The 71,756-nt window shown below is 44.3% G+C and overlaps 3 protein-coding genes and 1 long non-coding RNA gene across 10 annotated transcripts; 3 read left to right on the top strand and 1 right to left on the bottom strand.

Annotated features, from left to right (window-relative positions):
- Positions 1-18,577: 18,577 nt before the first annotated feature.
- On the top strand, positions 18,578-31,621 carry LOC109758413 (uncharacterized). Its single transcript, XM_020317266.4, has 17 exons — positions 18,578-19,055; positions 19,428-19,495; positions 20,013-20,079; positions 20,308-20,462; positions 20,557-20,627; positions 20,759-20,827; positions 21,165-21,265; positions 21,822-22,034; positions 22,866-23,177; positions 23,469-23,590; positions 23,849-23,975; positions 24,071-24,127; positions 24,196-24,282; positions 24,370-24,471; positions 24,553-24,635; positions 24,742-26,329; positions 30,778-31,621. The coding sequence occupies exons 1-17, from the start codon at positions 18,813-18,815 to the stop codon at positions 31,351-31,353; spliced, it is 4,041 nt and encodes a 1,346-aa protein (XP_020172855.2). The 5' UTR covers positions 18,578-18,812; the 3' UTR covers positions 31,354-31,621.
- A 783-nt stretch (positions 31,622-32,404) lies between these two features.
- On the top strand, positions 32,405-37,675 carry LOC109758409 (protein high chlorophyll fluorescent 107). Its single transcript, XM_020317262.4, has 8 exons — positions 32,405-33,078; positions 33,288-33,431; positions 33,959-34,264; positions 34,366-34,425; positions 34,813-35,058; positions 36,020-36,130; positions 36,642-36,818; positions 36,962-37,675. The coding sequence occupies exons 1-8, from the start codon at positions 32,731-32,733 to the stop codon at positions 37,406-37,408; spliced, it is 1,839 nt and encodes a 612-aa protein (XP_020172851.1). The 5' UTR covers positions 32,405-32,730; the 3' UTR covers positions 37,409-37,675.
- A 1,950-nt stretch (positions 37,676-39,625) lies between these two features.
- Positions 39,626-43,181, top strand: LOC141021312 (uncharacterized). 7 transcript variants are annotated; one of them, XR_012182084.1, is made up of 4 exons: positions 39,626-40,390; positions 40,909-41,057; positions 42,413-42,548; positions 42,658-43,181. XR_012182084.1 is itself a non-coding variant. In XM_073496672.1 (3 exons), exons 1-2 carry the CDS (start codon positions 39,937-39,939, stop codon positions 41,052-41,054), a joined length of 600 nt encoding a protein of 199 aa, XP_073352773.1. In that variant the 5' UTR covers positions 39,626-39,936; the 3' UTR covers positions 41,055-41,057; positions 42,661-43,181. The 7 variants fall into 7 exon arrangements, 3 of the variants coding, with proteins under 3 accessions (XP_073352773.1, XP_073352772.1, XP_073352771.1); XR_012182087.1 differs by having other exon boundaries at positions 42,459-42,548; XR_012182086.1 differs by lacking the exon at positions 42,658-43,181 and adding an exon at positions 41,166-41,236 and having other exon boundaries at positions 42,413-42,654.
- On the bottom strand, positions 41,940-43,940 carry LOC109758412 (uncharacterized). The gene is made up of 2 exons (XR_005754468.2): positions 43,431-43,940; positions 41,940-42,318 (listed from the first exon to the last, which is right to left on the bottom strand). It is a non-coding gene; the product is annotated as an uncharacterized lncRNA (long non-coding RNA).
- Between the last annotated feature and the right edge of the window lie 27,816 nt (positions 43,941-71,756).

Below are 71,756 nucleotides of genomic sequence, written 5' to 3' on the forward strand. Positions count from 1 at the left end.
AACCTCATGCTAAACCCGTTGTTGATCACCAACGTCGGTTAAATCCGAAGATGAAAGAGGTGGTAAGAATGGAAATATTAAAACTTCTGGAAGCAGGTATAATCTATCCTATAGCTGATAGTAGATGGGTAAGTCTTGTTCCTTGTGTCCCTAAGAAAGGAGGTATTACTGTTGTTCCTAATGATAAGAATGAACTTATTCCACAAAGAATTGTTACAGGCTATAGAATGGTAATTGATTTTAGAAAATTAAATAAAGCTACTAGAAAAGATCATTACCCTTTGCCTCTTATTGATCAAATGCTTGAAAGATTATCTAAGCACACACACTTTTGCTTCCTTGATGGATATTCTGGCTTTTCACAAATACCTGTATCTCAACCTGATCAAGAAAAGACCACTTTTACTTGTCCTTTTGGAACCTATGCTTATAGACGTATGCCTTTTGGTTTATGTAATGCACCTGCTACCTTTCAAAGATGCATGATGGCTATATTCTCTGATTTTTGTGAAAAGATTGTTGAGGTTTTCATGGATGACTTTTCTGTTTATGGTAAGTCTTTTGCTGACTGTTTAAGCAATCTTGATCGAGTTTTGCAGAGATGTGAACAAACAAATCTTGTCTTGAATTGGGAGAAGTGCCACTTTATGGTTAATGAAGGCATTGTCTAGGGTCATAAAATTTCTAAAAGAGGTATTAAAGTGGACCAAGCTAAGGTTGATGCAATTGAGAAAATGCCATGTCCTAAGGACATCAAAGGTATTTGTAGTTTCCTAGGTCATGCTGGTTTCTATAGGAGATTTATCAAAGACTTTTCTAAAATTTCTAGGCCTCTTACTAATCTTTTGCAAAAGGATATTTCTTTTGTTTTTGATGATGATTGTCTTGAACCCTTTGAAACACTCAAGAAAGCTTTAATCTCTGCACCTATTATTCAACCACCTGATTGGAACTTTCCTTTTGAAATTATGTGTGATGCTAGTGATTATGCTGTTGGTGTTGTTCTAGGACAAAGAGTTGATAAGAAATTGAATGTCATTCATTATGCTAGTAGAACTCTAGAAAGTGCTCAAAGAAATTATGCTACTACTGAAAAAGAATTCTTAGCAGTGGTGTTTGCTTGTGATAAGTTTAGACCTTATGTTCTTGATTCTAAAGTAACTGTTCACACAGACCATGCTGCTATTAAATATCTTATGGAAAAGAAAGATGCTAAACCTAGACTTATTCGTTGGGTTCTCTTGTTACAAGAATTTGATTTACATATTATTGATAGAAAAGGAGCTGAGAACCCCGTAGCAGATAACTTGTCTAGGCTTGAAAATGTGCTTGATGACCCACTACTTATTGATGATAGTTTTCCTGATGAGCGGTTAGCTGCAATAAATGTCGCTAATGGTACTCCTTGGTATGCTGACTATGCTAATTACATTGTTGCTAAATATTTACCACCTAGCTTTACATACCAACAAAAGAAAAAATTCTTCTATGATTTAAGACATTACTTTTGGGATGACCCACATCTTTATAAAGAAGGAGGAGATGGTATTATTAGACGTTGTGTACCTGAGCATGAACAGGGACAAATCCTATGGAAATGTCACTCCGAGGATTATGGAGGGCATCATGCTGGAGATAGAACTGCTCACCAGGTATTGCAGTCTGGATTTTATTGGCCTACTCTCTTCAAGGATGCCCGTAAGTATGTCTCATCTTGTGATGAATGCGAAAGAATAGGTAATATTGGTAAGCATCAAGAAATGTCTATGAATTATTCACTTGCTGTTGAACCATTTGCTGTTTGGGGATTTGATTACATGGGACCTTTTCCTTCCTATAATGGGTATACACATATTTTGGTTGTTGTTGATTATGTTACTAAATGGGTAGAAGCTATTCCAACAAGTAGTGTTGATCACAACACCTCTATTAAAATGCTTAAGGAAGTTATTTTCCCAAGGTTTGGAGTCCCTAGATATTTAATGACTGATGGTGGTTCACACTTTATTCATGGTGCTTTCCGTAAAATGCTTGCTAAGTATGATGTTAGCCATAGAATTGCATCACCCTATCATCCTCAGTCTAGTGGTCAAGTTGAACTTAGTAATAGAGAAATAAAATTAATTTTGCAAAAGACTGTTAATAGGTCTAGGAAGAATTGGTCTAAGAAATTAGATGATGCACTTTGGGCTTATAGGACAGCATATAAAAATCCTATGGGTATGTCTCCTTATAAAATGGTTTATGGAAAAGCTTGTCGTTTGCCTCTTGAGTTAGAACATAAAGCATACTGGGCAGTTAAAGAACTCAACTATGATTTCAAACTTGCTGGTGAAAAGAGGTTATTTGATATAAGCTCATTAGATGAATGGAGAACCCAAGATTATGAAAATGCAAAGTTATTCAAAGAGAAAGTTAAAATATGGCATGACAAAATAATCCAAAAGCGTGAGTCTAAAGTTGGAGAACATGTTCTTTTGTACAACTCTCGTTTTAGATTTTTTGCAGGAAAGCTCCTCTCAAAATGGGAAGGCCCATATGGCATCGAGGAGATTTACCGGTCTGGAGCCATCAAAATAAATAATTCTAAAGGTACTAACCCGAAGGTTGTCAATGGGCAACGAATAAAGCACTATATCTCAGGTACGCCTATTAATATTGAAAGTAATATTATCCAAACTTTGACACCGGAAGAACACATAAAAGAGTCCTTCCGGAACACTCCAGAATCGTCAAAATAAGGAGGTACGTGATACGGTAAGTAAACGGACTCCAAAAAATCCGCAAAAATATTTTTTATCAGTTTTGGAATATTTTAGAATTTTGGAAATAAAGAAACTTCCAGGAAGCGTCCCCTGGTGGGCACAAGACACCAAGGCGCGCCAGGCAAGCCTGGCGCGCCCAGGCGGGTTCTGCCCACCTGGGACACCTCTCGTACTCCGTTTTTCTTTCTTGTACTTGTCCTCCAAGATAAAAAATCTATATATACTTCTCGAACCTGTTAACCACCGTATCGCAGAGAAAACCCTCTGTTCTCTTTTCTTATTGTTTTCTGTGCAGATCTGAAAATATGTCGTCCCAAGACTCCGACAGAGAGAGCTATGTCTCACATCTCATTGCTAATCCAAATACCTATGGGGACCTATCTCCTTGCGGTCGAACTACTGATGACGAGGAGGATGCTCACTTGATGAGGATCGATGAAGCTCGGAGGAGGAGGATGTCCCTCTACCTCAACCAGGGGATATGCACGTGAAGTTCAAGAAGTCCAGGCTCCCTAAAAGGGCTAACCGATCTAACAACCGATCTATTCCTCTTCGTTTTAGGCAGAAAAGCAAAGGGGATTTATGTGACAAGATCTTGAAGCTGGAGTTGGAGGTCGATGATTTAAAGGAGGAGATTGCTCTCCTCAACTACAATATGAAGAAGTTGAAGGCACAATTATCATCACCACCACCATCTTCTTCACCACCAAAGGAGAGCTGAGTATCGGGTATGGGCACTCCCCTTGGCTTCCGCCAAGCTTGGGGGAGGTGCCCCGGTATCGTATCATCCCACTATGTTTTTTCTTTTACTTATCTTAGTTCGATCTTTTTGCTTTAGATGAAATAAAATTTAGTTTGGTCCTTTCCTCTTTGAGAGTTTGCTTAGTGATCTATCATTGTAATCGTGTGCAAGTTATATAATAAAGTTTAGTTTGAGTTTTTACTTTCTTTACTTTCATGTTGCAAATAAAGAAAAGAAATAAGAAAGGAAAAAAGAGAAAGGAAGCAAATAAAAGAAAGGAAATAAATCAATAAGATCATATACTAATCCTATGTTAGGTGATAGCGCCACATAAGGAAACGTATAAGTAAGAAAATTTTATTAGAGATTGACAAACATAGCATTAGTCAGTGATGCAACTCATGAAAGAATTAATAAGGGAAGGGGAGATTCACATATAAATATACCATCCTAGAAATCTTTTGTGATTGTGAGCCCTCATCAAAATATTATATGCCAAAATTGTTTACGTTGGACAAGGAAGACAACTTAATGGTTTATGTTTGTTTATATTCACATAGAAGTCATATTGTCATAGATCCTTCAACATGTGGTGCTTGCCCCTATCTTTGCTAGCCAAAAATTCCGCACTAAGTAGAGATACTACTTGTGCATCCAAAAACCCTTAAACCCAAATCTTTTTCAAGTGTCCACCATCCTACCTATGGATTGAGCAAGATCCTTCAAGTAAGTTGTCATCGGTGTAAAAAGGCAATAAAAATTGCTTCTAAATATGACGTCCCTCGAACTCTTGATCTAGCAAAGTGTCAAGGAAGTAGATGAGTTCCATCAGCATGACGGCATGGTGATGGTGATGGTGAAGTGATCCGCGCAGGGCTTCGCCTAAGCACTACAAGAATATGACCGAGGGTGTAATATGTGGAGGAAGGCGTCGCACACGGCTAACATATGTTGTTTTGTGTTCTAGGCGCCTCCCTCTCCTCATATATATAGGTGGTAGGGAGAGGGAGCAGCCAAGGGGGGTGCCCCAAGTAGGCCGAATCCTACTTGGGGTTCCTCCCCAATTCGGCCCCCCTTTTCCTTTTTCACCGGAGGGGGAAGGAAAGAGGAGGGAGGAGAGAAGGAAGGGGGAAGCCGAATCCCTCCCCTTCCTTCTCTCTTCCCCTCTTTCCTTTCTCCTCTGGTGCGGCCCATATGGGGGGCGCAGCAGCCCTTGCTGGCTGCTGCGTTTCCCCTCTTGGCCCATTAGGCCCATATCTTTGCCGGGGGGGTGCCCGAAACCCCTTTCGATGACCCGATATGTACCCGGTACCCTCCAGAACACTTCCGGTGTCCGAATACTATCATCCTATATATCAATCTTTACCTCTCGACCATTTCGAGACTCATCGTCACGTCTGTGATCTCATCCGGTACTCTAAACAACATTCAGTCACCAAATCACATAACTCATATAATACAAAATCGTCATCGAACGTTAAGCGTGCGGACCCTACGGGTTTGAGAACTATGTAGACATGACCGAGACACCTCTCCGATCAATGACCAATAGCGGAACCTGGATGCTCATATTGGTTCCTACATATTCTACGAAGATCTTTATCGGTCAAACCGTAATGATAACATACGTTATTCCCTTTGTCATCGGTATGTTACTTGCCCGAGATTCGATTGTCGGTATCTTCATACCTAGTTCAATCTCGTTACCGGCAAGTCTCTTTACTCGTTCCGTAATGCATCATCCCGCAACTAACTCATTAGTCACATTGCTTGCAAGGCTTCTTATGATGTGCATTACCGAGAGGGCCCAGAGATACCTCTCCGATACTCGGAGTGACAAATCCTAATCTCTATCTATGCCAACCCAACAAACACCTTCGGAGATACCTGTAGAGCATCTTTATAACCACCCAGTTACGTTGTGACGTTTGATAGCACACAAGGTATTCCTCCGGTATCCGGGAGTTGCATAATCTCATAGTCGAAGGAATATGTATTTGACATGAAGAAAGCAATAGCAATAAAACTGAATGATCGATATGCTAAGCTAACGGATGGGTCTTGTCCATCGCATCATTCTCCTAATGATGTGATCCCGTTCATCAAATGACAACATATGTCTATGGTTAGGAAACTTAACCATCTTTGATTAACGAGCTAGTCTAGTAGAGGCTTACCAGGGACACGGTGTTTTGTCTATGTATCCACACATGTATCAAGTTTCCGGTTAATACAATTCTAGCATGAATAATAAACATTTATCATGATATAAGGAAATATAAAATAACAACTTTATTATTGCCTCTAGGGCATATTTCCTTCAATTGTTAGGGTGGACGGTAACCGCCGTCTTTGTATACAGAGGTGGGACTGGTCCCCGACCAGCCATCCAACATGCAGGAGCGCTTAGGACGATTTACCCATGACCCCTTCGCGCTTAGGATTTAGACCGGTGTATTGACCTCTTTGGAGAGCCTAGGTTGGTCTACAGCGTGTCGATTGCCCGAGGTTGAGCATTGCCCAGAAAAGTGTGTCCGGCCAGAGGTAATTGAGTGTATCGGGTAATGTGGTGCACCCCTGCAGGGAAGTAATCTATTCGAATAGCCGTGTCCACGGTAACAGGATGCTTGGAGTTTTATCCTGATCTACTACAACTAGAACTGGATACTATATTGGAACTTAAATGATGTTCTGCTCCAGGATCGCTTTCTCGCAGGGTAGTCGAGGAAGGATCTCAGAGCATTATTGACATAAACATGTTACTATATATTATTATATGCTCCTCTCCTCTACTGCTGCAAGATGATGGCCAGAGATGATGGTAATCTTCGATAGGATGAGCTTCTCCCCCTTATTCTGGCATTTCTGCAGTATAGTCCACATATACTACCACTTTCCTTTGATACCAATGCATATCTAGTGTAGATCTGATGTAAGTCTTGCAAGTACTTTGGATGAGTACCCAGGGTTGCTTTGCTACCTCTTTCCTTCTTCCCGGATGTTGCGATCAGATGATGGAGCCCAGGAGCCAGAGGACCCCGAGCTTGGCTACTACGTGGAGATCTAGGACCAGGAGTAGTTCGGAGGTCCCAGGAAGGAGGCCTCGCCTTTCGATATAGTGTCGTTGTTTTGCTCAGTCTTCTTAAGGAAAAACTTGTCTAACTATGTCTGTACTCAGATAATATTTGCTTTGATGACTGATGTATTTATGGGTCCTCGTGGCCCTTGCTTGTAATTTAATTTTTTCTAATCCTTTGTGTCGTAGAGTTATGTTGTGATATTGACATGGGTCACCGTTCGTGATCGTGCATGATGCGTGTATGATTACTGCACTATTATGAGTCGGGGGCGTCACACTCATAGACATGAACGAAACCGTTCGTTCAATGACCAACAGCGGGATCGTGGACTCCGTATCGATCCCTATGAGCACACGAATTATATCCAAGTGAACCTTAGGTTATCATGTGATGCCCCCTTTGCTTCGTGATACTTCACAAAACCCTGGATGCATCGGTATCCTCTTGAGTCCTCACCATGCTCACTATACCGAAATCCTCATTACCGGGTTTGTTTTTCTTTCTCATTATTGTGTTCCGGCATCCCCGTGACGAAGCACGTGTGTTTGGCTAGATGATGATGATCGATGTCGTTGCACCAAGAGGGCCCTAAGAATATCTCTCCATCGTCAGAGGAGCAAATCCCGCTCTCAAACCATCTAGTCCCTTGTCAAACTTTCCGATGAACCTGTAAGTTGTCATTATATCACCGTGTTACAAGTGACGTTTGAGCAACCCCAAAGCCTGCGGTGCAGTAGGAAGTGACTACAATACTCTCATGGTCTAAGGAGTAATGTCACATGTTAGCTCCGTGTTATTACAATTGAATGCAAGCGATATTAATCCAATTCATAACAAACAAGATTAGGTCGGTTCAATATGATCGTTCTTCCAACGTAATAATCTCAATATTGTTTCAGGACTATCGTGTAGGAGATATGCCCTAGAGGCAATAATAAATGATATTATTTATCTCCAAGTTCATAATTATGTTTTATGTTCCATGCTATAACTGCTATGGTTCTCGAGTCTGCAATAACACGAGGCTCGGAGGAAGACTCATATGCACGTGTGGAATAATAAACGGTAAGAAGTATTCTTAGTCTGGCCTCTAAGACTAGCTCAAGTGTTGCATGATGGTTCTGTTTTCCTGATCATGGGCATGTCAATGCCAGCAACTTTGAGGGCACAATGTTAAGAGAACATTTGTGTTGAATCGACCCGGATTGATGTTATGCTATGAGATACATTCGTCACAAGTTAATGGTTTATAACACATAGATAGTTAATGTTTGCATAATTCCTTAGACCATGAGAGTATCGAGTTTCTTCATGCTTGCTTCATGAACTTTGGGGTTTGTTAAACGTCATCCGTAACTGGATAGCTATTACGGCGGCTTACGGGTTCATGGGAAAGTATGTTAAGTAACTTGATAGCTCGAGATTGGGATTTGCTCCTCCGACGATGGAGAGATATACTCGGGCCCTCTCGGTGTTACGGTGTCCATCATCGTCTGGCCAGACACTTTGTGATTTGATCACGGGGATGCTGGAACACGAAACGAGAAAAGAGAACAAAACCGGTAACGAGGTAACTAGCATAGTGGACAATTTGTTGATCCACGGGAATGCCAACATGTCTCACCTCGGGTATTTGTAACATATCGCGAAGCAACAGGAATAGCACACGGTAACTGGAGGTTCACTCGAATATTTATTCGTGTGGGTATAGGGGTCAATATGGGTGTCCACGGCTCCGATGTTGATCATTGATCGGAAGGGGTTCCGGGTCATGTCTATACTTCACCGAACCTATAGGGTCACACGCTTAAGGGTCATCTATCTGCTGAATACTAGACAGGGAGTCTGAGAGAAAATCACCGAAAAAGTTTCGGACAGCGGAATCGTACCGCAGAGAGAGGTCATCGGATAAGTTTCGATGATACCGAAAAGTTGTTTCGGGATACACCATTAAGTCAAATTGGTTTCGGCACATGCCTGATAATTCTTGGAGGATGCCAGAATCATTCTGGAAGCTTTTTGGAATTTTCTGAGATAAAAATCGGAAATGTTCCGGAGCTGCCGGAGCCACTTCAGATGCGTTTCGCAGATGAAAATCACTAAAACCGGAATTGTTTTGGAACGCGTTGAAAATCATTTTAGTGGGTACTGGAAATGTTCTTAGCCCACATAAATATTTTCAGTTCGATCAGACGCTGAAAAATGTCGTCGTGAATAGTGAAAATCAGCTTTATGGTTACTTTATGGAAAGCCACCTTTTGGGGCTTTGGTCCAAAAGATCTTGGGGATGACATGGATGGATAGGAGCCATTTTTTGGGCCCTTCATGGGGGTGTGGCTGGCCACATGGGGTATCCCCCCTTGGGGACCCTCTTGTTCATTGGTTTCACTCCTAGGTCCTTGTGGAAGGACTTCATTCATGTGCATTTTGGGTTTTTGTGTGAAACTACCCTACCCCTTGGGATTTCCTATAAATAGAGGTGGAGGGGCAGCCCTCCACACTCATCCCTTCTCACATACAAGTGCCATGCAATGATCTTGCTTCTCTCTCCCTCCCCGCAAAATAGTTTCGTAGAGCCGAAAGGCTGTCTGGGTTCCGGCAGGAACTAGTTCTGGACGGCGAAGCCCTGCCGGATAGATGACACCGTATGTGTGCAACTCTGTAGAGAGATCGTAGTTTCGGTCTTAGTTCATGAGTGCCTCCCAAAGGGCCGTCCGTGTGACCGTCCGAGTTTCAAAGGTCCTCCCGAAGGGCTGTCCGAGTGACCGTTCGAGGTTCGAAGGTCCTCCCGAAGGGCTGTCCGCGACACCGTCCGGGGGGCTGTTCGACCGCCTCCTGGAGGGCTGTCTGAGGAGCAGATGAGGGTATACATCCTCGCGGTTGGGAGGTTGTAAATCCTAGCTGCGGGGATCTGCACCGCCGATCGTCATCGACTCTACTTCCCGCTGCGCTACGAGTCGGTAACGAAAAAGTTCAAACCATGCATGCAATCTCCATAGTGGTCCTGGGCTGGTGCGTAGGTCGGTAAATTTTTGTTTTCTGTCGCGTTACCCTACAGTGGCATCAAGAGCCGTGCTATGCGTAGATGCAGGTTGCGATCTAGAATACATAGAGATGTATGGGTATTGCATAATATAATTAGGTAGTAGATGAGATCTATTGCTAAAAATTATTTATGCGGGTGACAGATGAAATTTGTTACCCGACGTTCTTGTTGCTTCCCTAGAATTTGCGTTTGCTCAATCTCGAGACAGCATGGTGGAATTTGACAAAGTTCTGGCAATCCGTGATCCTGATTGATCATGGAAGTGCTATCAGTTCTTTGGGTTCTGCCGTAGTCAAAAGAAAGATGAAATTCGCAGATGAAAGGGCATTGCAGATATGATCTGCACGGGGGTCATGCGTATGACGAAGTTTAGTATGGGGCTTGAGATTTAATTATCTCGTGTTTCATACACCCCGAGATGTTAATCTAGCAACTTGAATAATCATACTTGATGATAAAACGTTGGCAGCTGCGGTTTAAGTCAAAACCTTAGAAGCCACGAAAAATAAATTTTTGCATAAACCAATTAGAGGTGTCTAACTTGGTTTTGCAGGATATGTATGTGATGTGGTATAGCAATGCTCATATTCAATTTGATTATGTATGAGATGACTATATGATGTAATTAACATGACCTGCGTGTCATGATTCGGCATGATGGCTGGAGCCATATGATTGTCGCTTTAATGACCTGCGTGTCAACCTTAAGTAATGCACTTATTTTATTAGCTATAGAGATAGCAATATTATCTGGTGCATCGACAAGGTGGTGGCAATCTTCGCGAAGGTGAACACCGACGCGAATGCTGAAGACGAAGAAATGAAGGACTTCTCCGTCAGAAAGGGCTATACCATATCATGCTATTATGAATTGCCTGAGATGTTTATCCCTTATGATCCACCCTTCTTGATTGCGCGGTAGTCGCTTTTTATTAGGGTGATCTCTCACTTAAAATATCAAAGTAGTTAGTGTTCACCCAAGTGTAGCACCGTCTGAAATTCGTATCTTTTCGGGGTGCGCCATGTACACATGAGCACGAACGAATCGAGAGGAATGAGGCGGGTGAGGTCAGACCTCGCAGCAAGATCACTTGGTTGTCTTTGACGTTCAGGCAGGAGAGTCCTGAGCTCGGAACACGCCCATCGAAAGATGAACAAGAATCACATAGAGATGTGATCGGCAAGTTGGCCTACCGATTGAAATTCGTGTCATCAGTGATGAACCCGTCAATGGCATCGAATAGAAATATGGATCTTGAATCACTCTAAATCAATTATGAGAGATATTGATTTGAGTGGGAGCGCACTGTTGAATTAACATGTTTAATTGTCAGTGCAATTAATTATGAACACTGTCTAAGTGTTTCTTGCAAAATAGTTGTAGAATAATGGCTCGCGATTCCACTTTCCCTGTTAAAATGGAATAGCTGTTAAATATTTGGTTAAAACTTTATGATTGGTAACGTAATATGAGGATTGTCCTCAAAAGTGCCGAGAAGGACTTTGTCCTATCGCATGCTTTCTGTATCCTCCCGCTAATGCTATGGATCATGTGACTCTCGTCCTTCGATCCAAAAGCTAGAATTCTGTTACGGTCAAGTGGAATATGTTTGCTTCCATGAAACCCAAACTTCGAAAGTTGGGATAGTTATATGATATTCATGGAACTGGAAATTATTTTCAGATACAAACAAAGCAATGTTTGTTTGCAAGTATTAGTAAAAGTGTTTACTATGCATTTGACTGTTGGGAAAGGTATCCAAAAGAACGTCTGTCATATAATGAAAGGTGAATAAAACAACAACTTAAAGAGAAAGGAAGTGTCCAAAGGGTGTTAGTATGACTTACATGCCTAGGAAGTCCGGGGCTAACGCCACTCTTAAGTTGGGTGCTTCTTTTGCGAGTAGGAGAAATACTAAAAGTTAAATTGTTAGAAGTATAAAGGCAGAAAGAAAGATGACTGGAATATCCAGCTCATGTATGAATGTCATACAAGTTTTTGATGTATAGTAGGCTGGTCAAAGATATAGTTCTTGGGAATTATGGTTAAACATGTTAATCACTAATTCTTGGGTATTGTGAGTTAATCACAAAGATACCCGCTCGATTGCATTCTGTTACGAATCAATGTAAGAGCTACTATGGCCTAAAAGGACTAGCCAGAAATGAGGTTAAGGTATACACAGGGAACATAGTAAATGTTACTATACCTTCCATCGGTGTATTGCCGTCTGTATTTATTTTCATAATTCATTTAGAGTTTTACAAACTCTAGCCCATTGCATAAGGTATCTTGCAAGAAGGTTGTTCATAAGAGAACTTTTTATGTTCGATGTTATGAATAACACAAGGGCCATACTTTCATTATGAATGAGATGTATGTTATGAATATTGATAATAATACAATACCTCTGGGTTTACTTTCATAATTCATTTTAGAGTTTCATACACTCTAGCCCATTGCACAATGTTTGTTGCAAAAGAGTTGTTCATAAAAAACAATTGTTGTTAAGTATTATGAATAACATGAAGGGCCATGCTTCCATCCAAGATGGGATGTATGTTATGAATATTGATGGTAATATGATACATTCATAACACTGACGCTAAATGTCGCAAGACTAAAAGAATACCACACAAGTGTGGCACTACATTTGGTCACATTGGAGAAACCCGCATGGAAAATTCCATTATGATGGATTTTGAAGTCTTTTTGATTTTGAATCATCTGACACTTGCAACTTTCCTCCAAAAAGTGAAGTGACTAAAATACCGTTCACAGGCCATAAGGAACGAACAACAAACTTATTAGTGATCATACATTTGATGTGTGTAGTCCGATAAGTGTTGCTAGTGGTGGATTTATTTATCTTTAGAAATGACTCAAGTAGATATATGGATATTTACTTGATGAGACGTAAGTCTGGATCTTTTGAAATCATTCGAAAGGTTTTCAAAAATGAAGTAGAAGTTATTGTAACAAGAAAATTATGTTTCTGCAATTTGATTGCACAAAGGAATATTTGAGTTACATGTTTAGCGAATGTCTGATGAGTTGTGAAAGGGTTTTCATAACTTGCACCTCCCGGAACACCACTGCAAGTGAAAAGTCCGTGGAGATGTATTCTAACCATTTATGACATGGTAAGGTCAAAGAAGACATAAATAAATTTGCCATTATCCCTTTTAAAGTGATGCTTTAGAGACTGCAGCTTTTACACTGAAAAGAGCTACATCGAGTCTGTTGAAATGAAGCTATGGTATGGTACGCCCAACCATGTTATATCTTTTCTTAACATTTGGAATATGGGGCTTGTGTAAAAGGTTACAAACCTATTCCAAATCAGACAAGTGCTACTTTGTAGGTTATACCAAAATGTTGGGTATTCCTCCCTCACTATACCAAGGCAAATAGTTTTGCCGCGAAACGGTGTGCTTTTAAAGAGAATGGTTCTTTCAAAAAGGTGAGTGGGAGAATAGTGCAACTCGACGAGATAAACAGTATCTTCGTCATCAGATCAAAGGAAAGAGACCTTGGAAGTAATTCCAGAGTTTCCTACTGCGACTGATACGGAAGTCTCTACAATAAAATGTATGAACTTCGGTCGAACTTGTAGCTGAACCACGTAGGCAAGGCTCGTGCAAACCTCTCAGGTGCGCAAACGAGATATTGTTGTTAGACAACATTATACCTACGATACACAAGGAAGCGTTGATGGGCCCTGACTCCGGAATTGGCTAAATGCCAATACAACCCGAGTTAGTTTCCATATAAGTGATTCAAGATTAAGACCTTGATACACCTTTCGGAAGACTTAGAGTCTAACGAATATTTATGGAACTTAAAACTGATACGGATAAAAATGTTTTATCCATAAAGCTCGACTGTTGAAATAACAAGTTCAAGAGTTGACTATGATGAGGTTGTTTTCATCGTAGCGATGCTTAAAGTCGGTTCGGGTTGAACTAGCAATTAATACATATTTCAATCATGAGATATGAAACATGGATGACAATAGGATTTCCATCTGATGGAAATGAAACCAAGGACTTGCATGTGTTACAGTCCAAGGCATTTTGTCTATCCAAAGGATGCTAGTAAGGGTGCAAACTTCAGAGTTCCAGTGATGGACAGAAGAGAGCAAAATGGAGTTGGAATCTTCGTGCTTTGATGAAATGGTCAAAGGGGTTTGACTTCATCAATGGGTAACGAAGATGCTTGTAATTCAAGAAAGTAAGTGGGAGCGTAATAATATTTCTAAAAACCTTGTGTGCTTGACACATTGTTAATTGGAAATAAATTTCTTGACACGAATTAGGACTTCATTTGAAAATAGTTTTTTGATGAAGTGCTTAGGCTAAATAGCCTCAATATTAGGCATAATGATCTATGGAGATAGATTTACCTAATAGGGCTAAGCAATGAATACATATTGATAAGGTGCTAAAACCTTTTAGCATTTAAAACCGCCAGGGAGTGATTCTTGCCGGAGTCACATGGAAGAGTTTTTTGCAAGACTCGGTGTCCCAAAACACTGATGAGCAAAATACATGATGCAGATTCCACACACTTTTGTGTTTGGATTAATCATGTATTCCATGGTATGTAAAACAACCATATACGTCCGATACTCCCAAGGTGTTGCGAGTATGGATACTAATGTGATCAAAGTACTGATCATGGGACAACAGTGAAAGATGTCATTGAGTACTAGAGTAAGTACTGATGACATGGTTTTCTCGCAAGCAGAGATCATGAAGAGTTCGTTGTAAAATGTTACATCGATACAGTCTTCATCTTTTCTCCATGTGATTTTTGATTTAAATTAAGGGTTTTGTGTAACACACAATGTGGTGGCACAGTTAGTTGGAATTTGTTCAAACTAGTTACTGTGGCGAATTCTATAACAAGGGCTAAGTATGTTGACGCTTTAGAAGCGACAAAGAAGATGTTGAATCATATAGTCCATTCATGAACTTAGTATGGTTCCAAGATGGCTTTTGACAATGGGACACTACTGCAGGTAGTTGCTCCATAACTCAGTCTGAGGAATCCAGGTTCGACCTGTGATTCACATACATACAAAGCCAAGTCCACACAAAATATGAATTTTGTGAAAACGTGAAAACGCGAGGACATGCAAAGATACACACGGAGCTGAAGTCGTCAGATCCGTTGGACATCAGGCTATACCACAAACGAAGCATATTTACACCGGTGTGCCACAGGTGTGAAGTGGATTAGCATTAACTAGATTATTGACTCTAGTGCAAGTGGGAGTCTGTAGGAGATATGCCCTAGAGGCAATAATAAATGATATTATTTATCTCCAAGTTCATAATTATGTTTTATGTTCCATGCTATAACTGCTATGGTTCTCGAGTCTACAATAACACGAGGCTCGGAGGAAGACTCATATGCACGTGTGGAATAATAAACGGTAAGAAGTATTCTTAGTCTGGCCTCTAAGACTAGCTCAAGTGTTGCATGATGGTTTTGTTTTCCTGATCATGGGCATGTCAATGCCAGCAACTTTGAGGGCACAATGTTAAGAGAACATTTGTGTTGAATCGACCCGGATTGATGTTATGCTATGAGATACATTCGTCACAAGTTAATGGTTTATAACACATAGATAGTTAATGTTTGCATAATTCCTTAGACCATGAGAGTATCGAGTTTCTTCATGCTTGCTTCATGAACTTTGGGGTTTGTTAAACGTCATCCGTAACTGGATGGCTATTACGGCGGCTTACGGGTTCATGGGAAAGTATGTTAAGTAACTTGATAGCTCGAGATTGGGATTTGCTCCTCCGACGATGGAGAGATATACTCGGGCCCTCTCGGTGTTACGGTGTCCATCATCGTCTGGCCAGACACTTTGTGATTTGATCACGGGGATGCCGGAACACGAAACGAGAAAAGAGAACAAAACTGGTAACGAGGTAACTAGCATAGTGGACAAGTTGTTGATCCACGGGAATGCCAATATGTCTCACCTCGGCTATTTGTAACATATCGCGAAGCAACAGGAATAACACACGGTAACTGGAGGTTCACTTGAATATTTATTCGTGTGGGTATAGGGGTCAATATGGGTGTCCACGGCTCCGATGTTGATCATTGATCGGAAGGGGTTCCGGGTCATGTCTATACTTCACCGAACCTATAGGGTCACATGCTTAAGGGTCATCTATCTGCTGAATACTAGACAGGGAGTCTGAGAGAAAATCACCGAAAAAGTTTCGGACACCGAAAAGTTTCGGACAGCGGAATCGTACCGCAGAGAGAGGTCATCGGATAAGTTTCGATGATACTGAAAATTTGTTTCGGGATACACCATTAAGTCAAATTGGTTTCGGCACATGAGGATGCCATAATCATTCTGGAAGCTTTTTGGAATTTTCTGAGATAAAAACCGGAAATGTTCCGGAGCTGCCGGAGCCACTTCAGATGCGTTTCGCAGATGAAAATCACTAAAACCGGAATTGTTTCGGAACGCGTTGAAAATGATTTTAATGGGTACCGGAAATGTTCTTAGCCCACATAAATATTTTCAGTTTGATCAGACGCTGAAAAATGTCATCGTGAATAGTGAAAATCAGCTTTATGGTTACTTTATGGAAAGCCACCTTTTGGGGCTTTGCTCCAAAAGATCTTGCGGATGACATGGATGGATAGGAGCCATTTTTTGGGCCCCTCATGGGGGTGTGGCCGGCCACATGGGGTATCCCCCCTTGGGGACCCTCTTGTTCATTGGTTTCACTCCTAGGTCCTTGTGGAAGGACTTCATTCATGTGCATTTTGGGTTTTTGTGTGAAACTACCCTACCCCTTGGGATTTCCTATAAATAGAGGTGGAGGGGCAGCCCTCCACACTCATCCCTTCTCACATACAAGTGCCATGCAATGATCTGGCTTCTCTCTCCCTCCCCGCAAAATAGTTTCGTAGAGCCGAAAGGCTGTCTGGGTTTCGGCAGGAACTAGTTCTGGACGGCGAAGCCCTGCCGGATAGATGACACCGTATGTGTGCAACTCTGTAGAGAGATCATAGTTTCGGTCTTAGTTTGTGAGTGCCTCCCGAAGGGCCGTCCGAGTTTCAAAGGTCCTCCCGAAGGGCTGTCCGAGTGACCGTTCGAGTTTCGAAGGTCCTCCCGAAGGGCTGTCTGCGACACCGTCCGGGGGACTGTTCGACCGCCTCCCGGAGGGCTGTCTGAGGAGCAGATGAGGGTATACATCCTCGCAGTTGGGAGGTTGTAAATCCTAGCTGCGGGGATCTGCACCGCCGATCGTCATCGACTCTACTTCCCGCTGCGCTACGAGTCGGTAACGAAAAAGATCAAACCATGCATGCAGTCTCCATAGTGGTCCTGGGCTGGTGCGTAGGTCGGAAATTTTTTGTTTTGTGTCGCGTTACCCTACATATCGTTACACTTAATGATATCCTAAGATCTAGAAAACGCGATCACCAACAACACTTGAGATAGTCCCAAAAGCAAGACTAGGAAGGTTTTGTTTAACCGTTTTATAATTCCACACGCGCATATGAGTTTTGCACCGAATCACATAATCCAGAATCGATCATAACAATTATAGCATGAAATATAAACTCTTAATTATGAATATAAAAATATAATAGTACGAATATTATTGCCTCTAGGGCATATTTCCAACATGACTTTTTAGTCGCAAACTCAAATACTTCTCATGAACAGTTACCAGAAAAAATAGTGAACACAATAAAAAATCTGAATCTTTTTGACAACAAATGTCGCTAAATCTTTTATGTACACGCAAAGTTTCATGAAGAAAAAACATTATAACGCTCTGGAAAAATAAATAAATCAATCCTCAAAAATATAACAAAAAAATTGCATGTATGTACAACATTAAGTAATGTTAGATTTTTTATTGTTCTAATTTTACTGTTCAAATGGTAGATGCATTTTCCCTCGCAAAAAAGGAGAGAGGCAGATGCATTGAAGCTCATGAGGAGAAGAACACTTTCGGGTTTTACCTGACCATCCAACTATCAAACTGGTTAAACGGCCAGATCTCACGTCTCCGGTCGACGCCGTGAAATCCCCTAAAGACTAGTCACAGTGGGTAGTAACTTACAGCAGTAACATGTATATGTTACTAGTCTATGTTACTACCTCCACAGTGGGTAGTAACATATGTGTTGTGTCATGCATCACTTCATTTATTACGTTGTAGACTCATCTTTTCTTGATATGTGTGATGTTACAGTAACTAGCTATGTTATAACATGCCTCTCTTCATTAATTACATGTCACATCATCTATTTTGTCTAGATAAGTGTGATGTTACCACCTTCCCATCTATTTTGCGCTCTGTTACAGTAACATATTATGTTACTCTAAACAACTATCTCCTCATTAACTACATACCATATAAGCAAAAATTTCTTGAAATGCGCTATGTTACTATCTAAGTTATTCCCACTATGACTAGCCAGTGGCGAAGCCACGTACAAGCTGGGCAGTCAATTGACTACCCAACTTTTTGATAAAACTAGCATATAGATGCAGAAATATTGAAACAAATTGTATAAATTCATATATTTGACTACACAGTTTTAAATTGACTACGCAAGACAACATTTCTGGCACCGCCACTGTGACTAGCCTCAGGCTGGTCATAGTGGGAAGTAACTTAGACTAGTGTTATATGCATGACACTAGTCTAAGTTACTATCTTCATAATGCAAAGTAACATGGTAGTAGTGTCATAGATGGCTTTATTTATTAGCTTGTAGACTCATCTTGTCTTGGGAAGTGCTATGTTACACTAACATATTATGTTACCACCTCACATTAAATACTTGCCACATAAATAAAAATTTCTTGAAGTACGCTATGTTACTGGCTAAGTTACTCCCACTATGACTAGCCTGACCCCCTCCCATCATTCCGCCGGTCTTCCACCCGCCACGCGCAAAAGACACCTCCCAGGGACATTACCGTCAATTCAGGCAGGTCACGGAGGACGCAAAATTCCACGCTACCGAACCAAGCCGGCGAGTCGGAGGCGCCTTCTCTACGCCGCCGCCGCCGCGTGGACCAGCCCGAACAAACCAACCTCGAGCTTCTCGCCGTCCCGGGAACGCACGTGCCCCGGGCGTCCACCACGACGCCTCGATCCACCCTTCTGCCTTCATGAGACTCCTCCTTGTCGCGGCGGCCCTGGTGGCCTGCGCCGCCGCGCACGAGCACCACGGCGAGGCTCCCACCTGCGCCGGCGGCGGTGGTCGCGTGGTCGCGGAGTTCCGCCCCGGGGAGGTGACCCTGGACGGGCACCCCGCCGACTGGGAGGCCGTTGAGGCCTCGGAGTTCGCGTTGCTCCCGGCGCTGGACCCCGACGACGACAAGGCCTACACCGGTGGCAAGGTCGCCGTCAAGGTTCGCCCCCTGTGTCCCGCCATGCTCTCTCTATAGCTCCCCGTACAGGAATTTGTGGATCTCGAGAAACAAGGTGGATCGTAAAAATATAGCAGCCTCAGTTGCTGAAATGATGACTAGTGGATGCCTGAACTTCGATGCTATGCGACAGGGTTTGGCGTGCACTGTCGAATAAGGTGTTCAGTGTCATTTGTAGTACTCCCTCCGTCTGGAATTAACTATCATTTCATCGGCAGTTAATTCCGGACGGAGGTTGTAGCTGTTTGGATTAGATGTGTAGTGGGTTTGCAGTGGAAGATGCATTCCATATGTGTGATCTCTCGGAAGTGGTGGCTTTGTTTAACTTTTGGATGGAATGGACTGTGTGTGCAGGCTGTGCATGATGGCGTCAATGTTTTCTTCATGCTGCAAGTTGATGGGGACTATGCTTACACTAAAGGGTACTTTCCACTTTTCATTTGGTACACTTCTATTGGTTTGCATGATACAGTTAGTGGAAGTTGTATTGCCTTTTATGGTCATTCTTTTAGTTCTGAGGTGTGCCAAATTCGGTTGGAGACATTGGACAGCTCTAGTGTTTTGAAGTTTGATGCACAAACTCTCCCAGCAAAACTGCAAAGCTTATCTCTTTCTTTTCCTTTTGCTTGGAACATCAATTTCTTGCTAAATTGTTCTACTTCAATTGTAGCCATGACAGTTATAGAGGCTGGGAGATTTATACATGAACCTCAGTTAGTTGTATTACTGGCTATTGCATGACATTCTCTCTTATGACCTTATCTTCTTAAAAAGCCTGACGGTGGTCTGATTTATTTGAGATTGCCTTTTGATCTTATGATTGGAGAAAACAATTATATTCTCAGTGTATGCATGTTACCCTTGTACCATTACTTCTCAGCTATACAGGTCTGCAGCAAGTATCCTGTGATTTTGATTGACTTGTTTTGCATATTGCAGTGAAAGTAAAAAGTGCCCCTCTGTTGCTCTGATGTTCCAAGTTGGAGAAAAAGCCACATATTACAACGTAAGTTTGATTTAAGCCCCTTTATTCCCAACTATCAAGTCACGGCGCTAAATGCTAACTATATGTGTCAGTTTAGTGCTGCTGAATGTTAAAAGTAGTTAGCTTTATTTCTTCCTGTACTATGTACTGGAGAAGCGCCTATTGAGCATATATGGACAATGTTGTTTTACCTTTTTTGATCTATTATTAAAGCATATATCTCAAACTTGGAGCTATTTGCCTTTTTAGATGGGAGGGTGCAAGGATTTGCCTGGTTCATGTACGAGAAAAAGTTGCAGAGATCATGAGGTCGACATTATGCACTTTTCAGTTGGAAATGCTATTCCTGGACGTCTTTATGGTGGCAATCACATAGATAATGCAGCTGGAAACGGAGGTGATAGGTAATTCTAATGTGCTCTCATGGTGGTTGTATACTTGTATCGTTATGCATAGTAGCATGTGAAGATTTGATGTTGAAATACTTAATTCGTGTAGATTTGGCCATCTTGTTGATGTCTATGCATGGAATCCCCATTGCCGCTACCTTGATGGTATAGGCCCAAAAGGTACTCTGCTATTTGACACAAAGAAATTCTTATAATTTTTATTTGAAAAATTATTTAATGTTATTACATGCATTTTCATTTTTTTGTGCATTAACATTCTGTGACAACCTTGCATAATGGTTTCATTTCAGAAAACAATTCAAATGCTCAAAATGACTGGCATGGGGCTTGGTGGCACAGTTCCCTGACCTTCCATTCAGGTAGGTCATTGAACATCATCACTACAGTCACACTTTGTCCTTGGTCTCATGATATCTAATCATGCATTCTTTACCACATGGTTTCTTGGAGAAGCTAAGAAATGCACGTCTGTGCAGAAGCAAATAAGTACACAAGGAGGACATGTTCTCATGTTCTTAATGCCACATCCTCTGCCCGCTAATTTGCATGCTACTTAATGATTTTCAATTGACAGCATATGAAACATTATCTCTGGAATGTTCGACTTTTTTGGGACCTTCGATAGCTTGAACTTGATTAAAAGGCAAATCCGCCCAAGTAGAACTAAATCATTTTACTATCATGTGAACTCTTCAGGTTTTGTGGATGATGACAGTCCTTATGGAAAGAAAGATGACAAGGGCACATATTACTTTGAGTTCTCAAGGCCCCTAAGAACAATGGACCAGTTTCAGCAGGTATCTATCTACTATTTTATTACATTATTTTCCACACTATTACATGAAAACCAGCATACCAAGGGACATGTGCAGAAATGAAGTTATAGTGTCAAGATTCAAGAAACATTCATATCATTGTATTTCTGTTCCTTCGACAACTAGATCTGCAATTTGCCAGCCTTGCTAAGGAAACTGTGTGCATGCAACATTCCCGTGGTTGGGTGATTATCGGAAATGTCTGGTTTGTACTATAAGATACGTGCACCGTATGACAAAGTTATTGCCACGGTACACTTAGGGCACTCAACCCACTTAAATTGAGACTGTTTAGATGCTTGGGCAAATGTCTGCACTGGTACGGACGTTCATATCTTCTGCAACACAAGTTCAAGCACATCCTCTTACGATGATGGCCAGTTTGTGTGAATCTACTTCAAACCTGCAAGCTGACACACACAGGGATTAATGCGTCTCAATTGCATGCTTCAAGATTATACAACACCTTTCAAATGATTAAACATACCTTTTGGTTACTAAATCTGTTTGGCACTTAAATGTTTCTTTGGCTATGCAGGATGCGCAGTTCACAATAGGCGAGCCCAGCAATATGGCCGTAGCTTTCTGGTACCCAACTGACGGCAAACCATGGAGCAACTCCCAGCATTACTCAGCCAGCTGCGACTGGGTGACTCTGGACATACAGCCTTCATTGGAAGCTGCTCGATACCGCCCAGCCCCTAACCGTTCGTGGGATGCTGCGACCGCCTTCGCCTTGCTCCTTTCAGTGGTGGCCGTTTGCGTGTCTATCTTTGTGGGCTACTCAGCTTCGAAGAACAAGAGCGGTGTCCAATTTACTCAGCTGGCAGAGACCTAGTTTGGTTGCAGGAATTAATTCGATTGCCTGCCAGCATTTCATGACCCACGCCATCCATATGTGAGGCTAATGGGTTTGTAAGATCCTTTCACACTTGGACAGAGGGATTGCCGAGTATAGTTGCGTCGGGATAATCTAGTGTAGGACACAGAAAATACACAGCCGGTTTCGATTGTAACGTGCAGAGTACATTTTCTGTAAATGATGTATTTCAGTTCATACTGGCAGTCATTGTTATTTTTTGCGGGGAAATAGAGAGATTTGATACTCATCTGGCGAAGTACAACGAGCCAATTTGGCCAAGTGCATACTGTCGGCCATTTTTATTTTCTGTAAATGATGTATAGTCAGTGCATACTGTTGAACATGATAATCTGGTAGTCTAGCTTTCTCGCAAGAAAAAAAGTTTTGCGACAGCGATCTCTCACTTGATTTTTTTCCCCTAACGTTCATATTAGGGCCCAAACAAGAAGAAGAAAATCTTAACCGGTCGCGGGCCTCGAAGCTACAGTATGCTGGTCCCATCACCGGCCCGTGAGAATCTAGTTGCTAGGGTTTTAGGCTTAGCCTCTCCCAAGGTTTTTGCGCAACCTGCGGCACGGCTCACCAATGGCTTAGCGGTTCCGGCTAGTAGCAGCCATTCGTGCCCCCATGTGCTCCTCCATGGCTGACCCAGCGGACGCCGCCACAGCACCGGCGAACGATGACGACGTCGACGATCTCTACGCCGACCTCGACGACCAGGTGACCGCCGCGCTGGCCGCGGCTGGGGAGAGCGGCGGTTCCAACGCCAAGGACTCCGACCCGGCCACCGACGCCGAGGCCGAGGCCGACGCCATCGAGGCTGTGGATTTGGGGGACGGGCTCACGGGCTATAGTAGCAGCGACGAGGAGAGCGAGGATGACCTCCACATCGTGCTCAACGAGGACGGCTGCGCGCCGCCGCCTCCTTCTGCCGGCCGGTGCGAGGAGGGATGGGCGGAGGAGTGCGAGGAGGGGGAGCTTCGGGCCAGCCTCTTGAAGAGTCTATCTGCTAAGGACGGCGGACAGCGCAAGGTATGCTTCGCGAATTTGTGAGGGATCGCTACTTGCTAGTGTCAAATTCGTCGAAACAATAGCTAATTTTTGCTCATCTAGTAGTTAATTGGGACGTGCTGAGAGTTCCTGATTATTCAGCACCGGTCTCGGTACACTCCATAATGCATTGATTATGCATCCCAAATTCCGTTGCTCTGATTTCTGATACATTAGCATGTAGTAGCTTGGAAATGCTATTTTGTAAATTTAACGAATTATATAACTAATTTGGATGAATGATGGGGTTTTCCATGTAATTGCGATTTCCAGCTTCACGGGCTCCGCTACAAGGGACCTCTTGACAAAACAACAGTGGCAATCACAGGACAAGGTGATCTAGGTCACCAGCATGCGTTTCAGAAGAATTATTATTTTTTCTTGCCAAGAAACAGGTATGCTCCCTTCTCTCATTCTAGCACAAAATCCTTAGAATTGTGTAACACGGAACTTTGCTACTCATGTTCTCGTTGCGATAGCGAAAAGAGTATTTATGGCTTTGTTTGGCGATTAGACATTGGATTATTTATGACCGTTGCTTGCTTATTTATTAACTGCAACTAATTGGCTGGTCTTTCGTTCTGCCTTTCTATCATTATTAGGATATGTAGTTGTACTTGCTTGCTTATTCGACCATTCTTCTATTATTTCAGGACGGTTTTCGACATAAACATTGAAGCATTTCAGCAGAAGCCTTGGAGACAGCATGGTATAGATCTTACTGATTACTTCAATTTTGGTCTGGATGAAGAAGGTTGGAGAAAATATTGTTTTGGCATGGTAGGGTTCATGACCCATTTTTTCTTCACATTTGTGTTGGGACTTTATAATTTGAGAAATTGTGATAGAGAAACTTTACTGTTTTTTTCCTGTAGAAACAGTTCACACAGGGAGCCAGATCACTTGCAGAAAAATCGTCAGGAATGGATCAGGTGAGACACAGCCTTGAAGGTTTGTCTGTGTGCTTATTAAGAATTCTCTTACATATCTTTGTATACAGGAATCACATCACAATCTTGAATCTAGTAAGCTAATGCCAAAGTCAGCAATTTATTCTGGATTTGAAGGAAGTAATGACGTTGCCAAGGTAATATGAAGTAAACTTTTCTTGTGGTGGAAGCATTACATGAATTATGTTCAGTCTATGAGAGCTAACTTAATACTGCACATCTAGCCAAAGGGTAGAGCAATCGATGTTCAAGGTGGTCTGTTTGAACGTCTTCCGTCAGCAGATATGTGGCGTCCAAGAGAAAGGGATTCTGATGTTGTGATACAAGTATGTTTCATCAAGGCGTCTAATATGTTGCCGCTATATCTCCTGATTTATATCTTATTACAAGTTATTCCTATTGTACAGGTAAACATGATGCTTTCGCCTTCAAATCACTCCACTTCTGATGACAACTCAACAGTAAATGATAAATGCATGACTGCTGAAAGGTATGCAGAGTCGGAACTACATGTCCCTGTTGTTTTGAGAAGGTTTTACTTGTATTTCGCAAAATGATTGCTGAGTTGACCGTATTCTTAATCACAATGAATGCAGAGTATTGGTTAATGATCCCGGTGTCAAATGTTTGAAAAACACTAACCATCTGGTGGACAAGGTTGTTCATAAGGAAGTGCTTAATGGAGGTTCCTCAGAGTGTACTGGGAGCAAATTGGATACGAGAGATTCAGCTTCTACAAGGGACCATTTTTCTAGTCCTCGTTATTCTGACATGCTTTCTGAAGAATCAACAGAAGATTGCTACTTTAAGAGAGCTAATAGATATCCAAATTCCAAGGCTACTTGTTCAGACACCAAGCTTAAGAATGTGTATGCCAAGTCTGATTTTTGCCGCCATTCGAGTAAATCAGACCAAGAAAGTGCTAAGGGTGACAGTCATAGCTATACCCCCTCTCCTGCTGATGATAGATATGACAAGACAGATGAACCTGATTTCATGTCCAGTGGCGTATTTATGAATCGTCAAAGTGATCACCGTCTCCTTAAATATGGGCATCAAGAAAGAAAAGAACAGAAGCGGAAAGGTTCAGCTCATGTAAGGCATGATGTGTTTGAGAAGGAAGAAAAAATAGCATATAGCTATGCTAGCAGGTATGATAGAAAGCATGAAGAGAAAAGATCTAGCTCCACTTTCCTTGGTAATGATTGCCGCAATGCTGTTCACAATCAGGTTTATGAAAGACGTGATTATTCACCTGCTGAAAGAGCAGCTTTGAGAAATGGCATGCATCGCTTTAGTACTATCTCTAACCATCATCACGACCGTTCTTCTTGGCATGAATTCAATGATGACCAAGATGATCTGCAGAGGCTCTCATTAGCCAAAGGGTGGCAGCGACGCCATGATCACAGATATGGATACAAGTCAGTGCAAAAGGCTGAGCTTTCTGATGACATCGATAGGCACATGTATAGAGAAAGTTATTACCAGGAAACTAGAAGAGTTCGACATGGCCACGGCGAGGATGATGGACTATTCGATTACAATGACTACCGATTTGGTGAGTTCTGTGGACCTGAGGTTAGGCGAAAGTACCGAAGCAGAAGATCTGCAGAAAGCAGTGATGAACATTGGAGACATCCTTACCACCTCGTTTCGCCTCCTCGGGCAAATGACTACCTCAAGAATCCTGAGAGAAACTGGTCTTCTCCTGGTTTAACTTCGTTGAGCTCAAGAAACAGTCGAAATGCCAAATTCATGCAATATCATCATGATGAATACTATCAAAATAACAAGCACCATAATTCTTTAGTTCACGTTGACAACATTCAACAATCTGTTTCATTCACTGCTGCCCCCTCTGAGACTGGTTATTGTATTCTTCCAGTCAAGAGGAAGCTCCATGCTGGTCTGGGTTCAATGAGCCGTAAAGATCTTCTCGGCGTAGCAATTTCAAAAGGGAGAAGACTGAAGCAGGACCAATTCATGATCAGTGATAGGAAGCTTTGTGCTGTGGAGATGCACAATTCTCCAAAGGAAACTGTTAGAGAAGCCATTTATAGTTTCAGTGATATGAGAGATAGTAATACTATTTCAAACATTCACGATGAAAGAAGGCATGAGCACATGAATATTCAGCCCAAGGACGCAGATAGCATCCGCTTGAATGATAGGAAAAGAAAGGTAAACTTTGAGGAGATAAAATCAGAAATGTTGTACACATATATAATATTCAATATATCTTTTTCCCTTAAGTTCTTATTGTGGCAAGAGGGTGATTTCAACCAGCACATATGTGCACATAAAAAGGGAAGAAAAGGAGTGGGGCTTTATGCTGCTCAAAACTGAATTGCACATAGCTCAGTATGGTGGTGGAATTTGCAAGTCCTCAGTTTTCTTTGAAATTTATGTTTTTATCTTTTAGGGGCATTTACGCACTTCCAGAACAATGCACATGCTCCTTTGGTAAGCTGTTTCTTTAGATGGTCTGGTCTCTGGTGGGATCCTACCAAAGTTTGGTGTCAATTTTAAACCAACTTGGATATCGGTCAGATATAGTTGCTCCATGTCTGTAAACAAGGCCTGAAATAACTTAACAGGATTCTGGATTTTTGTTGTTTACAGGTTGGCCTTTTTTTTTGCGGATGAATGGGTTAGCGTTTGTCCATATTAGTCCTATTGTCAACATTTTGATTGGTATTTCTGAACTAGGGCGTGTATCGGGATAACTACTGTCTAGAGAATAGCCATGGATACATACTTAACAATATCTGATGCTATTCTCTTGCTGTTTAATAATCTTCTCGCACTTTAATGTACGCTCAGTCGCTCACAAGGTAGTGTTAGCTTCTTTTCCACTGCTGAGATTATAGCCTGCTCCCTGCTCTGGCATTTGCATACTTATCTCCAATGAGTGATTGTATTAATTTGCACCACTGTCATACATGGTCAATGAAATGCCAATTTATCTTCTACTATTAGTATCTTCAACATATATGATGCCTGGAATCCTCTGCTTCTAGTCAGTCACAGTACTTGGATCTTACAGTAGCAGGACATGGTATGCACATGGAGATACACAATTTCCTGATGTGCCAACACAGTGACGGTGAAATACATGGGTTAAAGTTCTGCGCATTTGTACTTTGTAGATTGTGTTCTTGTATTAATACATGCTAGGTTGCTTCACAAGCAATTTATATAGATATTTTAAATACAACTATAGAGGTCTATGTGCTGTACATTTGTGCTATTTTTGTGTGATAATGTTTGTCTGTGTGTGTTCTGTGTTGGCTGGTAGGTTTGTTTTTAAATAACAGTGACCTAGTGTGTGCTGTGAATATGTAACATCATCGTTGCTTGCTGAAGTGTTTGGTGTCCAACGTGTGCCAAGGACCTAATGTCAGCATACTAGTGCTTTGGACTTTTTGACTGGCTTGTTCATGTCAAGTATTTGAAATTTGATAGATCCAAGCTCAAGAAGTGACAGTTTTCCTCCCTGTGTACTTATTTTCATGAGAATATTGTACCTGGTTTGGTTTGTACGTCTGGCCATTGATGAACTCAGTAAAATGTACTACAACTAAAATTCCAACTTGACATTTCCAGTTAAATTACAATAACCATTGAACTAATCGCAAATTCATTTCTTCTTAGGGACCGACTATTGTACATTTTTTGTATATTTTTTCCCATAAAAGGAAATCTTAAATCAATTTCCATTTCTGCTCTGAGGCCTGAGGTGAGACATTGTTCGATTCTTACACGACGTCAGACATTTTACTTCGGATATCCTCTCAGATCTTAATAATTTAAACTGTTAATGGGTTGTCAGTTTTGGTGACATTTGGAGATTATTATGGTTTAATCTTATTTTGCTCTCTGTTGAGCTCTGACTGCACATTCAATATTCAAGTGGATAGCCTTTTAAACTTGTGCTGTACTTTACTTTCACCTAATCCTTTTACTATGACCTGGCATATCCCTGTTAATTTTTCTGTTGTCGATTTGTTTGACAAAATAGTAGCATTTACTATCCCATAGGGGCGGATTGACTGTCACTGAGTCAGTACAAAGGCATCCACTTGTAACTATCGTGCTCATACAAGTGTTCTCACTAGTATCTTGATTAATGCCATATGATTTTATCTCCCGAGGGTTTTATATAATGCCTAATTACACTTAAGTATGCCTTTACTTAATGTATAAATCTATTGTAACTCAATAAGGTCTGAGTTAACACACATTACACATTGCTATAATGCTGATTGGTTTCATTTGCCAAGTATATCAATAACATGAGAATAAATTTAGGTTTTTCTTGCTAGATTCTCAAATTCGGAATTTAACAAGATTCAAATGATTATGCTACATATCATCAATCCATGGCAGGTTCCAGTGCACACTGATTACTGACTGGAAATTCATGCATCATGCTGTGACTATCATGTTTTGATATTTTGATTGAGCAAGATTGCAGTCAAACTACTCGAGTTTGTTACTGGAACACCAATAACTCCAATGAAATCTCTGAAGTATGCGCTGATGTATATGAAAGCTTGGGTTTTAAATTCTAACATGACATGCTGAGAGAAAAGGGGTTTCCTGACAATGTTGTGGTATTGACGTTCCTTTTGGTCTTCATTTTAAAATAATATAGGTCAAAATTAGATGCTCAATAGGATGGCTATGTTCTTAGAAATATTCTATGTTTTGCTGCACGTTTAATTTGATAAACCAATTTGAGCTCAGTTCAGGCTGTGTCTCCTCTTCTTTCTTTTTATTTTTTTATATTCTAGGAATTTTTCTGCTGCCCTTCTCCATATACTTTTAATAGTTCATTGGAATAATCACCTTTTCTCTTACATAATTTGTTTGTACTAGTTATTTTTGTGAATATTCCCAGTTACTGCTTGTGGTGAGGTGTATATATACCTTCTGGATCCCCCAGTAGAAATGTTTTAGATTAATTAGGTGTAAATGGGGAACACCCACAGTAGCTCGTCCAGTTCAATTGGTTTTCCCCATCAGGGAAAAAAAGACACATGGATGGTTAAGCAATAGGATATTATGTCTTAAGTAATTATCTCTTCATATTTACTTTAGTGATCTAAGACGTCTTATAAAAGTTTACAGAGGGAGTATGATTTATCTTATCAATAAAATAGCCAGAACTTTGTTACTTGTAATTTACATTTATGTTCAGGTTCATATTTTCAATCCGTAGTATAGATTAAGAACATGTTCATGTCCATAAGAATGATAGTACATGGTTTATATCCGGCTGACTTAACACATGCAGTTACTGGTAGAAAGCATTAATACTTTCTGTGCCTGTATATTTTGCTTAATATTTATACTTAGAGGAAACACTTAGTTAATATATTTGTTGTTTCTTTTTGTAAAGCAGTGCTGCATCACGAAATATTGATCTCTCAGACACTTAATTTAGCAGCCAATATCCTATAAGTAATCCTACTGGTTGCTGAAGGATAGTTAGGAATATATTTCTTTTAGGCCGCGTTGTAAGTTTACCAAGTTTTATCTGTAACTTCTGTATACTGTATCACAATATTATCTTACCAGATGTTTGATGTGCCCTGGTAACTACTAGAAAATTGACAATTATTGTTGCTTAGTAAACAGTCATTTAAACCCTGAAGTTCATTGTTCAGTTTGAAATGAACTCCGATGTCTAAAGCTCAGATATTTGTAACCCCGAAGTCTAAAGCCCAGAATTTGTAACCCCGAACCTGACAAACCAATCCCTTACTTCCTGTTTGGGTGTTTAGCTGCATTGGAGCCCATTACTGCCCAGTAGACCGGATTTGATCAGCCTTGAATGCCATTTTTTCTAAAGAGAACAACAACATCGCCCCTATCTTCCCATACCACCAACACTTCTATACTTTTCTCCTTTTCTTCTCATGCCACCAGCCGAAGTGAGGGATGCCAAAAAAGGGGGTGGGGTCAGTGTGCGGAGTCCACCTGTGACGTTGCTCGGTCCAGAGCTCGCGTTAAGTGGCACTCAAGGCCACAATGGCGGTGGTTGCATCATTCTCACATCGAGGTGGCACCACAAGTGCAGAATTGTGCGATTGATCGAGGGAGGGTGATGAGCAAGGAGAGGACATAGTGTATCCACGAGTAAATGTTTAGGACTCACTGTTTGGCAAGCATCACCCTTTTTTCCCTGTGTGCCAAACAAGCTGTCTAAGTTGGTTCAGATTAGGAAGTTCAGGGTCCTGAATTTAGGGACTGGAAGTATGAGCACACATCAAACTGGAGGGTTTATAATGGACTTATTTTTCTCTCTGTATGCCTATTTTGGTGCTTTGTTAACATGGCCATCATTGTAGAATCTTAACTGTCAATGCTAAATTGCTGATGATTCTTGTGTCCCGGTCCTTTGCTTCTACTACACCTTGTGCATTAGTGACAAGGAGTAACTGTCAAAGCTTTAAGAGCAGTTGTTTACCCAACAATGGAACAGGAATATAATTCTTGCACTATTTGTGTTTGCCATTTCAGTACAAGTCGATGTGCACCTTTTTACCTTATTTTTCTTGCATGCGTGCTCTCACCATCTGCGGACTTTTGTTCCTCAATGCTATATTGTCATTTTATTGCAGTTTAAGCTCCAAGGCAATGAGATAAGGCGAGTTGAAAGTGACACCGAGGGATGTCTTCCTGCAGACAAGAATTTGCACAGTTCCAAACACAAGGATGTACATCAGAAAGCACAGAGGATGAAACTGAATAGAAGTTACTATCAGTCAGTCTACCAGGGCTCGGAGAAAACAGCAAACCAAAGACGCCAAACTTCCAAGGAAGAAGATGAGATTGAGGAGGGAGAATTGATTGAAGAGGACCATCAGGATACTGCTCCAAACAGAAAACCTAACAAACCAAGAAACGCAGCATTGAAGTCAGTGATTGAAGCAAGCTCAGGCGGTCAGTTAGAGATGATGAATGCAGCGTCAAAAGATATTTGCGACAAGGGAGCTACAAGGGAATGTGACGAGAAACACATACTTAAGGTAATGGAAAAGATGCAGAAGAGAAGGGAGAGGTTCAAAGAAGCTGTTACTGTTATCCAAAAGGAGCAAGACAATGGCAAGGATGAACTGCTAGCAGTTGCGTGTGGTGCGGATGGTGTCAAGAATCAGCGACCTGCAAGGAAACGTCGTTGGGGCGGCAATGGTTAGATGCTGAACTAACCTTGAGTCAGGCATATTTTGTGCCGAAATATCGTCTTATGGTACTTGGGAGGAGCCAAAGTGCCAATGTTTTTGATGAACGAGATGCCGCTGTCATCTAGCGATTCAGGTTGAGACACTGTAGATTGAATATGTTTTGATGCTTGGAATAGGAAACAAAATGTACAAAAGCATTCACACATTGCAGTTGTAATTGACCTACAGTTTCAACATTTTTGTCAGAGCAGTCAGCTAATAAGATCAACGGCATCAGACTGAATATCTGCTCGTCTTTCCTCAGGAGAGGGTTGCTTTTTTTTTTTCCTTTTTTTTCTGCTGCGCGGGGAATTCTGACACTACCTCTCTTGGGTATATTTGGCCGTGGTCTCTACATATGGATATTTTTTTTTGAACCGGGCTAATCCCCTTTTCATTAAAGATATAATGGAAATACAGCCAAAGCCAAGTCCATGACCAAAGGGAAAGAGGAAAAGCGAGTTCAAGCACTTCAGGGAAACCCGCTGTGAGCGTTCGCAATCGAAACGCCCGCTACAAGGCAAAAACCCTGGAGCACTAATAACACGCAGCGAACAGCAACAAGTTCGATTGTGGAGTTGTCGTAGTGTGCTGCCGTATGCCTGCTTCATGTCTTGGTTGTGTTTTTTGCATGCATTCCTTGGGCTCCTAACTGCAGTGTAGTTTTAAAAGTAGAGTATGGTTTTTGCCGCGGTTATGTTTCTTCATGTGTTTATTAAGCTGTACTGGCAGCCTAAGCGAGTGTTATGCTGGTTTATTTTGCGTGGATTGCTCTGTAACCAGGGCAAAGATCACTTGAGTCAAAAATTATCATCCATATTCATACCCGCAAGTTTTCCTTGTTTTTCAACTCAGGACTGGTGATATCTCTCGCAGCGAGTCAAAAATGAGACGTTGATCATTTCGAAAGACAAAAAAAGAAAGAAAGAGATGTTGATAGTTTCATAGTACATCCCCGGTCACAATCACAGGCAGAAACGGGACGCTTCTCTTTTCCTTGCGTAATTTGTTGTTTCTTCTCCTTTCGACGAGAACAGGAGACGGGCGTCCCGCCTCGTGTCCAATCGCAAGCCGAGGCGAAGCACTCGTCCCGAGAGGTTTTGCCGGTCCGGTGAAACTCAAAAGACACTGACCTTCCCTGCCCGGCGACGTGGCGCGCTCCGGGCCTCTCCAACGGCCTCCCCAATCCCCGCCTCCCGCTTCTGCCCCCGCAGCCCCGCCCACGGCGTCAACAGCACCGCACGCGCGTGGGCAATCCCGTAAACTCCGCACCCCCTCACTCACAAAGCCACGCCTCGGCCTCGCCCGCCCCGCCGCTCCGACCAGAGCACCGCGTCGGGCTCCAGCGCCATGGCGATGCGGCTCTTCTCGTCCTCGCCGCCTCCCCCGCCCCTCCAGGGCCCTGCCACCACCAAGGCCTCATCCGCCGCCGCGCTCTTCTCTCTCCGCCTTCGCCGCGGGAGGCCTGTTGCGGCCGCTGCCGCGGCAGGGGGAGGGCCCGAGCGGGACGGGGAGGGCCCCTTCGACAGGAGAATGGAGGAGATCGCGAAGAAGGTCCCGCTCTTCGAGCCGGCCATGGGCGAGCCCGCCGCCACGGCTGGGCGCCCGCTGCCCATCAACCTCGAGCTCTGGCTCCACCGCGCCAAGGTGCACACCAGGAAGTACGAGTTCGCGGAGGCCGAGAAGCTCCTCAACAAGGTGCGCACCTACAGTGCATAATTCACTGGAATTCCGTAGGCGCTGCATCTGCATGCATCCAGAATAATACTAGTATGACATCTCACTGAAATACATCAAGAGATAATGAGGCTACACTGTGCTCTAAAATGCTACTAGTATGGTTTAGAATGATGATCAAGTGTCTAATTGTTTGGTTGCTCTAAGCTGACGACCCCTTTCTGATCCAGTGTATGTTGTACTGGCCTGAAGACGGGCGCCCATACGTCGCGCTTGGGAAGCTATATAGCAAACAGTCGAGGTTTGACAAAGCTAGAGTGGCTTATGAAAGGGGCTGCCAAGCCACACAGGGAGAAAATCCATACATATGGCAGGTTCGCACGTCATCACCTCACTTTGCTAAACCGACTAGTAGAAAAATTAGACATGTGGTTCGTCCTGTAGAGGCTTACGTGTCAACATAAATAATGTACATACGGTTATCTTAATATCTTAATATACCAAGTGTAAAAAAAAAAATGTTAATATGTCATGCGTGGATTTGACTACGTTTAACTATAATTCGTTCGTCTATATGTTATACTCGGTGTTTCTCAAACGAAAAAGAATACACTGGGAGCACCTATAAGGGTCAATTTTTTCGACTGTTAAGTATTTAGCTTCCACTTACGCATGTTATTTATGTCAGAACATAATTTCTTGAATTATTGTTACGATCCGCTAGAAAACGTAGGAAGTCTTTCGAGATTTTTGATTGAAGCCTGTGTGGTGTGCCCAGCTGGAACTATCTTGCACATTGACCCCAATGTGTATGTTTTACACATCTAGAAATTATGTCATCTAGTTAAAAATTCAATAAAACACGCAGAAGTCATTGTTTTCCTTTTGCTTTGAATTACAGTGCTGGGCAGTGCTAGAAAGCAAGGGTGGGAGTATTCGAAGAGCACGAGAGCTATTTGATGCGGCTACTGTGGCTGATGCAAAGCACATCGCAGCTTGGCATGGGTGGGCAATTTTAGAAATCAAGCAAGGAAACATTAAAAAGGCTCGGAACCTACTTGCAAAAGGTCTGAAATATTGTGGAGGAAATGAGTACATTTACCAGACTCTTGCTTTGCTTGAAGCTAGAGCAGAGCGCTTTGAACAAGCACGGACTTTATTCCAGCAAGCTACTCAATGCAATCCAAAAAGTTGTGCAAGTTGGCTAGTAAGTATTTGCTTCATAGTTTTTTGTTTACTGCATAAAAGGAAATTGCAAGCTGTATTTTGTGTTGAACTGTGAACTTATCTCTGGCAATTTTCTAGTAGTCTTGGGCTCAGGTAGAAATGCGTGCAGAAAACAATGCCATTGCGAGGAAGCTATTTGAGGTAATACTATTTTCCCTCTCTAAGACAATCATACTTCTCATTGATGTTTTCTACTGATTTGGTTCTCATACTTGTAATTTTCTAAGGCTTGTTCATGTGTCTTCAGAGTTTTTTTTTTTGTCTTAAGAGGTAGTGTGAAGTAGAAAAAAATTCCAAGTAGCCATGGAATTATTGTAGATTCGCCCTATATTTGTCTGGTTTTTGTTGGAAGATCTGATCTACTAGTAACTATATTAGTTTCAGTTATTCCACTATAACACACTACTAGGGTCATACTATGGTGCTGTTGGTTCACATCTGCACGTGATGGTTCCTCGTATTATTTATCACATTCCTTGAAACAAAATCAAGTTCGTGACAGAAAGTAACTTTGGTTTTCCTGTGCAGAAAGCTGTCCAGGCTAGTCCCAAGAACAGATTTTCGTGGCATGTCTGGGCACTCTTTGAGGCCAATCAAGGTAACACTGACAAAGCAAGGAAGTTACTTAAGATTGGCCATGCTGTGAACCCTAGGGACCCTGTAATTCTACAGTCGCTTGCACTGCTGGAATACAATTGTGCATCTCCAAATGTTGCCCGTGTATTATTTAGAAAGGCATCTCAGATTGATCCAAGGCACCAACCAGTTTGGATAGTAAGAATTTCTACACTTACCTCTTTTATTAATCTGATCATTTAAGCTCCATGTGGTTTGCTTAACTTCATTTATAGTTGGTCTGTATGCCTTGCTTTAATGCTCCTTTCCCTTTGTCTGGAGATACAATTTTGTCAATTTCCGACGTTACTTTGTTGTAGTGCCTCTCACAATAGAGCTGCAACATGCAAGTCCTAGTTATTTTATGCAAATATACAGTTGAATCATTTGGGAATAGAAAGGTTCATGGAATATCCAGTGCATCCCTTGAGTTCAGAATATGTTTTCACTTTTGTTAGTACTTCCGTGTTGTGCTCCATATCCTTCTTTTACCTTTGGAGTTTAGATTATTTAGCCAGTGTCCTTTAAGATCTTGAGTGATATATTTTGAGTTTCTGCAGACTTTACCTTTGGTTGCAATTAGATATATTTCCTAACTTCCACTATGGAAGGTGTTGCATGTTCTCTTCTTTTTTCAGAGAGAACACGCAAGACGCATAAACTCACACACACCACGCCCCATGACGCTCACACATCTTCACTGGCTTCACTTAACGTGGGCACATGCTATTCTACTAATGCGTAACATGCACCTGCATGCGTAGGGATCAGTCAACCAGATATATATGGTCACAGGAATATCTGTAGGTTTTGCATGTTGTTGGTCACATTGAAGTAAAAAAGATTGGATATGAACAACTAGAAGGACAGATGTTTCTACCAAAATCAGGAACGAAAATATATTTATTTATTTTACTCGCAAAAAAAATCGTTCCTGATTTTGGTAGAAAAATAAATAAATAAATTTTCGTTCCTGATTTTGGTAGAAACATCTGTGCCAGTGTGCATTCAACATTTAGATGTGCCTTGCTATTTCCAGCTAATTGACATGGTACTTGCTTATGGGTTGCTTTCTTTACAGTATTTGGTTATGTTTGAAACTTAGCATTTCATGTTATAGGCTTGGGGTTGGATGGAGTGGAAAGAAGGAAATGAGAGAACTGCAAGGTCACTCTATCAAAGAGCCTTGTCAGTTAATTCAACAAATGAATGTGCTGCTCGTTGTCTTCAGGTAAAGAATATCACTTGAACAAAATCTGATACTTTGTGTAAGTGTTTGTTATACCTTTTCGTCTCACACACCGTTGAATATATACAGTTTGTTTTGATGAAATACTCCAATACGACTGCTTGCTTGTATGTGAAGCGTCTGTTGTATCCATGATCTGAAGGCTCAAACTGCATTCATTCTAGCAATTTGAAGATTAGATCCTAATGTTGGCCATTATTCCATTTACTGTCTCATACCATTAAATTATGAGCACTACTTTCACCTCGTCTTCCACCACCTCGGACGACGCCATCCCAGAGAATCTTGGAGACGGACGCAACGTGCGACCAGTTCCTCTTGCGAGGACGAAAGCCTCCTCTCCCCCCTACTCCACCTTTCCTTCTTTTTATTTCGCTTTCCTTTTGCTTTATTTATTGTTATCTATTCTCCCCCGCTCTTGTTCCCAGCTTTTATATCTTCCATTTTCTACCCGTGCTCTGACGTGGATTGCCGGTGGGTAACTACTTTTTAGGCTTGGGGAGTCCTAGAACAGCGTGTGGGTAACTACACCGCTGCCAGAAGATTGTTGAGGTCTTCGCTGAACATCAATTCTCAGAGTGAGGTGACATGGCTGACATGGGCGGCGCTAGAGGAGGAACAGGGGGATCCAGTTCGAGCTGAAGAAATACGGGACCTTTATTTTCAGCAGGTTAGTGCAGGAAAACTATATCTTTTGTGTTCATGTGTTTGTGCCTACATCTCCATGAACAACTAGTAGCAGGCTAGCAGCAATTGTTAGCCTACCGCTTGAAGACCCCTGGCAATGAAACTGATCATTCCCCATGCTGACAGCGTATCGAGGTCGTGGATGATGCCTCCTGGGTCATGGGCTTCCTCGACATCATCGATCCTGCTCTAGACAGCGTGAAGAAGCTCCTAAACATGGACCGACCGTCCGGTCAAGTGACGCAGCAAGGCAGTACCACCATGAGCACTTCTGCAGGTGTAGAGCCCTCCGCGAGTACCACAGCTGAAGGTTCAAGTACTTCTGACCTCGACGGCGTCACGGCTGAAGGTTCAAGCACTCCCAACCTCGACAGCATCGTGGACCGCCGTGCTGCATACACTCGGGAGGCAGAGAGTGATTTTGACGTGGATGGCTTCATCAGGAGGAGGCTGGCCCTGGACCCGGCGGAGCTAGACGCTGTGCTAGAGGGCTCTGATCCCAAGGGAGTTATTTCTCAGAGGAGGAAGCGGCGGCTGACCAGGAAACCTCTCCCTCTTCTCCCCGTGCCGTAGTTCCTCCTTCCGTTCAGCATTAGCAGCAGTTGTTGCCGTGTCCACCGTGCACAGCCATCGAGTGATCACTGACAGGTACCGTGGCCTGAGAGATAGTAGTAAGTAGCACGTGCATTTTTGTGCATATCTGTAATAAGAACCCCGATGCTGACATTAGCAGTCACTTGCCCATTGTGTATGTAGTTCTGTCAGAGGCTGCTCGAGAAGCAGTGTAGCTGTGTATAGAAGCCCATCAGTCAGTGTGGTTACAGCATTTGTTCTCTGCAAGTAGTCTAACTCTCCAGATAGATGCCACTCGATGTCTCGGAGGAGCGCCAGCATTGGCCATCTTCCGTTTAATCATGCCTTGGAGCCTAGTAAAAGGGCCAAGTCAATCCGTAGCGGAGCGTTGAGCTCATCCCATTGTGGTCCTGAAGTTGACTTCAGTCGGTTTCGATTGTGCGTCTGAGTGAAGGACGGGCAACGCTAGCAATCAGACTACTGATAGCTGCCTTCCCATTAGACTAGTGCTGCATTGTTGGATTGAAGTCTCCTGGAACATCTGATTAGAAAAGTGGGCCTAGGTGGTTTGCATGTGGCGCACTAATTATGATTTGTTTCCGTCAATTACTCCCTAGCACTAATTGCCTTCTTAATGCTTCCTCCTTGCTACCAAATCTGTACTACTAGGGGAAACGATGCATCTCACGAACCGGGTGCATCTATTGGTCAGTTTCCATGATGGGAAGCACCATGCATGTTCTATTAACAGTTAAAAGCATACCAATTCATTTTGCTTCTACCGGCTAGAAAATTTGCTTCCATAACAATCGGAGATTGTTTCAATTTGGTGTGATTTGTATCCAACATGACAATTTATTTGCATTGTCTAAGGACAATGCGGACACCTTATTTTGCATTGTCTAAGGACAATTTATTTTCCAACTTTACAATTTCATGCTTCCATCAAACCTTTTTTCACCATTGTTACGGACTCTTTAGACCAATTAAACTGGGAGTCGTCTTCCAAAGAATTTGGTATCTGCATCCTAATAAATAGTAATTTGCTTCCAAAAAAATTGGAATTTGCATAAAAAAACATTTTCTTCCATAGAAATTGGAATTTGCATCCAAAGAAATGAGCATTTTCTTCCATCCAATTTGTAATCTGAATCCAAATAAACCAGAATTTGCTTTCGTACAAGAAAAATGAAGTCTTCATTCCAGATATATATACATATTTTTTGCATCCAAATCATTATGATACTCTTTTCATAGACTAGTGAATTGCTTCCATACAAATATAGTTTTGTTTCATTACAAAGAATAAGAAAAATATCACTTCAAATAACATGGGGAATGTTTCCACAATGATGAACGCGTGTCTCCGTTAAATATAGGATTTGCTTCTGCGTGGTAGGAAGCATCAACCCATCTATCACGATGACACGAATTGCGAGGACCCTGTCACTTACAACGTCGCCACGTGGACATCCGTGCTACTTCTTGCTAACTTCTTATGTGCTTCCTGCAATTGGAGTACACAATCATGCGCCAAAGTTAGCAAAATCTAATGAACAAATCCAAGGGAGATGGAGAAGAACTATAGAACTAAAGTGCTGCGAACAATGGAAATATCCCGCGCAGGGTCGATTGGCAAACTACCCTATTACCCAGAGGCGTGGTGCTTCTTCTTACTAACTTCCTATGTGCTTCCTGCAATTGAAGTACATAATCATGCGTCGGAGTTAGCAAAATCTGATGAAGAAATCCAAGAGAGAAGGAGAAGAACTCCACAACTACAATGCTTCGAACAATCGTATAGAACTCCCGGTGTGGTGGTGGTTCATTCTTGGTTGTGAGAATCACATGCCTATAACCTGGAGGAAGACCTAGAGCTTTGTCAATCATATTCTGTAGCAGCTGTGGTTGGATGAAAATATGCTATATACAAGATACATACAAGATATGTTATACACAGAGTTCAAATTGAAGCATAGAACTCAAGCAAAATGAACAATATTTGGCCAGCAAGGGAGGGATATTTTGACTCACCAACATATAGATTGATCTGTATTACCATTTTAAGCATTTGGAAGCAGAATTTTTTTAAAGTTTAGAAGCATCTGCATAGCATTATTTATGCTACATACTCCCTCTGTTCCGAAATAATTGTGGTCGGGGAAAACTAGTGTACCGAGCGTCACGTTGCGATTTTTCTTCGCTTTCCCGTTTTGCCCTCCCGCGCGCTCTCTCCCCGACCGCTCGCAGCTCTCACTCTCTCCCTGACCACTCGCTCTCTCTCTCCCCGACAGCTCGCTCTCTCCGACCCCGACCGCTCGCCCTCTCGTCGGCCAGTCGCCACCCTCTCCCTCTCGTCGGCGTCTTCCTCACCGCAGTCTTGCACCTCACCACCCATAACCCTAGCAACCCGCCTCCCTCTCGTCGGTGAAAGGTGACATTTTTACCAGCTGAGGTGCCCGATTCGTGACGGCGGTGCTCGATTCGGGGGCGGCGGTGCTCGATCCGTGGGCGGCGGTACTCGATCCATGCTGGAGCAGCGGGAGGAGGAGGCCAAGGTGGAGATCGTGGTGCGGGAGGGGGAGCTCGGCGCGACGGCGTCTGGATCTGAAGCGCGGCTGCTCCACCTTCCTCAGGTTGGCGGGGACCTCCGGCTCGCTGCAGAGGGGAAGGGCCCGACCTCCGGCGGCCTCTGCGGGCAGAAGGGGAACTGCGTCGGCGACGTCGTCGGCGTCGGCGTCCCAGGGACAGGGCACGGCGGCACGCACTGCGGGCCCATGCACATGCACACCGTGCCGTTGCCGCCGTCCGCCAGCGCGCCGCTGGCCGACAGGAGCAGCCACAGCCACACGGCCACGACGAGCAGGACCGCCGGCGACGGGTTCGTGCAGTCCCGCGAGGACCGCGCCGTGTGGGATGCCGAGACGACGTTGCCGGAGAAGGAATCTCCGACTACCTCACGCCCGCCGCTGGCCTGCACATCACTGAGTAAATTTCTGTAAATTTCAGAGATGATGCTGGGTGCTTCTGTTTGTTTGTGTTGATATGATGTGTCCTCTTGTCTGTCCCGATGCTGGAATGAAATGGCAATGGAAAGTTCAGTTATCATCCGATGCCTCTGTTTGCTGCTTGATTGCTTTGTGATTTTTCAGTGGTCTAGTTGTAAAATGAAGCACGGTTATGCAGTTGTAAAATGGAGTTCAGTTATCATCTGGATTTTTTGGTTTTGCTTGTGTGCCCTGTTATTTTTGTTTGCTGGCTCTGTGGTTCAGTGTTTCTGCACCTTTTCCCCCGTGTCTGTACAGTGATTTGATGAACGCATATGGGCTTTTGGCTCTGCTCGAAGTGATTCTGAATTTTGTTTGGGTAAGCTAGCTAGCTGAAGGTGAATAAGCGACATATTTTGAATTCTGTTCTCTGTACATTTTGTCGTTATTGCATTCAGTTTTAGGATAATCATCACACCACTGACTCAGTATCTACCTAACCTTTGGTGCTTGCAGTACAATTGATATGCCAATTGTGTTGTGTTATCTTCCATATGCAAATGAAGACACCATACTGTCAGGTTTCTTTCAAGCTCAGGTGGTGTGGTATCTGCTCGTGTGAAGACATCTGTGTGCGGCTGCAGAGAGTGGTATTCTAGCAGGTAATTTAGGACACCTTGCAAGCAGCAACTACCCCCTCCGTAAAGAAAGTGATCTAAACGCTCTTATATTTTTAGTGATCTAAATGCTCTTATATTTCTTATTTTTAGTGAAACTGCTACGAATACAATCCTGCCTGCGAACATAGAATCCTGCCTGCGCATTTTGAAGCAAGACTCCTGTGATTATTTATACTGAACTCTGTTTGTGTTTTATCTTGAAATTCAGGCTTACTGTATCCTGAAATTCAAGCTTACTGTATCCTGATTTAACTGGAGTACAATGTTGTAGCTTCACTTGTCTTCCAGTCAAATACTCATGTACTCCAACTTTAACTGGAGTAGACCCCAACTTAATCATAATCAATTGTTGCCTGTGGTGCTTGTAGGAGTGGCAGCACTACTTTCCTTGTTCTCTTCTCTCTTCTCTCTTCAGTATAGTAGGACAGCAGTAGTGTGGGACAACAGTAGTTTAGTGCAAGTTTCAGTTCATTAACTGAATTTTTCAGTTACTTAACTGAAACTTTTTCAGTTACAGGACTTCTCTTCTCTCTTCTTCGCTCTTCTCTTTCTCTTCTTGCATCTGTAGTTTAGTGTAGGGTTTATTGGAGTACTTCCCTTGTGCCCTCCATACTCCTCTCCTCTCCCACTCCTTTCCTCTCCCACTACTTTGCTTGTTTTCTTCTTTTCTAAATTATCTTCTCATCTCTAAATTCACTCATCTTCTCTCCTACTACTCTCTTCTCTTCTCTTTCATTTAAATGGAGTACTCCACACAAGCAAATGAAACTTTTGAATTACACATACAAGTCTCACAAAATGGAGAAAAAATATATGGAGTAAAAATGATCACAAAATGGAGTTACACATACAAGTCTCACAAAATGGAGAAAAAATATATGGAGTAAAAATGATCACAAAATGGAGTTACACATACAAGTCTCACAAAATGGAGTAAAATAGGTTCCTGGAGTACTGAACAGTTTCAGAATACTCCCTGTTGTACTGAAAGTTTCAGCAACTGTACATTGGATTTAAATTTTTATTCCAGAGTTGAAAGCCAAGAACACAAATTATGCTACTCCAGTACTAACACAAGGAGTACAAGCATTTCACTCAAGCAAAATTGCACTAACAGAGCACTACTCACATTCCTCTCTTGCCTGTTGCTACTACTGCAAGCACTAACAGAGTACAGCAAGCATCACAGCCAACAAGCAAAATTCCAGATGCAAATCTTGCTGGAGTGCTTCACTTTTCATAGCTGCACAGAATAAAAAAACAGTTTCAGTAGCAGCAAACAAACTAAGACTAGCACATAAACTTGCTGATGTACTCCACTTTTCTTTTCTTTTCAGTTAACAAAGAATTAAGCACACTCACTCGCAAAATTATTCCTAACAGAGCACTACTGACATTAACAAAGGGAGGCACAGCCTGAATATATGTCACTACACTTGACGTCTTGATTTGCCAGTGGAATCAGAATCAAATCAGATATGTCAAACACATATGTCAAACAGCATATGGACTTATCATGCTGGTTTTTGGATGATTTAGTTAATCAAATTGACATCAATTGACCTGTTTTTTGGATCAACTGCAGATTCTCTTGATTGGAGTGGAGAGGAGCAGCAGAAGTGGACAGCGCAGCGGCTGACCTCGAGCTCTTGATTGGAGTGGGGGGAGGCGGCCGGCGAAGGATCTGTGACCAGCAGCGAAGGATCCGAAGCTGTGGTGGAGCAGGCAGCCGGAGGGAAGGGCACCGGCGAGGGAGCTGCGGACCGCAGCGGGGAAGGGCGGCCGATGAGGGAGCTGCGGACCACGGCGGGGAAGGGCGGCCGGCCGGCGAGGGAGCTGCGGACCGCGGCGGGGAAGGACGCCGGAGATGTGGACGACGGAGGAGCCCGACGAAAGGGAGCAGCGACGGCGGAGAAGCCTGGCGGAGGGGAGGACGGAGGAAGACGCCTCCCGATCGATTTCAAATCTGGGGTAGTATCGTACTTTCACACTGTTTCACCTGGTCGGAACGATACCCCCAGCGACAATTATTTCGGAACGGAGGGAGTACTATACTAACTAAGCACAAACATATTAGTTTGGAAACAAATATATAGTTTCATGGAAGCCTGGAAATTTTAAATCATGTCGATAACTAATATTACTGCCAACATTGGGAATCAGATTATTGTGATCTGCATAAGAAATGAACCAAAATTCGTAGATGGCATAGTGATCCATTGCACATCGGGTATAACATAGATGCACTCAACAAATTTAATCGAAGCAAGCATTGCATCCAAAGTAATGCAAAATCAAATCAAGTGACGAACCAAGGAAGAGATGGATCGAACCCTAGGTCATGTCTGTACATACCGGGGGGCTGGGATTCGCACGCAGCTTCTTTGCCGAGCCGATGTGGTGCACCAACGAGGTAGGAGGGATGGTGAAGGGGCAGGGCCAGCCGGGGGGAGATCAGGAATTCGCACGGTGCTTCTTTGCCGAGCAGGTCATGCGGTATGTATTGAGATCAGGGATCGATGGAGAAGGGATAAGAGGCTGCACTGGCGAGGTGGAGTAGTTGTAGTCATCACGAGCTTTTGGTGCAGACGAGGGTGGTGGTGGATGCATCCGTCGCCATGAGCGAGCTCGGCGAGCTCGTGGAATTCGAGATGGGGTGGGGTGGGTGGATTTGGCAGGCGAGATTTACTCGCCCTTGATATGGCAAGGTCGTTGGTACGATTCAATCAGGCGAAATTTACTCGGGCTGCTAAAATTGTGGGGTAACTTTTTTTTTGAAGGGTAATTGACGGCAGGGGAGATTCGCGTCAAATATGAAGTGAGATTAGAATATAATCAACGACGCCGGACGCGTCTGACGAAAGCTTTCTATCACTTTCTATCAGAAGTCTGATAGAAAGTGTTTCCCGTGAAGGATGGCCCTGGGGGTGTTCGGCGGAGAGGGTGATTCTTAGAGCAACTCTAGCAGACCCTGCAAAACGCCCCGGCCCGCAAAATAACTGCCAAATTGCGGGTTGGGGCAAAAAAATCTGCACGACCAGACCCCGCATCCGGCATCTGTCCGCGAAAAATTTTGCAGGGCGCGGCAAATCTTCTCCCCCAACCTCTATCTTCACGGGCTGGGAGGCCGACCCGAGCTCAACCCCCATCCGGCGCGAGATTTGGCGGCGGCGGGGGGGGGGGGGGGGGGGGGGGGAGGGGGGGGGGACATTTCCGCGCGCCCTTTCCCGCTCCCCGCACCCTCCGCCACCATTGCCCCCCTCCGAAAGCTCCGGCTGCTCCTCCCCGGCCGTCCCTCGCCGCCATGGACGACCCCATGCTGTCCCCCGTCACCGTCGAGGTCGCGCACGCCCCTTCCCCTCGGGCGGATCTCATCGCCGGCCATGTTGGCCCTGCCGGCGTCGCCCAAGCACACGCCGCGCCTGCCCGCAAGCGGCAGGGCAACGTGCTTGTGCAGGGCGGGAATCCGGCTGCCCCCGCCGCGATGGCCCGCGCTCCGGGCGCCAATGCCGATGTGCAATCCCGGCCGGCGGCGGCGGAGGCCGGCAAGGCCGCGGCCGCAAAGCGGAGGAAGGTTCCGACTTCAAGGAAGCCATCTTCTTCAACCTCTCACTCCACCCCCCCCCTCGCAAGGAGGTGCTCTGGCGATGTCGTTCAACGGTGCCGCTCCCCCCGCGAGCGAGGTGTTCGACGAAATGGCCGGAAGGTATATCTCTTCGGACTTTGGTGATTCTCTTTCATTTTCGCCATTGTTTTCGATAGCTCGTGACTTGTTATCGTTCGCTATAGCGGTGGTTCGAACAATGCAACAACCGAGTTCGTGAACTTGTTGGACACGAACGCGGTTGACATTGATCAAGCCCCTTTCGAACCTTTCGACTACAATGAAACGGAGGGCAGCGTGGACGATCATGGTTGTGCGGACGAGTTGGCGGAGATCGAAGCGGAAGCGTTTGAGAATTCACAAGCAAAAGCTGGGAAAAGCCAAAGATCGAAGAACTACACTATCTTGGAAGATCAAGCTTTGATCAAAGCATGGAGTGCGGTGTCTCTTGATGCATGCACAGGTACTAATCAAATCGCCAAGAGATATTGGTGAAAGATATCAAGCGTTCCTACCGCAGCCCTTGGCTTGGCGTACAAGATGACACAAGAGGAGTTTGAGATGAATACAAGAGAGGGAAGGAGGTTGAGATTACAACACATATATTCTAACAGCCTCCCTTAATCTCAACTAACCTAAGTTAAGATTATTCTTGAATTCTTCAAATGGTCTTGCTGGTAAAGCTTTTGTAAAACCATCGGCCACTTGATCCTTGGAAGGAATAAACCGAATCTCAAGTTTCTTTGCTGCAACTCTTTCTCGCACAAAGTGAAAATCAATTTCTATGTGCTTTGTCCTGGCATGGAATACTGGATTTGCAGACAGATATGTTGCTCCCAAATTATCACACCATAAACATGAGATACGATTCTTCTTGATCCCCAATTCTTCAAGAAGTGATTCAACCCAAATGACTTCAGCAGTTGCATTTGCCAAAGACTTGTATTCAACTTCTGTACTTGACCGTGATACAGTAGCTTGCTTTCTAGCACTCCAGGAGATAAGATTAGATCCAAAGAACACTGCAAAACCTCCAGTTGATCTCCTGTCATCACTACATACTGCCCAGTCAGCATCAGAGAATGCACTCACGAGAGAGAAATTAGACCGTTTGAAATGAAGTCCTATTCCCATAGTATGTTTCACATATCTTACAATCCTCTTGACAGCTGACCAATGTGCAGAAGTAGGTGCATGAAGATATTGACAAACCTTTTTGACAACAAATGAGATATCTGGACGTGTAAGAGTTAGATATTGTAGTGCTCCCACAGTACTCCTATACCTTGTACTCTCCTCCTCTTGAAGTGGCTCACTCTCATATGCTGAGAGATTTTCTGAGGAGGATAAAGGTGTAGGCATTGGCTTACAATTTTTCATCCCCATGCGAGACAGAAGCTCAATGATATATTTTTCCTGATTTAACACAATACCATCTTGAGTTTTCTTGACTTCAATACCTAGGAAGAAATGCAAATCTCCTAGGTCCTTCAAGGCAAATTCTGAACTCAGATCATGCAAAAGAGCATTAGTAGCATTTTGTGAAGAACTTGCAACTATGATATCATCAACATATATAAGCACAAAAATGACTACTCCTGCCTTGTTATAAATAAACAAGGATGTGTCAGCCTTGGAGCAATGAAGCCAAGATATTTCAACTGTGAGCTCAATCTGGAATACCATGCTCTGGGTGCTTGCTTTAAACCATATAGTGCTTTATCAAGCTTGCAGACATAATGTGGCAATTTCTTACTCTCATAACCAGGTGGCTGCCTCATAAATACTTCCTCTTCCAGAACACCATGCAGAAACGCGTTCTGTACATCTAGCTGCCTTAGACTCCATCCTCTGGATACAACAATAGCTAACACAAGTCTGATAGTTGCAGCTTTCACAACGGGACTAAAGGTGTCCTCATAGTCAATGCCATAACGTTGCTTAAAGCCCTTTGCAACTAGACGTGCCTTATATCTGTCAATGGAGCCATCTGCTTTCTTTTTAATTCTATACACCCATTTGCAATCAATGATATTTTTACCTCTCTGATTTGGTACAAGATGCCAAGTTTTATTCCTCATGAGTGCAGAATACTCCTCATCCATTGCCTTCCTCCATTTAGGATCATCAAGTGCACTGTTCAACGATGTTGGTTCTCCTGAAATACACAACATTCCATATGGTATAGTTCCATCTTTTCGAATTTTAGGATTTCGTATACCTTTTTGTAGCCGGGTCATAACACGTGAAGAAACCTCTGCCTGTACCGCTGGTATACTCGCCACAGAAGATCCAGGAGAATCTGCTGATGCAGTGGGTTGATTTGTCATCATGCGCGCAGGAGATCCTGTGCCTGCTGGTGTGGCTGCCCCTCCCACAGGCACATGGGCGTCGCCCGTCCACCCGGCGCAGAGGATCCGCCACCCGACCGCGACTGGACGCACGCGCGGTGCGAAGGGAATCTGGCCCCGCTGCTGGGCCCGCCTGGCGCTAGTGCGCGGTGCGAGGGGGATTCGGCCCCGCCGCTGGCCCCGCCTGAAGCTGACGCGGCCGCGCGGGAGTGGCCCTCCCTGGATCTGGGACTGGAGCCGTCAGAGGCGTGATCCGAGGCGGATGCGCTTGCACGATCCGAGGACTGCGCGCGTGCAGGGGTGACAGGCGCTGCCGGATCTCCCTCGTCATCTGTGCCAGGTGCGTCTTCTTCCTCAGCATGCAATATTGGGTCAAAATCAGCCATATTTTCAAAATCTTAGTCATTTTGAGCACCGTTTTCTCCAGGGACCTGCACGGGCATAAGAGAGAGACCAGTACCAGCAGGAATATCATCACATTGGTTAGTACAATTGTCGCCCCCATGATCAAAAGACCGAAGATGTGAAGGAAGAAGAAGAATTTCCTTGCGAAGAAGTGCACCGGCATTAGGATGAAGGGAGGCAAAGGGAAACACAGACTCATCAAATACAACATCTCTTGATATATAGACCCGGCCAGTAGGAACATCAAGGCACTTGACCCCTTTATGCATGGGGCTATAGCCTAAAAAAAGACACACCATTTTGAGCGGAAAGCGAGTTTGCGTGTGTTGTAGGGCCTAAGATTGGGCCAACAGGCACAACCAAAGATACGAAGAGATGTGTAGTTAGGTGTGACACCAAGAAGTCATGTAATAGGTGTTTCAAATTTGATAACTTTACTTGGAAGCAAGTTGATAAGATATGTGGCAGTTAAGAATGCTTCATCCCAGAATTTAAGTGGCATGGAAGCATTTGCTAGCAATGCAAGCCCCATATCAACTATGTGACGGTGCTTTCTTTCAGCAGATCCGTTTTGTTGGTGAGCATGAGGACAAGAGACATGGTGTGATATGCCAAGCTTTTGAAAGAAAGAATTTAATTTTTCATACTCACCACCCCAGTCACTCTGCATAGCAATGATTTTAGAGTTCAGTTTGCGTTCAACAAGATTTTGGAAATTCAAGAAAACTTGGAATACATCAGATCGTTTCTTCAATAGGTAAATCCAAGTAAATTTACTATAGTCATCAATAAAACTTACATAATAGGAAAATCTACCAACTGAAGTAGGAGCTGGCCCCCATACATCTGAAAAGATAAGTTGTAAAGGGGCAGTAGACACACTAGTAGAAATTGGGTAAGGTAACTGATGACTTTTTGCTTGTTGACACGGATCACAAACTGACTCAACACTAGGCTCATAAGAGAGTTTAATTTTGCTAAGGACATATCCAACTATGACTGAAGATGGATGACCCAAGAGACTATGCCACCTTGATGTAGATAGCTTGGTGACAATGTTTGCTTGTTTATTGGACCATGAAGATGATGATGATGATATGAGTGGGTAGAGGCCTCCCACGCACCGTCCTCTAAGAATGACTCTCCTTGTTCTCAAATCCTTAACCAAGAAAAAATAAGGATAGAATTCAATGAGAACATTGTTATCAAGAGTGAATCGATGAACGGAAACAAGATTTTTAGATGTTTGAGGAACATGCAAGACATTGGTCAAGTGAAAAAATTTCACGGGGTTTTTAACAATTGAACTGCCAATGTGTGTGATATCCATACCAGAACCGCTTGTCGTGCGAATTTGGTCACCTCCATTGTACTTCTCCCGCATCGTCAACTTGTCAAGTTCACCTGTGATGTGGTTTGTTGCTGCACTGTCGGCGTACCAGTTGGTGTCCACGCTATAGGAGACTGCATGCGCCTCTTTTTCTTCCTGGTCGTTTTCTTCATAACGCCACCAGCAAACTCGTGCACCTCCTGGATGGTGTTTGTAGCATATCTGGCACTCTGGATAGTCATGCTGTTGATCACGAACCTGCTGTTGCTGTTGCTGTCGAGGGCGGCCTCTGAATCCGCCGCCTCCATTGGAGGAAGAGGACTGGCGGTCACCGCGGTCACCACGATCACCACGGCCACGCGATCTTCCTTCGCGCCCGCAAGATCTGCCTCGGCACTGGCCACGGCCTCTGTAGACTGCATTAGCGGATGAGTGGAACCCGCCTGAAGATGAATCGCCTAGCATCTCCATCCTTTGATCAAAGGCAGAGATCTTAGCAAAGAGATCGTCGGCTGTGATGGTGTTTTTGACAGCGCCGATCGCCGCCACCACGGAGTCGTAGTCGCGGTCCAGTCCGGCCAGGATATAGTCCACCATCTCCGGATCAGATACGGGACGACCGGAAGCAGCAAGTTCATCCCCAAGACTTTTCATCTTCGCCATATACGCCGAGCTTGACATGGAGCCCTTCTTGGTATTGGTGATGGCGACTCTCAGATTAGTAATCCGAGACTGAGATTGTGAGACGAAGAGATTTGTCACCGTCGTCCAGAGCTCGAAGGTGGAATCTTTCCCAACAACTTGTGCAAGAATTTCTGGAGACATGGAATTGAGAAGATATGATAGAACCTGCTGGTCTTTGGTGATCCAGGGTCCGTATAGGGGGTTCGGCTCTAGGGCCGTGGTCTTGTCCGCCTTCGTGACCTCCACCATCTTGGGCGGAGCGGCGTCGGTGTTGTCCAGGAGCCCCGTCACCTGCGTGCCTCGCAGGGCTGGGAGGACCTACGTCTTCCAGAGGATAAAATTGCCTCTTGCGAGCTTCTCAGACGGCGGCGATCCGAGGTTGAGGGAGACGCCGGCGGAGGAAGCCATGGAGACGATGATATGTGGTTTATAGGGTTTTGGTTTTGTGGCTAGATGTATGAGAAGAGGTGGCTCTGATTACCATGAAAGATATCAAGCGTTCCTACTCCATCGAGGGAGCCGCGTGGTGTTTATATTGATATGTGGCCGCAGCCCTTGGCTTGGCGTACAAGATGATACAAGAGGAGTTTGAGATGAATACAAGAGAGGGAAGGAGGTTGAGATTACAACACGTATATTCTAACAATTGGCAAAGGATCGAAGATCAATACTTCCGCATTATGAAAAACTACCCCAACAAGACTCCACGCACATTTCGGTCACTTCAAGGTCGTTGGGAGAACATCAAGCCTATGTGCAGCCGTTGGGCAGCTTGCTTGGAGCAAGTACGCAATGCACCTCCAAGTGGCACCGTGGAGTCCGACTATGTGAGTTTTCTTTGCCTTTGTTCAAGTTGTGCATCATCATAATGTATCATGAAAAATGATTGCATCACCTTGTTCGCATTGTGTAGGACAAGATTGCTCAACATAGATACAAGGACATGGAAGCTTCGGAAGGCAGATTCTTCAAATTAGAGCATTGTTGGGAGTTGCTCCAAAAGTGTGACAAGTGGAAGTTGATCGACAAAGAGTCCCCACCAAAGAGAGGCTCACTTACAAACATGGATGAAGATGAGGATGATGATGGCCCAAGAAATTTGAACAAGCCCGATGGCGACAAGAAGACTAGAGAGAAGATAAAGAGAGAGCAAGAAGCATCGAGCTTGAGGGAGAAGATTGATGCCATGGTGCAATCAAACGAGTTAATGTTGTTGAAATCGTTGGAGATCAAGAAAGAGTTGGCCGAAAAGAAGGCAAAAGAGAAGCAAGAAAAATGGCAAATGCTCAAGGAAGAGGGGCTGCGCAGAGCTGCCATTGAGGAGAGAACAGTACGCGCCTCTGAAAACAAATCGCTGTCATTGTTGCTCGCCGAAGAGAACAAGATCATGTCAATAACCGCAATGACATGGACGACGTCACCAAAACATGGCATGATATGGCAAGGAGAGAGATCTTGAAGAGGAGAATGGTCGCCTCGGCCGGTCCGTCTGCCAGTTCCGGTGATGTTTTCTCTGCTCCATATGGTGGCAATGTGGATGATTTCGGTGCGGGAGTTGGAACAAGCGACGGAGGTGGCTACGGTGGCTATGGTGGCGCCGATGAACTTCAAGATGGACTCCATGGCGCGGAGTGAAGATCGACCCCCAAGATGATGCCGGACATGGGCGCATACCTTTGCATGCCCTCTTTTGTGTAATGAACTTCACTTTTATTTGCGCGCAAACTGTTTATGTCATTTGAATTTGAACTTGTTTGTGAAACCCTATGACAAATTTCAGATTTGCAGTTTTTCTGTTTGCGGGTCGTTGCGCTGTTGCCCGAGCAAAACCCACATAGCCGACCCGTAAAAAAGCATATTCCACGAATATACTTTTTTACGGGTCCGTTTGGGGGGTTTGCATCTGTGCTAGCCCTCGCCGGCCCGCAAAAGCGGTTTTGCACGAACTGCAAACGCGTTTTGCGGGTCGGCGTTTTGCGGGGTCTGCTAGAGTTGCTCTTAAGAAAGCGATCACCGGTGATCAATTGGATTGATCTGTGGCAAAATTACTGCGATTTGAAAATGCGCGTGCGTGCGGAAGTGGTTGCGTCGTAGATCGTGGGGAAAGTGGAGGCACGACGCCTCGGTTTCTGCCCCGGAAATCCGTCACGTGCCGCACTTCCTCTGCGCGGCGAGATTTGAGGGCGCCGTGGGACCGGAGATCAACAACCACTAATCCTCAGGGCTGATTTATCCACGGTATAAAACACGGTAGGGTTGGGGTAGAAAAATTACCAGATCCCCTTTTCACCCCTTCATCCACTTTGACGAGCTCGCACCCGCACCACACCAAGCCCACCACCACGCCTTGCTAGAGCGCGCAGAGAGGATGGCGAAGGACGCGACGGCCAAGCTTGAGCGGGCCAAGAAGGCACAGAAGGGCTCGTCGTCGAGCCCCACTCCCCCGCCCGGCTGGATCCAGGGGATTGGCTTCCGTCTCAGGTCACCGCGGAAGACATTGAGGGGCTCGTCATCGACGGGTTGGTCCTAGAGGAAGGCTGGAGACTACCGGAGGCAGACGAGCCGGAGCCCGCGCCGCGGCTGGATAAGCGTGTCCTCCTCATGATGCACATCGAGCGAGCTTTTCCATGCCACCTCATCCCTTCCTCCGCAGTTTCTTGAACTTCTTCGGGGTGCAACTGCATCACCCGCTAAAAACCACCAATTTTTAGGTTTTCTTAACAAATTAGGTTTAGCAACAAATATGTTGTCTAGATGTGCGACTAGGTGAGCAACCTATATGATGCAAACAACGACAACAACAACACGTGCAAGCAAATGATACAACACAACAATAGCTTGCACAAAGTAAAGGGAAGAGATAACCACAAGTGGAGCCGATGGAGACGAGGATGTGTTACCTAAGTTCCTTCCCTTTGGGGGAAGTACGTCTCCGTTGGAGCGGTGTGGAGGCACAATGCTCCCGAAGAAGCCACTAGGGCCACCGTATTCTCCTCACGCCCTCACACAATGCGAGATGCCGTGATTCCACTAGTGATGCCCTTGAAGGCGGGGACCGAACCTTTACAAACAAGGTTGGGGCAATCTCCACAACTTGATTGGAGGCACCCAACGATACCACGGAGCTTCATGGAATGTGGCTCCGAGGTGACCTCAACCGTCTAGGGTGCTCAAACACCCAAGAGTAACAAGATCCGCAAGGGATTAGCGAGGGGAATCAAATTTCTCTTGGTGGAAGTGTAGATCTGGGCCTTCTCAACCATTCCCTAGAAAATCAACAAGTTTGTTTGGCTAGGGAGAGAGATCGGGCGAAAAAGAGCTTTGGAGCAACAATGGAGCTTGGGGGAAAAGAGGTAGGTCTTCTTGGGAAAGAAGACCTCCTTTTATAGTGGGGAATCAAATCCAACCGTTATCCCACAACTCAGCCCGCAGAGAGCGGTACTACCGCCCATGGGAGCGGTACTACCGCACTAGGCAGCGGTAGTACCGCTGGGGCTGCGCACAGAGAGTAGAGAGAAGGGGCAGGAGAGAGAGATCCCTCGAGCGGCACTAGTAGCAGTGGTAGGACGGTACTACTGCTTGAAAGCGGTAGTACTGCGCCTACTGCCGCTCCTACTGCCGCCCAACCCAACACGAGAAGCGACGGTCTCAAATCGAGGTGGTACCAGCGTGGAACTGGAGCCGTACTGCCGCTGATGGCCACGAGCGGTACTACCGCTTGAGGCTATCAGCGGTACTGCCGCTCCGGCCTGGCGGTACTACCGCTGGCTCCTCCCATGTGCCACTTCCGCGATAATGGTATACTCCAAGGAAGAGGGTAAGAGCTGGGGGTGCGAGAAAGATGTGTACGTGTTGATTGCACCCTAGCCTTTCCGATACGGACCCCCTCTTGATAGTACGGTGTCTCCTACGACTCAAGTCCACCAAAACCGAACCGAAAGTGACTACACCGTCTTCACCTTGAACTTCGAGGGGAAAGAATTGTCGCGTGCCAATGAATGAATATTTGAAATTCTCAATGCACACGATTAGTCCGCAAATGCATTGTCATCAATCACCAAAACCACTTAGAGAGAGGCATGCCCTAACAATCTCCCCCTTTTTGGTGGATTGATGATAACACGGGATTTGCATAAAGATATGACAAGAGAATAAGCAAACCCCAGAGACTACAAAATATAGACGGGCTCCCCTAGATGTGTGCACTTAATAGGAGTGTCTTTGGAATGCAAAGTACACACATTAGGATCAACACTCCCCCTATATTTTATAGCCTGGCAACACTTGCGTCTATAATAAGAGAGATATAAGCTAGGATGCAAGGGTGTAGTAAGTGAGCATAATAGAATCAAGTTAAGCATGCAACTCACAAACTACCAAGTACTGGACATGCATTAGATAAAAAATAAGATAGGATAGCATATGTCTCACACCATATGACAAGGTAACTAGGTCTCACAGGCACAAACCAAACCAAAGCAAACGACCGAGAAAAGAGTCTGCGAGAGAGAAAGACAAGGCAAATAAGACACACTCGTAACTCGACACGACAAATCCCTAAACTCTCTCCCCCTTTGGCATCGAGACACCAAAATGGCAAAGAGTGCTGCTACGGTCACAGGTGATAGCAAAGCCAAAGATCTCGATCATCACATCCCCGCGTGGTCGCTCGTGTCTCCGTCATCGGCAGTGGGCTGCTCAGACTCTGAATCCGTCCAGGGACAATGCTTAGAAATCCACTCCTCCTCATCTGTGATCTTGTCCTCAGACCCACTCTTAACTGTAGCACAAAGCTGACGCATAAGCTCCTTGTGACGACTCCTTGACTTCTTCCCAAACACATGAGTCATATACTGCCCGTGAGACTCCATGCAGAAAAGCTTCTTCATCTTGCGCTTGAGATTCTTAGCCCACAAAGGCTCCACTCCAGAGGGCTCATAATCCTCATCATCATCAGCCTCAGCCTTGTCAGCTCCAGCAGGAATCTCAGTCTCCGGAATAGGAGTGCCCCAGTGCTCCTTCTGTCTCGGACGCTTAATCTCGTGAGAGACCAAGTCACCGGTCTCCCGCAAGACACCAGGATAAGTGTGTGCCCATGCCTTCTCAATGAGCAACATCAGATAGGGGGCATAGATGGGGCACTTGTGCTCAGTGATGGCAGAGAGGAGCTCTGACCACATGACATGAGAAATATCCAAGGTTTCACCTATGTTGTTATCCTTCTCATGCTGGCAAAACAGTAGCAAATCCACGAGATACGGACGAACCATATCCAAGTTCCCAATGCGAGGGAACAGGGTGTTCCTGAAGATGCAATGAAGGATATCCAGAAAAGGAAACAACTCATAAGTCTTCTTCTGCGTCTCGGGGTGAATCTTCACTGTGTTGTATTTCCAGAGAGCCGACTTGTGAGTAGAAGTATCATTCTTGTGAGGACGAAAGCCAACCGGGTTGTCAAGCCCTTGATCTTCAACACCCAACAGTTCCATGAACGCCTTCCATTTGACTGAGAGAAGTCTGCCATTTGTCATCCAAGTCAAAGTCCTTTCCTCATCAGTGCCAAGGTGGACTGTGGCATAAAACTGGGCCACCATATCCGCATCAAAGTCCTTGTTGAATTCCATGAACTTGAGGATGTTCAACTGAGCACACATCTCTAGTGCCTCGCCAAAGTAGGCACGATCCTTCTCCAAATACGCAATGTCGATGGAGCGGACATCAACATAGATATTATTCTTTGCTTTGAGCACATACAAGTAGACAGAGCACTGAAACCGGTTCCAGAAGGGGCGGTGGACAAGAGTTGGATCTTGATCTTGAGCATACGGGTTGCGGTGACGAGCCACACAGAACTCCTTAGAGGTCATCTCTGTCACAGGCTTCGCCTTCTGCTTGGGCTTGTTGGCAACTTGCTTGGAAGGAGGCTGGGGCTGAGTTGGAAGAACACTTGAATATGCAGCAGTTGCCTGAGAAGTGCGATAGCGCTTAGATCCTCGAGGACGCCCAGGGTTGATACGACGGAGGGGGGGCTCCAAAGTGCCATCACCAGGAACCACACAAACACCAGCAAAGAAAGCTAACAAAATGAGCATAAGCCAGCAGAAGAGCAACACAAATCAACGTTTGGTATGAGAAAAATGGAGGCCGACACCCCGAGCGGTAGTACTGTTCCTAGCAAGAGCTAGTACCGTCCGCAGCGGTAGTACCGCTCTAGGGGAGCGGTAGTACCGCCCGAGGCGGAGGACAACGGTCAGGCCACAACCGCTGCTAGATCCGGTACTACCGGGGTTGCCAAATTCAAAAATATTCCTACCAAACATCAATCCAACTAGTCTAGCAGCCTTCAACATCCTACTCAAGCCTCGATTTGGCCAAAAATCAATAAATGCTAAGACTATTGCCCCAAAAGCCTAGATCTGAAAACTAGAAGCAACGAGGAGAAGAACGGGGGCAATACCAGCATCCATGGCAAGAGGAAGGGGCGGGGATCGATTCCACCGGTTGGAAATGCGAATGACGGCCCGGAGAAAGCGGCCCGACGGTGGCCTCCAGCGGCGAGTTCGTCACTGGAGCGAGAGAGGAACGGTTGGGGCGAGTCGAATGGGTATGGGGAGTAAAACTCCCACTACCCGATTCATAACCCCCAGTCCCGCCCTGCAGCGGCAGTACTGCTCAGGCGGGCGGTAGTACCGCTCAGGCGGGCGGTAGTACCGCTTGATGCTACTCAGCGGTAGTACCGCCCGTTCCGAGCGGTAGTACCGTCCAGCACAAACTCAACAAGACAGGAAAGAAAAAGGCCTAGCTCCAACAAAAAGAAACACCGAGACGAGCCGAGGGAGAAACTCAAAGAGCAAAACGCAACCAAAATCCAGAGATGCACCCACGGAGAGACTAGAAGGAGAACACAACAAAAACACAAACCAATCCAACTAGAGGAAAAAGGAAAACAACACAGCTTTCAAGGAGAGGGCGGTGGCCGAGGCCACCTATGTTTGAGTCAAGTGGTATGGCACCACAAAGATTTTAACCTTGGGCCCATGACCAAAACTCATCTTTGAAGAACAAGTACCATAAAAATGGCTAATGTGAAAGACGTGATCGATTTATGCATAATGGGGGGAGGGAGAGTTCATTGAGAGAGCAACACTCCCCCTATGTCCATGCCTGCATCTAAAACAAGATATGATGATGAGTGTGGTGGGGTGTGCCTAGATTCAAGCCACATTGCTCAAATCAATGATATTTAGCTCATGCCTTAACTCACGAAATCTTGCTTCATCTAGAGGCTTGGTGAAAATGTCCGCTAGTTGCTCTTGAGTGTTGATGTAGATGATATCAATATCTCCCCGCTTGATGTGATCCCGAATAAAATGATGACGAATCTCAATATGCTTCGTCTTGCTATGTTGCACCGGATTGTGAGAGATCTTGATAGCACTCTCATTGTCACATAGAAGAGGCACTTTGTCACAAGTGACACCGTAATCCTTTAAAGTTTGCCTCATCCATAGGAATTGTGCACAATAACTTGCGGCGGCTACATATTCGGCCTCGGTGGACGAGAGACACACACAATTTTGCTTCTTCGAAGACCAACTCACCAAAGAGCGACCAAGGAATTGGTACCCTCCAGAAGTTGACTTCCTCTCCACACAATCTCCCACCCAATCCGAGTCCGAGTAACCCATGAGATCGAAGCTTGCTCCTTTGGGGTACCATAAGCCAAAGTTTGGGGTATGAGCCAGATATCGAAAGATTCGCTTGACTGCCACAAAGTGGCTTTCCTTAGGTGTGGCTTGAAACCATGCACAAATTCCCACACTCTACATGATATCCGGTCTAGATGCACAAAGGTAAAGCAAGGATCCAATCATGGAATGATAAACCTTTTGATCCACCGCTTTACCATTGGGATCACTGTCAAGCTTGCATTTGGTGGGCATTGCAAACTTGACCGGCTTAACATCATCTAGCTTGAATCTCTTGAGCATGTCTTGGGTATACTTGGCTTGGTTGATGAATGTTCCTTCTCTTCTTTGCTTGACTTCGAACCCAAGAAAGAACTTCAACTCTCCCATCATAGACATCTCAAACTTCTCAGTCATTAGTGCAGCAAACTCATCATTGAAAGATTTGTTAGGGGAACCAAAAATAATATCATCATCATATAGTTGGCATATGAACAAACCCCCTTTGACCCTCTTAGTAAAAAGAGTGGGATCGATTTTCCCAATTTCAGACCCACGATCTTGCAGCAACTCGGTAAGGTGCTCATACCACGCACGTGGGGCTTGTTTAAGGCCATAGAGCGCCTTTTTGAGTTTGTATACATGAGTGGGGAGCTTGGGATCCTTGAATCCTGGAGGTTGTTTGACATACACCAACTCATTCAAAAGACCATTAAGAAATGCATTTTTCACATCCATTTGTTGCAATTTAAAATCATGATGAGATGCATATGCAAGCAACATGCGAATAGATTCAAGACGTGCAACGGGGGCAAAGGTTTCACTGTATTCGATGTCCTCGACTTGGGAGTAGCCTTGTGCCACCAATCTCGCCTTGTTTCGAACAACCACACCATTCACATCTTGCTTGTTCTTGAAGATCCATTTGGTCCCAATGACATTGTGATCCTCCGCTGGCCTTGGCACTAATTCCCAAACTTGATTGCACTCGAATTTGTTGAGTTCTTCATGCGTAGCTTCAAGCCAATCCTCATCATCGAGTGCCTCATGTACCTTTTGGGGTTCAACACGCGAAACAAACGCGTGATGCTCACAAAAGTTTGACAATTGTTTACGAGTAGTTACCACTTTTCTCAAGATTCCAAGCACATTGTCCATGACATGTTGTTGACGCTCGAGCTTGGAAGCCACCTTAGCGGCAAGGCGCTCCAGAAGTTCCTCGATGGGCATTTGAGGATCATCTTGCACATCTTGAGCACCGTCTTGAGTTTTCTCTTGATCTTGAGCTTGCTCTAGATCTTGAGCACCGTCTTGAGCTTGCTCTTGATCTTGAGCACCGTCTTGAGCTTGCTCTTGACCTTGGGCTTGCTCTTGATCTTGAGCGAGCTCGGAGGCATGAATTTGATCTTGGGTATCATTTGATGCATCACCATCTCCATGGACTTGATCTTGCCCTTGAGCTTGCTCATTGGGTTGAGGGCCTTCATTTTGTTCTCCAGAAGCGTGTGGGTCTAGCGTAGGTGATGGCTCCACTTGAGTAGAGCATTGTCCTTCTCCTTTGGCCACAAGGGGTTCCTCAATGGGGAGTATTTGACCAATCCCCATTCTTCTTATGGCTTGGGGAGGAATTTCATCACCTACATCACAAAGACCACTTTGCTCCACTTGGGAGCCATTATTTTCATCAAACTCCATATTACACGTCTCCTCAATGAGTCTGGTGGAGTTGTTGAGAACACAGTAATCATGAGAGTTTGTAGCATAACCAACAAATATGCCCTCTTGAGCTCTAGGTTCGAATTTAAACAAACGAACACCTTTCTTGAGAATGAAACACTTACAACTGAACACCCGGAAGTACTTGAGGTTGGGCTTGTTGCCGGTAATTATCTCATATGGAGTCTTGTTCAAGCCATTGCGAAGGTAGAGCCTATTGGATGCATGACATGCAGTGTTGATGGCTTTGGCCCAAAAGTTGTACGGAGATTTGAATTTCGCCATCATGGTCCTTGCCGCGTCCATCAATGTCCGGTTCTTCCTCTCCGCCACACCATCTTGTTGAGGGGTATAGGGTGCGGCATATTGATGCTTGATCCCCTCATCACTAAGGAACTCAAACTCATCCAAAGGTATAGTTCTTGAACTCGATGCCATTGTCACTTCTAATCATCGATATGTTTGCTTCATGTTGACGTTGAGCTTCATTTGCAAAGTTGATGACGGTTTGTTGAGTCTCACCCTTCCTCTTGAATAAGTATACCCATGTATATCTTGAGTAGTCATCCACAATCACCAAGCAATACTTTCTTCCACCAAGACTATCAAAGGATGGAGGACCAAAGAGATCCATGTGAAGGAGCTCCAAGGGCCTCTTTGAGTAGATGATAGTCGATGGATGCTGAGACGTTTCATGAAGCTTTCCTTCGATACAAGCACTGCAAGCATGGTCTTTGGAAAAACTCACATTTGTTAGTCCACGCACATGGTCCCCTTTGAGAAGACTTTGCAAAGATCTCATATTGACGTGGGCTAGATGGCGATGCCAAAGCCAACCCACATCAACTTTAGCCATTAGGCAAGTCCCGGTCTTAGTGGGTCGCTCTGAAAAGTTCACCACATAGAGACCATTCTTGACATGCCCAACAAAGGCTACTTTAAGAGTCTTGCTCCACAAAAGGGCCACAGTATCAAGATCAAAGAATGTTGCAAAGCCCATAAGTGCAAGTTGACTAACGAAAAGTAAATTGTATGCAAGGGACTCAACAAGCATGACCTTCTCAATAGATAAATCTTGAGAGATGACCACCTTGCCAAGCCCCAAAACCATAGAAGTTGAAGCATCACCGAATTGGACATGGGTGGGCATAGATGGAATTAGATGCACATCCACCACCAAGTCCTTGCTCTCGGTCATATGATTTGTTGCTCCACTATCGAGCAACCATGACACCCCACCAGAAGCAAACTCCTACAAGAGATCAATGCTTGGATTTAGGTACCCATTTTGAATGGGTCCTTTGATGTTAGTAACAAGGGTCTTAGAAACCCAAATAGACCATTTAATGTACTCATAAGAAGAACCAACAAATTTAGCATAAACATGCCCATCACTAGCACGACACAAAACATAAGAGGGGTTAAAGTTGTAGCTTTGTTGCTAGGGTTTTTTTGCCCTTCTTGGCATTACCACCCACTTCCTTGTTCTTCTTCTTCTCATGAGCACCCTCACCCGCCTTGACAAAGGTGTCCTTGAGCGGGAGAGATTGCTTAGTCTTCTTCTTCTTCATTGACTTGGGTACAAACCCAAGTCCTTCCTTTCCTACAACTTCCCTTTGATGGCTCAAAAGGTCAGTGAGGTTCTTCTCGCCTTGTATGCAAGTCACAAGGCCCTTCTCAAGTTGCTCTTTATGTTGGGAAACGTAGCATGCAACTTCAAAAAAAATCCTACGCTCACGCAAGATCTATCTAGGAGATGCATAGCAACGAGGGGGAAAGAGTGTGCCCATGTACCATCGTAGACCGAAAGCGGAAGCGTTTGACAACACGGTTGATGTAGTTGAACTTCTTCTAGCTCCGACCGATCAAGTACCGAACGTACGTCACCTCCGAGTTCTGCACACGTTCAGCGCGATGACGTCCCTCGCCCTCTTGATCCAGCAAGGTGTCGAGGAAGTAGATGAGTTCCGTCAGCACGATGGTGATGGTGATGTGATCCGCGCAGGGCTTCACCAAAGAACTACGAAGATATGACCGGAGGCGTAAACTGTGGAGGGGGGGGGGGGGCGCCGCACACGGCTAATGATTGTTGTTGTGTATTCTAGGCGGCCCTCCCCACATATATATAGGTGGGAGGGGGAGGGGAGCAGCCATGGGCGCCCCAAGTAGGAGGAATCCTACTTGGGATCCTATCCCAATTCGGCCCCCTTCTTTATTTCACCAGAGGGGAAAAGGGAATAGGGAAGGGAGGAAGGAAAGGGGGGCCGAACCCCCTCTTCCTTCTCCTATTCGGCCTCCTGCCTAAAGGGGGGGGCGCGACACCCATTGTGGGCTTGTGTGCTCCCCTCTTATGGCCCATAAGGCCCATTGTCCCCCCCGGGGGTTTCGGTACCCCCCCGGTGCTTCGATAAATACCCGATACTACCCGGAACACTTCCGGTGTCCGAATACGATCATCCTATATATCAATCTTTACCTCTCGATCATTTCGAGACTCCGCGTCATGTCCGTGATCTCATCCGGGACTCCGAACAACATTCGGTCACAAAATCACATAACTCATATAATACTAAATCGTCATCGAACGTTAAGCGTGCGGACCCTACGGGTTCGAGAACTATGTAAACATGACCGAGACACCTCTCTGGTCAATAACCAATAGCGGAACCTAGATGCTCATATTGGCTCCTACATATTCTATGAAGATCTTTATCGGTCGAACCGTTATGACAACATACGTTATTCCCTTTGTCATTGGTATGTTACTTGCCCGAGATACGATCGTCGGTATCTTCATACCTAGTTCAATCTCGTTACTGGGAATTATCTTTACTCATTCCATAATACATCATCCCGCAACTAACTAATTAGTCACTTTTCTTGCAAGGCTTCTTATGATGTGCATTACCGAGAGGGCCCAGAGATACCTCTCCGATACTCGGAGTGACAAATCCTAATCTTGATCTATGCCAACCCAACAAACACCTTCGGACATACCTGTAGAGCATCTTTATGATCACCCAGTTATGTTGTGACGTTTGATAGCACACAAGGCATTCCTCCGGTATTCGGGAGTTGCATAATCTCATAGTTGAAGGAATATGTATTTGACATGAAGAAATCAATAGCAATAAAACTGAACGATCAATATGCTAAGCTAACAAATGGGTCTTGTCCATCACATCATTCTCCTAATGATGTGATCCCGTTATCAAATGACAACTCATGTCCATGGTTAGGAAACCTTAACCATCTTTGATCAACGAGCTAGTCAAGTAGAGGCTCACTAGGGACATGGTGTTTGTCCATGTATTCACACATGTATTTGGGTTTCCGATCAATACAATTCTAGCATGAATAATAAACATTTATCATGAATAAGGAAATATAAAATAACAACTTCATTATTGCCTCTAGGGCATATTTCCTTCAATCTCCCACTTGCACTAGAGTCAATAATCTAGATTACATTGTAATGATTCTAACACCCATGGAGTCTTGGTGCTGATCATGTTTTGCTCGTGGAAGAGGCTGAGTCAACGGGTCTGCTACATTTAGATCCGTGTGTATTTTGCAAATCTCTATGTCTCCCTCCTTGACTTGACCACGAATGTGAATGAAATATGCCCTAGAGTCAATAATAAAGTTGTTATTTATATTTCCTTATATCATGATAAATGTTTATTATTCATGCTAGAATTTTATTAACCGGAAACTTAGTACATGTGTGAATACATAGACAAACAGAGTGTCACTAGTATGCCTCTACTTGACTAGCTCGTTAAATCAAAGATGGTTAAGTTTCCTAGCCATAGACATGAGTTGTCATTTGATTAACGGGATCACATCATTAGAGAATGATGTGATTGACTTGACCCATCTGTTAGCTTAGCACGATGATCATTTAGTTTGTTGCTATTGCTTTCTTCATGACTTATACATGTTCCTATGACTATGAGATTATGCAACTCCCGAATACCGGAGGAACACTTTGTGTGCTATCAAACGTCACAACGTAACTGGGTGATTATAAAGATGCTATACAGGTGTCTCCGATGGTGTTTGTTGAGTTGGCATAGATCGAGATTAGGATTTGTCACTCTGATTGTCTGAGAGGTATCTCTGGGCCCTCTCGGTAATGCACATCACTATAAGCCTTGCAAGCAGTGTGACTAATGAGTTAGTTGCGGGATGATGCGTTACAGAACGAGTAAAGAGACTTGCCGGTAACGAGATTGAACTAGGTATTGAGATACCGACGATCGAATCTCGGGCAAGTAACATACCGATGACAAAGGGAACAACGTATGTTGTTATGCGGTTTGACCGATAAAGATCTTCGTAGAATATGTAGGAACCAATATGAGCATCCAGGTTCCGCTATTGGTTATTGGCCAGAGACGAGTCTCGGTCATGTCTAAATAGTTCTCGAACCCGTAGGGTCCGCACGCTTAACGTTCGATGACGATCAGTATTATGAGTTTATGTGTTTTGATGTACCGAAGGTTGTTCGGAGTCCCGGATGTGATCATGGACATGACGAGGAGTCTCGAAATGGTCGAGACATAAAGATCGATATTGGAAGGCTATGTTTGGACATCGGAATGGTTTCGGGTGAGTTCGGGCATTTACCGGAGTACCGGGGGGTTATCGGAACCCCCCGGGGAGTCTATGGGCCTTATTGGGCCTTAGTGGGAGAGAGGAGGAGGCGGCCAAGGTGGGGGCGCCCCCCAAGCCCAATCCGAATTGGGGTGGGGGGCCGGGCCCCCTTTCCTTCTCCCTCTCTCCTCCTTCCTTCTTCTCCTACTCCAACTAGGGAAAGGGGAATCCTACTCCCACCGGGAGTAGGACTCCCCCCTTGGGCGCGCCATGAGAGGGCCGGCCCTCCCCTCCTCCACTCCTTTATATACGGGGGAGGGCGCACCCCATAGACACACAAGTTGATTGGTTAGCTGTGTCCGATGCCCCCTCCATAGATTTCTACCTCGGTCATATCGTTGTAGTGCTTAGGCGAAGCCCTGCGTCGGTAACTTCATCATCACCATCATCACGCCATCGTGCCGGCGAAACTCTCCCTCGACCTTAGCTGGATCTAGAGTTCGTGGGACGTCACCAAGCTGAACGTGTGCAGATCACGGAGGTGCCGTACTTTCGGTACTAGGATCAGTCAGATCGTGAAGACGTACGACTACGTCAACCGCGTTGTCATAACGCTTCCGCTTTCGGTCTACGAGGGTACGTGGACAACACTCTCCCCTCTCATTGCTATGCATCATCTAGATGGATCTTGCGTGTGCGTAGGATTTTTTTTGAAATTAATGCGTTCCTCAACAGTGGCATCCGAGCCAGGTCTATGCGTAGATGTTATATGCACGAGTAGAACACAAAGAGTTGTGGGCGATAATAGTCATATTGCTTACCAGCATGTCATACTTTGATTCGGCGGTATTGTTGGATGAAGCGGCCCGGACCGACATTATGCGTACGCTTACGCGAGACTGGTTCTACCGACGTGCTTTGCACACAGGTGGCTGGCGGGTGTCAGTTTCTTCAACTTTAGTTGAATCGAGTGTGACTACGCCCGGTCCTTGTTGAAGGTTAAAACAGCACACTTGACAAAAAATCGTTGTGATTTTGATGCGTAGGTAAGAACGGTTCTTGCTCAGCCCGTAGCAGCCACGTAAATCTTGCAACAACAAAGTAGAGGACGTCTAACTTGTTTTTGCAGGGCATGTTGTGATGTGATATGGTCAAGATATGATGCTAAATTTTATTGTATGAGATGATCATGTTTTGTAACAGAGTTATCGGTAATTGGCAGGAGCCATATGGTTGTCGCTTTATTGTATGCAATGCAATCGCCCTGTAATTGTTTTTACTTTATCACTAAGTGGCAGCGATAGTCGTAGAAGCAATAGTTGGCGAGACGACAACGATGCTACGATGGAGATCAAGGTGTCGCGCTGGTGACGATGGTGATCATGACGGTGCTTTGGAGATGGAGATCAAAGGCACAAGATGATGATGGCCATATCATATCACTTATATTGATTGCATGTGATGTTTATCCTATATGCATCTTATTTTGCTTAGTTCGGTGGTAGCATTATAACATGATCTCTCACTAAATTTCAAGGTACAAGTGTTCTCCCTGAGTATGCACCGTTGCAAAAGTTCGTCGTGCCGAGACACCACGTGATGATCGGGTGTGATAAGCTCTACGTTCACATACAACGGGTGCAAGCCAGTTTTGCACACGCAAAATACTCGAGTTAAACTTGACGAGCCTAGCATATGCAGATATGGCCTCGGAACACTAAGACCGAAAGGTCGAGCATGAATCATATAGTAGATATGATCAACATAGTGATGTTCACCATTGAAAACTACTCCATCTCACGTGATGATCGGACATGGTTTAGTTGATTTGGATCACCTGATCACCTAGATGATTAGAGGGATGTCTATATAAGTGGGAGTTCTTAAGTAATATGATTAATTGAACTTTAATTTATCATGAACTTAGTACCTGATAGTATTTTGCATGTCTATGTTGTTGTAGATAAATGGCCCGTGTTGTTGTTCCGTTGAATTTTAATGCGTTCCTAGAGAAATCTAAGTTGAAAGATGATGGTAGCAATTACACGGACTAGGTACTTAACTTGAGGGTTAATTACGTCCTGGAAGCACCGCTAGGTGTACCACCCGCGCCGGCAACTGCAGACATTGTGAATGCCTGGCAGTCGCGCGTTGATGACTACTCGATAGTTCAGTGTGACATGCTTTACGGCTTAGAACCGGGACTTCAACGTTGTTTTGAACGTCATGGAGCATATGAGATGTTCCAGGAGTTGAAGTTAATATTTCAAGCAAATGCCCGGATTGAGAGATATGAAGTCTCCAATAAGTTCTATAGCTGCAAAATGGAGGAGAATAGTTCTGTCAGTGAACATATACTCAGAATGTCTGGGTACCACAACCACTTGACTCAGCTGGGAGTTAATCTTCCTGATGATAGTGTCATTGACAGAGTTCTTCAATCACTGCCACCAAGCTACAAGAGCTTCGTGATGAACTATAATATGCAAGGGATGGATAAGACAATTCCCGAGCTCTTTGCAATGCTAAAGGCTGCGGAGGTAGAAATCAAGAAGGAGCATCAAGTGTTGATGGTCAACAAGACCACCAGTTTCAAGAAAAAGGGTAAAGGGAAGAAGGGAACTTCAAGAAGAACGGCAAGCAAGTTGCTGCTCAAGTGAAGAAGCCCAAGTCTGGACCTGAGCCTGAGACTGAGTGCTTCTACCGCAAAGGGACTGGTCACTAGAAGCGGAACTGCCCCAAGTATTTGGCGAATAAGAAGGATGGCAAGGTGAACAAAGGTATATGTTGATATACATGTTATTGATGTGTACCTTACTAATGCTCGCTGTAGTGCCTGGGTATTTGATACTGGTTCTGTTGCTAATATTTGCAACTCGAAACAGGGACTACGGATTAAGCAAAGATTGGCTAAGGACGAGGTGATGATGCGCGTGGGAAATGGTTCCAAAGTCGATGTGATCGCTGTCGGCACGCTACCTCTACATCTACCTTCGGGATTAGTTTTAGACCTGAATAATTGTTATTTGGTGCCAGCGTTAAGCATGAACATTATATCTGGATCTTGTTTGATGCGAGACGGTTATTCATTTAAATCCGAGAATAGTGGTTGTTCTATTTATATGAGTAATATCTTTTATGGTCATGCACCCTTGAAGAGTGGTCTATTTTTGTTGAATCTCGATAGTAGTGAACTTATTTGTGGCACTGTCGTTTGGGTCATATTGGTATAAAGCGCATGAAGAAACTCCATTCTGATGGACTTTTGGAATCACTTGATTATGAATCACTTGGTACTTGCGAACCATGCCTCATGGGCAAGATGACTAAAACTCCGTTCTCCGGAACAATGGAGCGAGCAACAGATTTATTGGAAATCATACATACTGATGTATGTGGTCCAATGAACATTGAGGCTGGCGACGGGTATCATTATTTTCTGACCTTCACAGATGATTTGAGCAGATATGGGTATATCTACTTGATGAAACATAGGTCTGAAACATTTGAAAAGTTCAAAGAATTTTAGAGTGAAGTGGAAAATCATCGTAACAAGAAAATAAAGTTTCTACGATCTGATCGTGGAGGAGAATATTTGAGTTACGAGTTTGGTCTTCATTTGAAATAATGCGAAATAGTTTCACAATTCACGCCACCCGGAACACCACAGTGTAATGGTGTGTCCGAACGTCGTAATCACACTTTATTATATATGGTACGATCTATGATGTCTCTTACTAATTTACCGCTATCATTTTGGGGTTATGCTTTAGAGACGGCCGCATTCACATTAAATAGGGCACCATCTAAATCCGTTGAGACGACACCTTATGAACTGTGGTTTGGCAAGAAACCCAAGTTGTCGTTTCTTAAAGTTTGGGCTGTGATGCTTATGTGAAAAAGCTTCAACCTGATAAGCTCGAACCCAAATCGGAGAAATGTGTCTTCATAGGATACCCAAAGGGGACTGTTGGGTACATCTTCTAACACAGATCTGAAGGCAACACATTCGTTGCTAAGAATGGATCCTTTCTAGAGAAGGAGTTTCTCTCGAAAGAAGTGAGTGGGAGGAAAGTAGAACTTGATGAGGTAACTGTACCTGCTCCCTTATTGGAAAGTAGTTCATCACAGAAATCAGTTCCTGTGACTACTACACCAATTAGTGAGGAAGCTAATGATGATGATCATGTAACTTCAGATCAAGTTACTACTGAACCTCGTAGGTCAACTAGAGTAAGATCCGCACCAGAGTGGTATGGTAATCCAGTTCTGGAGGTTATGTTACTTGACCATGACGAACCTATGAACTATGAGGAAGCGATGATGAGTCCAGATTCCGCGAAATGGCTTGAGGCCATGAAATCTGAGATGGGATCCATGTATGAGAACAAAGTGTGGACTTTGGATGACTTGCCCGATGATCGGCACGCCATCAAGAATAAATGGATCTTCAAGAAGAAGACTGACGCTGACGGTAATGTTACTGTCTACAAAGCTCAACTTGTTGCGAAAGGGTTTCGACAAGTTCAAGGAGTTGACTACGATGAGGCCTTCTCACCCGTAGCGATGCTTAAGTCCATCCGAATCATGTTAGCAATTGCTGCATTTTATGATTATGAAATTCCGCAAATGGATGTAAAGACTGCATTCCTGAATGGATTTCTGGAAGAAGAGTTGTATATGATGCAACCCGAAGGTTTTATCAATCCAAAGGATGCTAACAAAGTGTGCAAGCTCCAGCGATCCATTTATGGACTGGTGCAAGCATCTCGGAGTTGGAATAAATGTTTTGATAGTGTGATCAAAGCATATGGTTTTATACAGACTTTTGGAGAAGCCTGTATTTACAAGAAAGTGAGTGGGAGCTCTGTAGCATTTCTAATATTATATGTGGATGACATATTGTTGATTGGAAATGATATAGAATTTCTGGATAGCATAAAAGGATACTTGAATAAGAGTTTTTCAATGAAAGATCTCGGTGAAGCTGCTTATATATTGGGCATCAAGATCTATAGAGATAGATCAAGACGCTTAATTGGACTTCCACAAAACACATACCTTGATAAAGTTTTAAATAAGTTCAAAATGGATCAAGCAAAGAAAGGGTTCTTGCCTGTGTTACAAGGTGTGAAGTTGAGTCAGACTCAACGCCCGACCACTACAGAAGATAGAGAGAAAATGAAAGTCATTCCCCATGCTTCAGCCATAGGTTCTATCATGTATGCAATGCTGTGTACCAGAACTGATGTGTGCCTTGCTATTAGTTTAGCAGGGAGGTACCAAAGTAATCCAGGAGTGGATCACTGGACAGCGGTCAAGAACATCCTGAAATACCTGAAAAGGACTAAGGATATGTTTCTCGTTTATGGAGGTGACAAAGAACTCGTCGTAAATGGTTACGTCGATGCAAGATTTGACACTGATCCGGATGACTCTAAGTCACAAACCAGATACGTATTTATATTGAACGGTGGAGCTGTAAGTTGGTGCAGTTCTAAGCAAAGCATCGTGGTGGGATCTACGTGTGAAGCGGAGTACATAGCTGCTTTGGAAGCAGCAAATGAAGGAGTCTGGATGAAGGAGTTCATATCCGATCTAGGTGTCATACCTAGTGCATCGGGTCCAATGAAAATCTTTTGTGACAATACTGGTGCAATTGCCTTGGCAAAGGAATCCAGATTTCACAAGAGAACCAAGCACATCAAGAGACGCTTCAATTCCATCCACGATCAAGTCAAGGAGGGAGACATAGAGATTTGCAAGATACATATGGATCTGAATGTTGCAGACCCGTTGACTAAGCCTCTCTCACGAGCAAAACATAATCAGCACCAAGACTCCATGGGTGTTAGAAACATTACTGTGTAATCTAGATTATTGACTCTAGTGCAAGTGGGAGACTGAAGGAATTATGCCCTAGAGGCAATAATAAAGTTGTTATTTATATTTCCTTATATCATGATAAATGTTTATTATTCATGCTAGAATTGTATTAACCGAAAACTTAGTATATGTGTGAATACATAGACAAACAGAGTGCCACTAGTATTCCTCTACTTGACTAGCTCGTTGAATGAAAGATGGTTAAGTTTCCTAGCCATAGACATGAGTTGTCATTTGATTAACGGGATCACATCATTAGAGAGTGATGTGATTGACTTGACCCATCCGTTAACTTAGCACGATGATCGTTTAGTTTGTTGGTATTGCTTTCATCATGACTTAGACATGTTCCTATGACTATGAGATTATGCAACTCCCGAATACCGGAGGAACACTTTGTGTGCTATCAAACGTCACAACGTAACTGGGTGATTATAAAGATGCTCTACAGGTGTCTCCGATGGTGTTTGTTGAGTTGGCATAGATCGAGATTAGGATTTGTCACTCCGATTGTCGGAGAGGTATCTCTGGGCCCTCTCGGTAATGCACATCACTATAAGCCTTGCAAGCAATGTGACTAATGAGTTAGTTGTGGGATGATGCATTACATAACGAGTAAAGAGACTTGCTGGTAACAAGATTGAACTAGGTATTGAGATACCGACGATCGAATCTCGGGCAAGTAACATACCGATGACAAAGGGAACAACGTATGTTGTTATGCGGTTTGACCGATAAAGATCTTCGTAGAATATGTAGGAACCAATATGAGCATCCAGGTTCTGCTATTGGTTATTGGCCAGAGACGAGTCTCAGTCATGTCTACATAGTTCTCGAACCCGTAGGGTCCGCACACTTAACGTTCGATGACTCGGTATTATGAGTTTATGTGTTTTGATGTACCGAAGGTTGTTCGGAGTCCCGGATGTGATCACGGACATGACGAGGAGTCTCGAAATGGTCGAGACATAAAGATCGATATTGGAAGGCTATGTTTGGACATCGGAATGGTTTCGGGTGAGTTCGGGCATTACCGGAGTACCGGGGGGTTACCGGAACCTCCGGGGAGTCTATGGGCCTTATTGGGCCTTAGTGGGAGAGAGGAGGAGGCGGCCAAGGTGGCCCCCCAAGGCCAATCCGAATTGGGGTGGGGAGCCTGGCCCCCTTTCCTTCTCCCTCTCTCCTCCTTCCTTCTTCTCCTACTCCAACTAGGGAAAGGGGAATCCTACTCCCACCGCGAGTATGACTCCCCCCTTGGGCGCGCCATTAGAGGGCGGACCATCCCCTCCTCCACTCCTTTATATACGGGGGAGGGGGCACCACATAGACACACAAGTTGATTGTTTAGCCGTGTGCGGTGCCCCCCTCCACAGATTTCCACCTCGGTCATATCGTTGTAGTGCTTAGGCGAAGCCCTGCGTTGGTAACTTCATCATCACCGTCATCACGCCGTCGTGCTGACAAAACTCTCCCTCGACCTCAGCTGGATCTAGAGTTCGTGGGACGTCACCGAGCTGAACGTGTGCACACTACTGCAGGATGCTGCTAACGCGACACTACGATCAGAGACCCTTCGACGAAACTGTGCACGATGCCATAATCGCAAACGGTGGTGTAAAATAACCGTCAAAAAAGGTGCAAAACATTTACGATGGAGGATGCATCAAACACGGTTCAGATTTTAGTTGCGTGTGCGATGCAGGGCATACGGTTCAGCTCAATTAACCGTTTGCGATGAGGAGGAACAAAAGAAACGGCAGCCAGATGAAGGTGTGTGCGATGTACAACATACGGTTCACTCAGATGAACTGTTTGTGATTAGGCAACACAAAATAAACGGTCAGCCAGATCAAGGTGTGTGCGATATACGGCATGCGGTTCACTCGGATGAACTGTTTGCGTTGAGACAAGAGAACAGAAACGGTTCAACTTAACAAGATATGTGTGATACGCGGCAAACAGGTCTGTAATCAGAAATGTGTGCGAAGACCGATAATAACGCAGACGATTGCTTCTAATAAGACGTATGTGTTGTGAGCAAACGATTGCTGGTATACAATTGTGAGTGATTGATGAAATCATCACCGTCGGGTTCCATTGTTTAGTCCGTGTGCCATGTGATTTTCTTTGTCCGCACAACATCTACGCTCTGTCTACAGAGCATCAACATATATACCTAAAAAGACAGCATTGCATAACCAAATTAAGCATACAATTACACAAGTGACTACATACATAACATTTCCACACACCAAAGAAAGCAATTACATGCATACTAAAGTAGGAGAAACGAGGATCTAATCATCTACTTATTGTTGCGACGATGCTTGCCATTGCTCTGCTTCCGGCTAGATCCCTGGCCGTTTTGGGGAAGGAGGGACTTCCTCATGTCAACGATCCGCCTATACATGTCGTAGC

Source organism: Aegilops tauschii, chromosome 4 (genome assembly GCF_002575655.3).
Source record: "Aegilops tauschii subsp. strangulata cultivar AL8/78 chromosome 4, Aet v6.0, whole genome shotgun sequence".
Lineage (NCBI taxonomy): Eukaryota > Viridiplantae > Streptophyta > Magnoliopsida > Poales > Poaceae > Aegilops > Aegilops tauschii.

Excerpts from the sequence above, each read along its gene's own strand:
- LOC109758413 (XM_020317266.4), top strand. The coding sequence starts at position 18,813 with ATGAGACTCCTCCTTGTCGCGGCGGCCCTGGTGGCCTGCGCCGCCGCG. Across the intron at positions 21,266-21,821 it reads CAATGGACCAGTTTCAGCAG|GATGCGCAGTTCACAATAGG; the intron begins GTATCTATCTAC and ends TTGGCTATGCAG. Across the intron at positions 24,283-24,369 it reads GAAGTAATGACGTTGCCAAG|CCAAAGGGTAGAGCAATCGA; the intron begins GTAATATGAAGT and ends CTGCACATCTAG.
- LOC109758409 (XM_020317262.4), top strand. The coding sequence starts at position 32,731 with ATGGCGATGCGGCTCTTCTCGTCCTCGCCGCCTCCCCCGCCCCTCCAG. Across the intron at positions 36,131-36,641 it reads GTGCTGCTCGTTGTCTTCAG|GCTTGGGGAGTCCTAGAACA; the intron begins GTAAAGAATATC and ends ACTACTTTTTAG. Across the intron at positions 36,819-36,961 it reads GGGACCTTTATTTTCAGCAG|CGTATCGAGGTCGTGGATGA; the intron begins GTTAGTGCAGGA and ends CCATGCTGACAG.
- LOC141021312 (XM_073496672.1), top strand. The coding sequence starts at position 39,937 with ATGCTGGAGCAGCGGGAGGAGGAGGCCAAGGTGGAGATCGTGGTGCGG. Across the intron at positions 40,391-40,908 it reads CCCGCCGCTGGCCTGCACAT|CAGTACAATTGATATGCCAA; the intron begins CACTGAGTAAAT and ends CTTTGGTGCTTG.